Below are 72089 nucleotides of genomic sequence, written 5' to 3' on the forward strand. Positions count from 1 at the left end.
AAGGTGTCTTCCTCCACAGAGGAAAATAAGAGAACACTGACCTGTAGCACCACCTGTCTTCTGACAATGTCTCACCAACCCAAATACCAAAATAACTACCTAGACCCAGTCAGCAGTAAGGATACAGACAGATACTCCTGTTCTGTAAACGGTCATGAGGATCTTCTCACTGTCACGATGTGGCCTTTTGGGTGTAGATTGTGGCTCCCCCCTTCTCTCTCTCTCCCACGTCAGGTTTTACAACTGTCATAAATACCTGGTGGTAACTCCCATGCAGTATTGAGGGAGAGAGTCTACCAGAGCAAAGAGCTTCTCTTTAATCCCCAAAATGGGAGAGCTAAACCATTTCTATTTTTGAGAATGTGGGAATTGCCCGTGGACATTTAAAGAACAATCCTGTCAAAGTTGTTTGACACACAACTATATCTCTTAATGTGTACATTTCCCAGCTGTCAGATTTACATATATATATATTGAGAAACGTATGTGATTAAACATGAAACTATTTGTGAAAATATGTCATGTGATGTTAACCTTCTAAATTAGTGGTTTTCATATAAAGATTCCAAGAACACAGGATGAGATGTTAGTATCCTTTGTGCAAGCACTTCCAAGAGTTAATGAACAGTGAGCCTGGTGAAATTTGGGGAGCGCATCGTCAGTAGTGTACCTTTGGTTCCTAGGGTGTTTCGGCCTTTCACACTATACACCCTCCCCAAAGGCGGCCAGCGACAGGGTGATCAATCCTACGCTTTCCTCCCATTCCCAATTTAGTCATAGGACTTGCCTTGTTGTTGATAGCCAACATCCCATGGGACTATGCATGGCAGGGGCGTCCTCCTCCCTGAGTCAAGCATTGTTGACTGCATACCTCCTGGCCCTCCCACTTCGGGGCCCAGCTGGGGTTTTTCCTCTTCATGCAGAGCCACTGACTGCCGCCTTCTGCCGCCTCCGATACAGCTTTGATTGCCGAACGCTGGCTCTGGCCCTTAATTCCCAGGTCTCTAAGCAGTCTGGTTGTAGATGTTGCCACAAAACCTCTCCAGCCCACCTCCACTGGTCGGACTTCTGTGTTCCAGCCATGATGCCGTGCTTCGGCAGCTAGATCGTCATAGCGCAGATGTTTTCGCTCATAAGCCTCATCTACTGAGTCCTCCCAGGGTACTGTGAGCTCAATGATGAAGACCTTCTTGAGCGAACGGGACCAGAGCACCATGTCAGGTCTTAGGGTGGTGGTTGCGATCTCCGGAGGAAACACAAGTTGCCGGCCAATGTCAGCTAGCATTTTCCAGTCGCGGGCCAAGCGCAGCTGGTCTCGCTCTACACCATGGTGTAGAGCCGCTCTTCGGAGGTTTAGCCCCTTCGCGGACAAAGTTCGTCCGTAAGGGGTGTGATGCTGCTGGGGGTGCTAGGGAGTTGGTGGCAGCTCGCTTGTCCTCCAGGGCGGACGCAAGGTTTTTAAGGACTTGGTTGTGACGCCAAGTGTTGCGTCCTTGGGTGAGGCTTGTTTTACACCCTGTGAGAATGTGCCTGAGGTTGGCTGGCTTGGAACAGAGGGCACAGTCTGGATCTTCACCATACCATTGGTGAAGATTAACTGGTGTTGGAAGGATGTCATATGTTGCTCTGATGGAAAAGCTCAACCGCCTCGCTTCCATGGCCCACAGATCCTTCCAGCTGATCTTTCTCTTCTCCACACTGTCCCATCGAGTCCACTGTCCCTGTTTGGGAAGAGAGACTGCCTTGGCCCATCTTGCAGTCTCTTCCTGATGGCGTACTTCCTGCACTACCATCTTCCGCCGCTCTGGTGCAGTGTCCTTACTCCAAGCAGCAAGGCTAGTTAGCCCAAGGCCTCCTCTCCCTTGCTGAACATGACCCACAATGTCAGCATGTCTGAGGGCTGCTGTTGCCTCCTGGACTGCTTTTCCTGGCCTCAATTTGCGCCCAGTTGCCAAAGTCGGTGCGTTGTTGCTCACCACTGGGTCTCGAGATTCATTCACTGTCATCTGGAGCCTGGTTTTTGCACACTTGAATTCCTCTGTTAGACTGGTGAGGGGCAGCTTGAGGACACCATCTCCATAGAAGCCTATGGTGGTAAGGCATCGTGGAACTCCGAGCCACTTCTTTAAGTAGCCTGTGACTCCTCTTTCCATCCTCTCCACTGTTGAGATTGGAACCTCAGACACTGCTAAGGGCCACAACACCTGGGGTAGGAGACCAAACTGCAGACACCAGGCCTTTAACTTTCCAGGTAGCTGGGTGTTGTCGATGGACTGTAGGCTACTACTGATGTCTTTGCGCAGCTGTTGCACCTGGTCTTTGTCCTTCAGGCTTGCATCATACCACCTTCCAAGGCTTTTTACCGGCTGCTCAGACACTGTTGGGATTTGGTCATCTCCGATGAAGAATTTCAGGTCAGAGAGTACTCCCTTCACAATCGAGATGCTGCGTGACTTGGATGGTTTAATCTTCATACGGGCCCAGCTGATGTTCTCCTTGAGTTTTCTGAGCAGTCTCCTGGTGCATGGGACAGTGGTGGTCAATGTTGTAATGTCGTCCATGTAGGCTTTGAGTGGAGGGAGGCGGAAACCAGAGTCGACTCGCTGTCCACCAGCAACCCATTTTGAGGATCTGATGATAACCTCCATTGCCATTATGAATGCCAACGGAGAAATGGTACATCCTGCCATTATACCTACATTCAGGCACTGCCATGAGGTGGTGAACTCTGAGGTGGTGAAGCAGAACTGCAGATCCTGGAAGTACGACTTCACCAGGGTTGTGATGGTGTCCGGTATGTGGAAAAATCTGAAGGCAACCCACAGGAGTTCATGGGGCACAGAGCCAAATGCATTGGCGAGGTCGAGGAAGACTACATGGAGGTCCCTTTTCTCCACCTTAGCCATTTGGATCTGGTGCCAGATCATGCTGGAATGTTCCAAGCAGCCAGAGAACCCTGATATTCCTGCCTTCTGTACAGATGTATCGACGTACACATTCCTTTGCAGGTACTCAGCCATCCTCTGGGCAATGACCCTAAAGAAGATTTGGGCGGAATTGGCTGATGTTCACTGCATCCTTCTCCTTAGGGATCAGGACCACGCCTGCCCTATGCGACACTTTGGGTATTATCTTCTTTTGCCAAGCTGTTCTCATAAGCCTCCAGAGGAACCTCAGGACATCTGGTGCGTTCTTATACACTTTGTACGGGACTCCATTTGGCCCAGGGGCTGATGCTGTTCTTGCCCGTCGAACTGTGTTTTCCACCTCTTTCCATGTCAGAGGGCTGGTCTCAATATGATGTTCTGGGGGTTCAATGGGTGGGATATCTGATGGGATGGCCAGATGTTTATGTCGCTTTGAGTCAAAGTTTGTTGTTCTCAGGTGCTCCTCTAGGTCTTTCTTTGTTGTTTTAGAGCTCCACTTTTTTCCTCCGTGAAGAGACTTTTAAGGAACTTGAAGGGATCTTTATAGAATCGAGTTCTAGTTTGTTCTTTCTTCCTTCTGCGTTTCCGTAGCTTCCGAGGCCTTCTTCCACTGTTTCTTAAGCTGCCGCCTTTCTTGAACGAGGCGCTTGATTTCTTGTTGCCTCCTGGAAACTGGTGGGGTTGGAACCTTTCTCCCGCCTTTTGCCTCTTTCACTCCAAATCTTTCTGTCCCGTACTCATAGATGATGTCCCCCATCCTCTCCAACTTCTTCTCCACTGTGCCTCGAAGTTTCTCGAGGGTCAAGGTAAGGTCAGTATTCACTGTTTCCCACAACTTCTTGTCACTGGCGCCAGGCCACTTCACATACGGTCTGTGACCTGGTAGTCTCCTCTTGACTGCAGGTCTGGGAGGCTGGGTGATTACAGTTGAAGTCGGAAGTTTACATACACCTTACCCAAACACATTTAAACTCAGTTTTTCACAATTCATGACATTTAATCCTAGTAAAAAATTCCCTGTCTTAGGTCAGTTAGGATCACCACTTTATTTTAAGAATGTGAAATGTCAGAATAATAGTAGAGAGAATGATTTATTTCAGCTTCTCTTTCATCACATCCCAGTGGGTCAGAGGTTTACGTACACTCCGTTAGTATTTGGTAGCATTTGGTAGCATTTACATTTTTTAATTTGGGTCAAACTTTTTCGGTAGCCTTCCACAAGCTTCCCACAATAAGTTGGGTGAATTTTGGCCCACTCCTCCTGACAGACCTGGTGTAACTGAGTCAGGTTTGTAGGCCTCCTTGCTCGCACACGCTTTTTCAGTTCTGCCCACAAATGTTCTATAGGATTGAGGTCAGGACTTTGTGATGGCCACTCTAATACCTTGACTTTGTTGTCCGTAAGCCATTTTGCCACAACATTTTTTTTCACCTTTATTTAACCAGGTAGGCTAGTTGAGAACAAGTTCTCATTTGCAACTGCGACCTGGCCAAGATAAAGCGCAATTCGACACATACAACAACACAGAGTTACACATGGAATAAACAAAACATACAGTCAATAATACAGTAGAACAAATAAAACAAAAAGTATATATACAGTGAGTGCAAATGAGGTAAGATAAGGGAGTTAAGGAAATAAATAGGCCATGGTGGCGAAGTAATTACAATATAGCAATTAAACACTGGAATGGTAGATCGGCAGAAGATGAATGTGCAGGTAGAGATACTGGGATGCAAAGGAGCAAAATAAATAAATAAATACCAGTATGGGGATGAGGTAGGTAGATGGGCTGTTTACAGATGGGCTATGTACAGGTGCAGTGATCTGTAAGCTGCTCTGACAGGTGGTGCTTAAAGCTAGTGAGGGAGATGTGAGTCTCCAGCGTCAGAGATTTTTGCAATTTGTTCCAGTCATGGGCAGCAGAGAACTGGGAGGAAAGACGACCAAAGGAGGAATTGGCTTTGGTGTGACCAGTGAGATATACCTGCTGGAGCGCGTGCTGCGAGTGGGTGCTGCTATGGTGACCAGTGAGCTGAGATAAGGCGGGGCTTTACCTAGCAGAGACTTGTAGATAACCTGTAGCCAGTGGGTTTGGCGACGAGTATGAAGCGAGGGCCAGCCAACGAGAGCATACAGGTCGCAATGGTGGGTAGTGTATGGGGCTTTGGTGACAAAACGGATGGCACTGTAATAGACTGCATCCAGTTTGTTGAGTAGAGTGTTGGAGGCAATTTTATAGATGACATCATCGAGGTCGAGGATCGGTAGGATGTTCAGTTTTACGAGGGAATGTTTGGCAGCATGAGTGAAGGATGGTTTATTGCGATATAGAAAGCAGATTCTAGATTTAATTTTGGATTGAGATGCTTAATATGAGTCTGGAAGGAGAGTTTACAGTCTAACCAGACACCCAGGTATTTGTAGTTGTCCACGTATTCTAAGTCAGAGCCGTCCAGAGTAGTGATGCTGGACGGGCGAGCAGGTGCGGGCAGTGATCGATTGAATAGCATTGCATTTAGTTTTACTTGCGTTTAAGAGCAGTTGGAGGCCACGGAAGGAGAGTTGTATGGCATTGAAACTCGTCTGGAGGTTAGTTAACACAGTGTCCAAGGAGGGCCCAGAAGTATACAGAATGGTGTCGTCTGCGTAGAGGTGGATCAGAGAATCACCAGCAGCAAGAGCAACATCATTGATGTATACAGAAAAGAGAGTCGGCCCGAGAATTGAACCCTGTGTCACACCCATAGAGACTGTCAGAGGTCCGTATGGAAGTATGCTTGGGGTCATCGTCATTTTAGAAGACCCATTTGCAACCAAGCTTTAACTTCCTGATTGATGTCCTGAGATGTTGCTTCAATATATCCACATAATTTTCTTTCCTCAAGATGCCATCCATTTTGTGAAGTGCACCAGTCCCTCCTGCAGCAAAGCACCCCCACAACATGATGCTGCCACCCCCATGCTTTATGGTTGGGATGGTGTTCTTCGGCTTACAAGCCTCCCCTTTTTCCTCCAAACATAACGTTGGTCATTATTGCCAAACAGTTCTATTTTTGTTTCATCAGACCAGAGGACATTTCTCCAAAAAGTATGATATTTGTCCCCATGTGCAGTTGCAAACCGTAGTCTGGCTTCTTTAATGCGGTTTTGGAGCAGTGGCTTCTTCCTTGCTGAGTGGCCTTTCAGGTTATGTCGATATAGGACTCGTTGTACTGTGGATATAGATATTTTGGACCTGTTTCCTCCAGAATCTTCACAAGGTCCTTTGCTGTTGTTCTGGGATTGATTTGCACTTTTCGCACCAAAGAACATTCATCTATAGGAGACATAACGCATCTCCTTCCTGAGCGGTATGACGGCTGCGTGGTCCCATGGTGTGTTTATACTTGCGTACTATTGTTTGTACAGATGAATGTGGTACCTTCAGGCATTTGAAAATTACTCTCAAGGCTGAACCAGACTTGTGGAGGGCTACAATTTATTTTTCTGAGGTCTTGGCTGATTTATTTTGATTTCCCATGATGTCAAGCGAAGAGGCACTGAGTTTGATGGTAGGCCTTGGTCCACAGGTACACCTTCAATTGACTTAAATATGTCAATTAGCCTATCAGAAGCTTCTAAAGCCACGATATAATTTTATGGAATTTTCCAAGCTGTTTAAAGGCACAGTCAACTTAGTGTATGTAAACTTCTGACCCACTGGAATTGTGAAATAGTAAGTTATAAGTAAATAATCTGTCTGTAAACAATTGTTGGAAAAATTACTTGTGTCATGCAGAAAGTAGATTTGTGGAGCGGTTTAAAAATGAGTTTTAATCACTCCAACCTAAGTGTATGTAAACTTCTGACTTCAACAGTATATTACCTGTGACAGTCAGAGTTGTTCCATGGAAGCTGTACCCCATTCTGCATACTGTGTTTTAAATCTGAACATGTACTCAGCTGAATCTCTCTCAGGTCTGTGATTCTCAGGGTGCAGTCTTTCTCTTTAGTCCCAAGGTACTCAGCATGAACGTGCATACTCTGGCACCGAGGTCAGGATTTTAGGCACCTCATTACATTTCTCTTGTTTAAAACCTCCTAGCACACGGATCCCGCGCTAGCGGGATCAAATTCGACGACATCCGGTGAAATTGCAGAGCGCCAAATTCAAAATATAAAATCGTAATATTAAAAATTCATGAAAATACAAGTGTCTTACATGGTTCAAAAGCTTAGAATCTTGGTAATCGAACTGCATGGTATTCAATTGTCTGAGGACAGCGCCTCACATTAGCATATTTTCCATATTTCCCAAACCATCACAGGCATCACAAAAGAACAAATAAAGATACAATGAATCACTTACTTTTGCAGATCCTCTGTTTGCAATCCTAAGGGTCCCAGCTACACAATGAATGGTTGTTTTGTTCGATAAAGTCGTTCTTTATATCCTAGAAACGCTGTTTTAGTTGGCTCCATTGAATTCAATAATCCACTCCTTCAACATACATACAAAGGATTCCAAAAGGTTACCAGCAAAGTTAATCCAAATAAGTCAAACAATGTTTTTTATTAATCCTCAGAATGTCTAACATCTAAAAAAAAACGATAATATTTCAGACTGAGATTACTATGTCCAATAGGAAAGTAAAAGAACGAAGAATGCTCTTCTGCTGACAATGCAGTTTTTAAAGAAATGTCCTGATGTTTGCAGAGGTCATATTTGCATTGGCGCTCACCTTGGAAAGACTACAAATACTTCTTCATTTAAAAAACAACAAGCCTAAAGCCTTGTATAAAGACTGTTGATATCTAGTGGAAGCCATTGGAACTGCAACCTGGGAGGCAGAAATTATATATTCCATTAGTTTCTTAAATTGTTATTGCACTCAACAAAAATATTAACGCAACATGCAACAATTTGTACGATTTTACTGAGTTAAAGTTCATATAAAGAAATCAGTCAATTTAAATTAATGAATTAGGCCCTAATCTATAGATTTCACATGACTGGGAATACAGATCTGTTGGTCACAGATACCTTAAAAAAAAAAAAAGGTAGTCAGTATCTGGTGTGACCACCATTTGCCTCGTGCAGTGCGACATCTCCTTCACATAAGACAATAGATTTAATGTATTTTTGTATTGAAGACATGTGTTCTGAAAATTACTAACTGGGACTCAGTGAAACTTCAATTAATAATTATTTATTATCAGCCAGCTGGAGAGGTTCCAACAAGCTTAATGCACCAGAGTAAACATCGATCTGGAGCTCTTTCAGGGTAGTCTTTAGTTCCCTAAAATACTGCTTACACAGACAAGTTATATTTGCATGATTTACATTATTCATAACTAATTCATCATTAACGTTTGGATCCTGCATGTGACTGGAACTGCATGTGACTGGAACTGCATGTGACTGGAACTGCATGTGACTGGAACTGCATGTGACTGGAACTGCATGTGACTTGAACCGTCTCCGATCTTAACATATAGAACATATTCTGAGCCTTCTGCCAAAAGGTCTGAGGGGGTCATGACCGTCTCCCCTCATATCTCTACCTACAGGAACCAATGACTGTATGAGACAATGTACAATTCAAGACTCTGTCTTCAGACAACATTTCCACACATGAATATACAACTACCATTGTTGAAGCATTATCCTACATTATTTAATGGATAACAGGAGTTAATGAAATAACATACAGCTCTGAAAACCCCCCCACACACAGGACTCCTACTCCAAGACGCTTGATAAATATGGATCCAGAGCTGCATATTAGCAACACAGGTTACCATGGTAATCAGACTTAGAGAATGGGAGATAATAACTCTTTACAAGATGTTTTCTATTTAAACTTTATTTAGGGATCTGGAACCGGTGCCTGACAGGAGGGAGATAAAAGGAAACATGTTTGTGCTGCATTGTGTTTTTTCAGTGACCCTGAATGAGCAAAGCTCTTTCCACATAGACAGGAATAAGGTTCCTCTCCTGTGTGTGAGAGCTGGTGTGTAGTCAGGGCGAAATCTAAAGCAAAACTCTTCCCTCACTGATCACAGCTATAAGGCTTCTCTCCTGTGTGTATGCGTTGGTGTGTAATCAGGTCTCCTGATCGACTGAAGCTCTTCCCACACTGATCACAGCTATAAGGTTTCTCTCCTGTGTGTATGCGTTGGTGTGCAGTCAAGTTTCCTGAATAATTGAAGCTCTTCCCACACTGATCACAGCTATAAGGCTTCTCTCCTGTGTGTATGCGTTGGTGTGTGGTCAGCGCTCCTGAATGATTGAAACTCTTCCCACACTGATCACAGCTATAAGGCTTCTCTCCTGTGTGTTTGTGTTTAGTCTGGGCTCCTGACTGATTTAAGTATTTCCCACAATCAAAGCAGGTATAAGGCCCCTCCCCTGAATGAATTCTCTGAGATTTTAAGGTATTAGATGCATGCTCTAGAGTGTGAATTTGCACATGAATTTTCAAGTCTTGTTTAGCAAAACTCTTCCCACAGTCAGAGCAGTGGTGAGGTTTCTTCCCTGTACCTCTATGCTGGTGTTTGAGGTGTTCTGATCTGGAGAGACTCTTCTCTTTCTTGTCAGCATCATAATGTTGTTGAGGCTCCCCAGATGATAAGCCCCTCCCACTTAGAGAGCAACGATTAGGGATGTCCCCTGTGAAACAAAGACATTGAATAGTTAGGTTTTGCAAAGATGGGTCCATAAACAGATGGGTCCTTCCATGAAATTAAGGCCTTTGCTTCCTTTCATATTTATCCAGTAGAAATTGTACATCAGTATTACATTTTAAACCTGTTATTAAATAATATGAATAAAGACTTGCTAAAGTGACAATTCTGAATTTTGACAAGTCTCTCCATCAACCCTGTGTCACATCAACCCTGTGTCACATCAACCCTGTGTCACTTCTAGAAAGATTTTAACCCAACTAATACAATATTTTCTCCAAGTTTTACCATCGTAGAGTAAAGTGGCGCCGACTGAGATGGCCGCCTCGCTCGCGTTCCTAGGAAACTATGCAGTTTTTGTTTTTTACGTGTTATTTCTTACATTAGTACCCCAGGTCATCTTAGGTTTCATTACATACAGTCGAGAAGAACTACTGAATATAAGATCAGCGTCAACTCACCATCAGTACGACCAAGAATATGTTTTCCGCGACGCGGATCCTGTGTTCTGCCTTACAAACAGGACAACGGAATGGATCGCATGCAGCGACCCAAGGAAACGACTCCGAAAAAGAGGGAAACGAGGCGGTGTTCTGGTCAGACTCCGAAAAAAGGGCACATCGCGCACCACTCCCCAGCATTCTTCTTGCCAATGTCCAGTCTCTTGACAACAAGGTTGACGAAATCCGAGTAAGGGTGGCATTCCAGAGGCACATCAGAGACTGCAACGTTCTCTGCTTCACGGAAACATGGCTTACTGGGAAGACGCTATCCGATGCGGTGCAGCCAACGGGTTTCTCCACGCATCGCACCGACAGAAACAAACATCTTTCTGGTAAGAAGAGTGGGCGCGGGCATATGCCTCATGACTAACGAGACATGGTGTGTTGAAGGAAACATACAGGAACTCAAATCCTTCTGTTCACCTGATTTAGAATTCCTCACAATCAAATGTAGACCGCATTATCTTCCAAGAGAATTCTCTTCGATTATAATCACAGCCGTATATATCCCCCCCAAGCAGACACATCGAGGGCTCTGAACGAACTTTATTTAACTCTTTGCAAACTGGAAACCATTTATCCGGAGGCTGCATTCATTGTAGCTGGGGATTTTAACAAAGCTAATCTGAAAACAAGACTCCCTAAATTTTATCAGCATATCGATTGCGCAACCAGGGGTGGTAAAACCTTGGATCATTGTTACTCTAACTTCCGCGACGCATATAAGGCCCTGCCCCGCCCCCCTTTCGGAAAAGCTGACCACGACTCCATTTTGCTGATCCCTGCCTACAGGCAGAAACTAAAACAAGAGGCTCCCACGCTGAGGTCTGTCCATCGCTGGTCCGACCAAGCTGACTCTACACTCCAAGACTGCTTCCATCACGTGGACTGGGACATGTTTCGTATTGCGTCAGATGGAAATATTGACGAATACGCTGATTCGGTGTGCGAGTTCATTAGAAGGTGCGTCGAAGATGTCGTTCCCATAGCAACGATAAAAACATTCCCAAACCAGAAACCGTGGATTGATTGCAGCATTCGCGTGAAACTGAAAGCGCGAACCACTGCTTTTAATCAGGGCAAGGTGTCTGGTAACATGTCTGAATATAAACAATGTAGCTATTCCCTCCGCAAGGCTATTAAACAAGCTAAGCGTCAGTACAGAGACAAAGTGGAATCTCAATTCAATGGCTCAGACACAAGAGGCATGTGGCAGGGTCTACAGTCAATCACGGACTACAAGAAGAAACCCAGCCCAGTCACGGACCAGGATGTCTTGCTCCCAGGCAGACTAAATAACTTTTTTGCCCGCTTTGAGGACAATACAGTGCCACTGACACGGCCTGCAACGAAAAGATGCGGTCTCTCCTTCACTGCAGCCGAGGTGAGTAAGACATTTAAACGTGTTAACCCTCGCAAGGCTGCAGGCCCAGACGGCATCCCTAGCCGCGCACTCAGAGCATGCGCAGACCAGCTGGCCGGTGTGTTTACGGACATATTCAATCAATCCCTATACCAGTCTGCTGTTCCCACATGCTTCAAGAGGGCCACCATTGTTCCTGTTCCCAAGAAAGCTAAGGTAACTGAGCTAAACGACTACCGCCCTGTAGCACTCACTTCCGTCATCATGAAGTGCTTTGAGAGATTAGTCAAGGACCATATCACCTCCACCCTACCTGACACCCTAGACCCACTCCAATTTGCTTACCGCCCAAATAGGTCCACAGACGATGCAATCTCAACCACACTGCACACTGCCCTAACCCACCTGGACAAGAGGAATACCTATGTGAGAATGCTGTTCATCGACTACAGCTCGGCATTCAACACCATAGTACCCTCCAAGCTCGTCATCAAGCTCGAGACCCTGGGTCTCGACCCCGCCCTGTGCAACTGGGTACTGGACTTCCTGACGGGCCGCCCCAGGTGGTGAGGGTAGGCAACAACATCTCCTCCCCGCTGATCCTCAACACGGGGGCCCCACAAGGGTGCGTTCTGAGCCCTCTCCTGTACTCCCTGTTCACCCACGACTGCGTGGCCACGCACGCCTCCAACTCAATCATCAAGTTTGCGGACGACACAACAGTGGTAGGCTTGATTACCAACAACGACGAGACGGCCTACAGGGAGGAGGTGAGGGCCCTCGGAGTGTGGTGTCAGGAAAATAACCTCACACTCAACGTCAACAAAACTAAGGAGATGATTGTGGACTTCAGGAAACAGCAGAGGGAACACCCCCTATCCACATCGATGGAACAGTAGTGGAGAGGGTAGCAAGTTTTAAGTTCCTCGGCATACAGATCACAGACAAACTGAATTGGTCCACTCACACTGACAGCGCCGTGAAGAAGGCGCAGCAGCGCCTCTTCAACTTCAGGAGGCTGAAGAAATTCGGCTTGTCACCAAAAGCACTCACAAACTTCTACAGATGCACAATCGAGAGCATCCTGGCGGGCTGTATCACCGCCTGGTACGGCAACTGCTCCGCCCTCAACCGTAAGGCTCTCCAGAGGGTAGTGAGGTCTGCACAACGCATCACCGGGGGAAAACTACCTGGCCTCCAGGACACCTACACCACCCGATGTTACAGGAAGGCCATAAAGATCATCAAGGACATCAACCACCCGAACCACTGCCTGTTCACCCCGCTATCATCCAGAAGGCGAGGTCAGTACAGGTGCATCAAAGCTGGGACCGAGAGACTGAAAAACAGCTTCTATCTCAAGGCCATCAGACTGTTAAACAGCCACCACTAACATTGAGTGGCTGCTGCCAACACACTGTCATTGACACTGACCCAACTCCAGCCACTTTAATAATGGGAATTGATGGGAAATGATGTAAATATATCACTAGCCACTTTAAACAATGCTACCTTATATAATGTTACTTACCCTACATTATTCATCTCATATGCATACGTATATACTGTACTCTACATCATCGACTGCATCCTTATGTAATACATGTATCACTAGCCACTTTAACTATGCCACTTTGTTTACTTTGTCTACATACTCATCTCATATGTATATACTGTACTCGATACCATCTACTGTATGCTGCTCTGTACCATCACTCATTCATATATCCTTATGTACATATTCCTTATCCCCTTACACTGTGTATAAGACAGTAGATTTGGAATTGTTAGTTAGATTACTTGTTGGTTATCACTGCATTGTCGGAACTAGAAGCACAAGCATTTCGCTACACTCGCATTAACATCTGCTAACCATGTGTTTGTGACAAATAAAATTTGATTTGATTTGAGTTACAAGTGCAGAATAATACGATTAATGTGAAGTCAATTAGTACAAGAGTTTGATTTAAATGTTGACATGCTTTGAATGAACAATTTCCCTAATAATCGTGTTTACATGGACACACCTGAAATCAGGCTACCTGACGGGACTTCGATAAACGCTGAAAATTGTCAATCAAAATAAACGTTTTCCACAACGACTGTTATTTCTTTTAAGCAGTATAATGTTTGTATGTGAAAACTCTTTCTAAGATGAGTACTTGGTTGTTTTTCCTGAACTCACTGAACTCAGTCAAAGAAGTTAGCTGGCGCTGCTTGTGTTAGCACATACTCAGATTAAATACACCTCTAGAACTCTGATTAAAGTGTTTACATGTCCTAATCATTCTAAAGATTGTTCAGAAAACCAGGTGTTTTTAAAGGCGTATCCTTACTTCAGTTATGACCTCACACCAATTAAGATCAGCAGAGTAAGATGTTTACATGACTAATGCCATAATCAGTTTAATAGGAAATGATTAGTGTGCATCTAAAGCCCTAGTTATTTGGTTACTTTGACAGTCATTTCTGAACATGATTTATTTCAAGTGATTAGTGATTCATTTACGTCTGTCCCTCATTTTAAGGTCTACCCTGTTTGGGGCAGCAGGTAACCTAGTGGTTAGAGCGTCGGGCCAGTAACCAAAAGGTTCCTAGCTCTAATCCCCGAGCTGACAAGGTAAACATCTGTCGTTCTGACCCTGAACAAGGCAGTTAACCCACTGTTCCTAGGCCGTCATTGTAAATAAGTATTTGTTCTGAACTGACTTGTCTAGTTAAATAAAGATTAAATACATGAACTGAACTCTTGTTTTAATATGATGAAACTGTTCCTTGATTATTTTTTTAAAAAGAAACATTGAACATCTAATAGTCAAATCAGAGTAAAAGCAGGTGAGCTGGTTCTACTGTTTTTATCAATTTACTGCTGTTTTGTGGTGGAGAACTGAGGAAGTCAACCCTTTTACCCAGACATAGACATGTTACAAATATTTTAACAATAACTTTGTGAAAATTGCATTCAATTGCTACTCGTTGTTGCACAATACTATCTTCCATTCCCGTCACCAGAGGATTCATGGCTGATTTAAAGGACTAATATTACAATGTAAAATAGTGGTTTTGTTGTTTTTAGTTGTCCCCAATTACAGTCAACCGTGTTACTTTATTTGGCACATTGGCACTTACTATAGTATTTATATTTCATTAAACCTCTTGAGATGGGAAACATGTTTTTTCTTTAGTTGAACACGTGCTCTTTATGACAGAATGTTAAAATGATGTGAAATCAAACTTTTTAAAAACCAAGTTACACTTCTTAAAATTGGGTGGAACGACCAGATATTTTCATCAATATATAATTAATCAATGATTTGTTACAGAAGCAGACTGTAGTCTCATCCACACGCCATGGTTCTTACTTAATGAAATCACATCTCCATATTCCTCTTCTCCTCTCTCAGTTCCACTCTGCCCCGGTGTTTTCCTGCAGTCCACCAGACCCAGCAGTAAAGTACAGGGAGGCGATCGACCTGGGGACTCCTGGAGGGTGGAGGGGGACGGGCTAGCTTTATCCTGTTGGACACAATAAGTATTCTACATAGATTAAAATGAAACTAAATATTTGATTAATTTAGTCTACACCTCTAATTGATTTGGGTGTATCCCTAGAATATCTAATTTTTCCTGAAATGTTCAACCGTTCACTGCAACAAACAAACTAATAGCATTGGGTTACTGGAGGCTTGGGACAGTCAGAGTTTCCACCATATTTCTTATACCAGTCTCTTTAGGGGTCTCATTTTAAGTAATCATGTAGATTTTAACACATTTAAACCAATCAATTGCTGGTCTGCTTAACATACAAGTGTTTAATGCATTCCTAAGGGTCAAGCACAAGTGCCATCTAATAAAACAATTATGTAAGATGTTGTAATGACTGGACTTGCTCACCGGGTGGCAGCACTGGGGCAGTTGAATTTCACAGCATCATACTGGACATCCTCATCCTCTTTCTGGGGATGAGGAGGTTGGACAGTGGAGTACAGAGGCACTTCCTGGTTATTGGAGGAAGAGAGGTGGGCATTGGTGTAGTCAGCATCACCCTGTTAGTCTGTGCCGCGGTAGTGGCCATGGCCATGCCTGAGACGTTGTCATAAACTGGACTGAGTCTCCCTGGAGGGGAAAAGAGACAATATAAGCATTCCTTGGGAATATTCCATTGGTTCCACTGTGCCAGGCAAGATTAATCGAGCACCGTTAAAAGATCTGAAAGGAAACAAATACTTTTTGACCTCATCTCACCTGTCCATTCCCTGCTGACTTTAATGTTTTTTTACACAAGTGAATGAATAAATCAATAATTGAACAACAATCACGTTAATAACAACTCAAAATGATAAAATAAAATATACTTCTTAGAAAGATGCTCAACTGAACCACATGAAGCCGGAGAGACAGAGGATGAGAACCACAACTACAATTCCTATAGCTGCATTCTTCTGTATGTCCCATCAGCTGCAGTAAAACCTGGTAAAGGGTTTTACAATAAATATGTCTAGATCTTTTTGGGGCAAAGTTATTCTAGAGGAGGCCTCTGGTCCATAGTGAGAAGCAGATGTTGTTGAGCAGATAATGGATTTAATATATTGATCTATTGAATACATGAACACACCTTGTATTGTTGAAACATTTTTCTACATTACACAAATATCTAATGGATAATAGGAGTTAATTAAATAAGATACAGCTCTGAACACCCCACCCACACCAACATCCCCCTCTATACACAAACTGTTCACTATGACATTTTCCATTTAGATGACAAGTTTACAGTGTTGTAAAGTACTTAAGTAAAAATACTTGAAAGTACTACTTAAAGAGGTTTTTGGGGTATCTGTACTTCACTATTTATATTTTTGTCAACTTTGACTTCTTACTCCATATATTTTCCTGACACCCAAAAGTACTTGTTACATTTTGACAGGAAAATGGTCCAATTCACACACTTATCAAGATAACATCCCTGGTCCTCCCTACTGCCTCTGATCTGGCAGACTCACTAAACACAAATGCTTCATTTGTAAATTATATCTGAGTGTTGGAGTGTGCCCCTGGCTATCCATCAATAAACATAACAAAAATAATTGTCCACATTTCTCTCCAGTGTGTGTGAGTAAGAATTGAGTTTAATAATCATACGGAGTAGAACATCGTTAGACAGTCGCAAATATTTCTACCTTTTAAGAGAACCTGGGCTGGCAGATAGGATTTAGTTCATCGATTCCTTTTGCTGGCCCACATGCCATTACAGTAGGTGGGTAATGCACCATAACGTTGGATGCCAACCGCTGATAAACTTCACAGAATATTATCTATTTTCATTGTTAGGGTGGCAACTTGAGTTTAAAATATATATTTTTATTTAACTAGGCAAGTCAGTTAAGAACAAATTATTATTTACAATGACAGCCTATCCCGGCCAAACCCTCCACAATCCCGGACAACGCTGGGCCAATTGTGCGCCGCCCCATGGGATTCCCTCTCACGGTCGGTTGTGATACAGCCCAGGATGGAATCAGGGTATGTAGTGGAGCCTTTAGCACTGAGATTCAGTGCCTTAGACCGCTGAGCCACTCGGATGCTCCTGAGTATCTGGTCATATAATGAATCATCGGACTTTCAAATCAGTGGAGGTGATTGTGCACACTTTAGGGGATACGTAATACGACACATTTCTAAACATGAATGGGAACCATGCTGAAGGAAAAGAAAAAGACCAACAACCTTTACAGTAATATTTTTGTTGTCCAAGCTATTGTTTTTTCAGTGTTCATTCCTAAAACAAGAAATATGTCAACTACAGTACAGTTACTTTGTTGTCACAGTGTTCAAATAAGGATTAGAGGGTTGCTGAGAGAGAATTCCAGTTTCAAGGCTGCAAGTGATGCACCCCTAGACCAGAGCAATCAAACATATATTTAAATATACAAGCTCAATTAAGTTATGACAACATAAAATCTCACATCTCATGTAGGATAATCTTACATCAGAAAGTTTTTGGATAAGATTTGACCTGATCTATAAAAGTTGAGTAAAGCCAATAAAACACTCAACAACAATCCTTTCACTAAGAATCATGTTGTCTGCTATCGTCTACTTTTACCTGACAACAACTTGGAACAGAGTTCTATTTGAGTCCAGATGTTCTCAAGGCTGTTGTTGCATCTCCCTCCCTGCAGCCTAGAAACATAAAGAGAGACAACAAACACACTTTATAACTGGTGAAAAACTACACCTGATACATCCATTAAGCAGGAAAAGTCTCTATTATAACAGATGTGTAGCACTGTAAGACACGTGTTTCTCTGTTGTTGTTTTAAACCTGTTTTATTCTCAGGACCAGGACTATAACACTGAGTATTGGGACCCAGCCAACAACATATCCTGGTCTCTATTCTCAGGACCAGGACTATAACACTGAGTATTGGGACCCAGGACAACAACATATCCTGGTCTCTATTCTCAGGACCAGGACTATAACACTGAGTATTGGGACCCAGGACAACAACATATCCTGGTCTCTATTCTCAGGACCAGGACTATAACACTGAGTATTGGGACCCAGGACAACAACATATCCTGGTCTCTATTCTCAGGACCAGGACTATAACACTGAGTATTGGGTCCCAGGACAACAACATATCCTGGTCTCTATTCTCAGGACCAGGACTATAACACTGAGTATTGGGACCCAGGACAACAACATATCCTGGTCTCTATTCTCAGGACCAGGACTATAACACTGAGCATTGAGACCCAGGACAACAACATATCCTGGTCTCTATTCTCAGGACCAGGACTACAACACTGAGTATTGGGACCCAGGACAACAACATATCCTGGTCTCTATTCTCAGGACTATAACACTGAGTATTGGGACCCAGGCCTACAACATATCCTGGTCTCTATTCTCAGGACTATAACACTGAGTATTGGGGCCCAGGCCAACAACAATCTGTAGATTTGAGTTTAGCCGTATATAGGACAACTGCTGGGACTGCCCCAGCAGAGCTCTCGATCGATGTGTACTATGGTGCATTGAGTTGGTTGGTCTCCAGTTAACTGTCAATAAACAATTATTCATTTAAGTTTGACTTCCAGTGAACCCTGTGTAGAATTTCCACAACAATATTATCAAGTGTATTTCCAGAGTGAAGAGAGAGAGGTTTGGTAGCAGAACTTACTGGCTGTGAGAAAACAGAAGAGTGTGAGGTCTGTGGTTGACATGACCTACAGGTACCGATGGGCAGAGCTGACTTCCTGCCCCCATGACGCCTCATCCTAACAACCAAATGTGTGAACATCTTTCTGGAGCATACTTAAAATACAACAAGGAAACTTGAAAGATATCACTATTAAAATCCTTTAAAATAAATACAACATAATTAGACCACACTAATAGTCCTATGTCTTCTGTACTTCCATATGTCCCATCAGCTACACTACTGCATCTTGCCTATGCCGCTCTGTACCATCACTCATTCATATCATTCATATCTTTATGCACATATTCTTTATCCCTTTACACTTGTGTGTATATGGTAGTAGTTTTGGAAGCTAGAATAGCTAGATTACTCGTTGGTTATTACTGCATTGTCGGAACTAGAAGCACAAGCATTTCGCTACACTCGCATTAACATCTGCTAACCATGTGTATGTGACAAATACATTTGATTTGACCTGGTGAAGGGTTTTACAATAAATATATGAACATCTTTTAGGAGCAAACTAATTCTACAGGAGTCCTATGCTCCTTCTATATTATTATTATCTATAATAATAAAAATGTATATCCTCCTCTCTTCTCCAGACCATTTCCGGAGACCTTCTCCCTTACCTCACCTCGCTCATCAACTTATCCCTGACCCCTGGCTACGTCCCTTCCGTCTTCAAGAGAGCGAGAGTTGCACCCCTTCTGAAAAAACCTACACTCGATCCCTCCGATGTCAACAACTACAGACCAGTATCCCTTCTTTCTTTTCTCTCCAAAACTCTTGAACGTGCCGTCCTTGGTCAGCTTTCCCGCTATCTCTCTCAGAATGACCTTCTTGATCCAAATCAGTCAGGTTTCAAGACTAGTCATTCAACTGAGACTGTTCTTCTCTGTATCACGGAGGCGCTCCGCACCGCTAAAGCTAACTCTCTCTCCTCTGCTCTCATCCTTCTAGACCTATCGGCTGCCTTCGATACTGTGAACCATCAGATCCTCCTCTCCACCCTCTCCGAGTTGGGCATCTCCGGCGCGGCCCACGCTTGGATTGCGTCCTACCTGACAGGTCGCTCCTACCAGGTGGCGTGGCGAGAATCTGTCTCCTCACCACGCGCTCTCACCACTGGTGTCCCCCAGGGCTCTGTTCTAGGCCCTCTCCTATTCTCGCTATACACCAAGTCACTTGGCTCTGTCATAACCTCACATGGTCTCTCCTATCATTGCTATGCAGACGACACACAATTAATCTTCTCCTTTCCCCCTTCTGATGACCAGGTGGCGAATCGCATCTCTGCATGTCTGGCAGACATATCAGTGTGGATGACGGATCACCACCTCAAGCTGAACTTCGGCAAGACGGAGCTGCTCTTCCTCCCGGGAAGGACTGCCCGTTCCATGATCTCGCCATCACGGTTGACAACTCCATTGTGTCCTCCTCCCAGAGCGCTAAGAACCTTGGCGTGATCCTGGACAACACCCTGTCGTTCTCAACTAACATCAAGGCGGTGGCCCGTTCCTGTAGGTTCATGCTCTACAACATCCGCAGAGTACGACCCTGCCTCACACAGGAAGCGGCGCAGGTCCTAATCCAGGCACTTGTCATCTCCCGTCTGGATTATTGCAACTCGCTGTTGGCTGGGCTCCCTGCCTGTGCCATTAAACCCCTACAACTCATCCAGAACGCTGCAGCCCGTCTAGTGTTCAACCTTCCCAAGTTCTCTCACGTCACCCCGCTCCTCCGCTCTCTCCACTGGCTTCCAGTTGAAGCTCGCATCCGCTACAAGACCATGGTGCTTGCCTACGGAGCTGTGAGGGGAACGGCACCTCAGTACCTCCAGGCTCTGATCAGGCCCTACACCCAAATAAGGGCACTGCGTTCATCCACCTCTGGCCTGCTCGCCTCCCTACCACTGAGGAAGTACAGTTCCCGCTCAGCCCAGTCAAAACTGTTCGCTGCTCTGGCTCCCCAATGGTGGAACAAACTCCCTCACGACGCCAGGACAGCGGAGTCAATCACCACCTTCCGGAGACACCTGAAACCCCACCTCTTTAAGGAATACCTAGGATAGGATAAAGTAATCCTTCTCACCCCCCCCCCCCTTAAAATATTTAGATGCACTATTGTAAAGTGGCTGTTCCACTGGATGTCATAAGGTGAATGCACCAATTTGTAAGTCGCTCTGGGATAAGAGCGTCTGCTAAATGACTTAAATGTAATGTAAATGTAGATAATAAAAACATAAAATGAATGTGATAATAGATGTTGAGCAGATAATGGATGTAATTTATTGATCTTTTGAATACATACCTAGTATTGTTGAAACATTCTACATTACACAATTATTTAATGGATAATAGGAATTAATTAAATAAGATACAGCTCTGAACCCCCCCACCCCACCACACACCACTCCTACTCCAAGACGCTTGATACATATGGATCCAGAGCTGCATATTATCTACACATGTTACCATGGTAATAAGACTTAGTAAACTGTTAGCGAATGGGAGATGGATGACTCTTTACAAGATGTTTTCTATTGTAACTTTATTTAGAGATCTGTAACCGGTGCTGTAGGATGGAGATGCTTTCTGGTGTTGTTTCAGTGACCCTGAACGAGCAAAGCTCTTTCCACATAGACAAGAGTAAGGTTTCTCTCCAGTGTGTGTGAGCTGGTGTCTAGTCAGGGCTCCTGAATGATTGAAGCTCTTCCCACACTGATCACAGCTATAAGGCTTCTCTCCTGTGTGTATGCGTTGGTGTGTAGTCAGGGCTCCTGAACGATTGAAGCTCTTCCCACACTGATCACAGCTATAAGGCTTCTCTCCTGTGTGTATGCGTTGGTGTGCAGTCAGAGTGGAATATTGAGCAAAACTCTTCCCGCATTGATCACAGCTATAAGGCTTTGCTCCTGTGTGTATGCGCTGGTGTCTAGTCAGACTACCTGAATCCATGAAGCTCTTACCACACTGATCACAGCTATAAGGCTTCTCTCCTGTGTGTATGCGCTGGTGTCTAGTCAGACTACCTGAATCCATGAAGCTCTTACCACACTGATCACAGCTATAAGGCTTCTCTCCTGTGTGTATGCGCTGGTGTCTAGTCAGGTCTTCGGACAGAGCAAAGCTCTTCCAACACTGATCACAGCTATAAGGCTTCTCTCCTGTGTGTATGCATTGGTGTCTAGTCAGTTCTCCTGATTGATTGAAACTCTTCCTACACTGATCACAGCTATAAGGCTTCTCTCCTGTGTGTATGCGCTGGTGTCTAGTCAGGTTCCCGGATAGAGCAAAGCTCTTCCCACAGTGATCACAGCTATAAGGCTTCTCTCTTGTGTGTACACGCTGGTGCGTAGTCAGGTTTCCTGATTGGTTGAAGCTTTTCCCACACTGATCGCAGCTATAAGGCTTCTCTCCTGTGTGTACACGCTGGTGCGTACTCAGGTTTCCGGATAGAGCAAAGCTCTTCCCACACTGAACACAGCTATAAGGCTTCTCTCCTGTGTGTATGCGTTGGTGTGTAGTCAGGGCTCCTGATTGACTGAAGCTCTTCCCACAATCAAAGCAGGGGTAAGGCCTCTCCCCTGTATGAATTATCTGAGATTGTAAGGTTTTAGATGCAGCAAAACTCTTCCCACACTGAGAGCAGCGGTACATTTTCCTCCCAGTGTGAATCTGCTTGTAAATGACCAATTCCCTCTGTTTAGCAGAACTCTTCCCACAGTCAAAGCAGCAGTGGTCAGGTTTCTTCCCTGTAAGTCTCTGATAGTGTTTCTTGAGGTGTTCTGGTCTGGAGAGACTCTTCTCTTTCTTGTCAGCATCATGACGTTGTCGAGGCTCCGCAGATGATAAGCCCCTCCCACTGAGAGAGCAACGGTTAGGGCCGTCCCCTGTGAAACAAAGATATTGAATAGCATGGCCATCTGAAATCAGGCTACCTGACGGGACTTTGATAAATGCTGAAAATTGCCAATCTAAATAAATGTACTACCACAGCAAAAAGGTTAGTTTTGAGAAGCATGAAGGAAACTTGCGCTGCTCGTGCTAGAACATATGCAGAATAAATATGCCTCTATGAATCTGATGAAGGCCTTTACGTGTCTTAATCATTTGAAATATTGCTCAGAAAAACAGGTGTTTTTAACAGCGTTACTTCGATTGTCAACTTAAGCTGTTTTGTGGCGGAAAACTGAGCATGTCAACCCATTTACCCATACATAGACATGCTAGTAATCTTTGAACAATTCCATTTTCTGGATTGCATTAAATTGACACTAACTGTTGCAAAAAACAAGCTTCCATTCCCTGTCAAGTGAATTGATGGCTGTTTTAAGACTTTTACAGTCAACCCTGTTACTTTATTTGGTACATAGGCACTTAGTATAGTTATATTTTTATTCACTATCTTGAGATGGGAAAACATGTTTTCATGAAATTGAACATGTTGTCTTTATGACAATGTTAAATATATATTGATATATTTCACCTAATTTTAAGTTAATTTTAAAAATGGGTGGAACTACCCAGATATTTTTATCAATATATCATTAGTCAATTAATGACTAAAGTTCATAAAATGGCAGAATTCAGATATATCTTTGTTTAAGCACTATCTACTGAGTTTTGGAACTACGGTGTGCGACATGGTTCAATGTTCCAATATATCAGCACAATCTACTTTTTGATTTTTCAAATCGCCGCCTTCTTGAAGCAAAAATTGGAATCATGTTTAATGCGCTAATGACCATTAAAAAAAACAGTAAAAAAGAGCAATGTAGAATACAGTGAACTCAGCAAAAGGAGTAATTTGTGGTAAGTAATGGGGGCCGCCATCTTTATGCACATTCGCTATTGTTTCAGGAGCAGATTGTAGTCTAATCTACACACCATGGTTCTTACTTAATGAAATCAATTCTCCATCTTCCTTCTTTTCTCCTGTCTCAGTTCCACTCAGCCCCGGTGTTTTCCTGCAGTCGACCAGGCCCCGCAGTAAAGCGGAACTGGGAGGCGTTTGACACGGGGACTCCGGGAGGGTGCAGGGGAACGGGCTAGCGTTGTCCTGTTGGCCGCAATAAGTATTAAAAGAGGTGTATAATTAAACCAAATATTGTATTAATTTAGTCTAAACCTCTGATTGATTTGAGTGCATCCCTTAAATCTGATTGACATATTCAATCTTTCACTACAACCCACAAATCTAAGAGCATTAGATTGGTGGAAGCTTGGGCTAGTTTCCACCATATATCTCATACCAGTCATTTCCTTTCAAACAGCAATTTAGAGGCGAAGCCCAGAATCTGGCTTCTGACTTATTTGATCGAATATACATTTCGTAACGAGTAGGTTGTTAGGAGTGTATTGATAAAAGTAGAACACTTTAAATGAGAGTAGTGCCTGGTCGTCACTAGTCATAAACCACGCCCATTACTACAATGGATCTTATTAACATTTTATTTGAACCCTAACCATACTACTTTTTTTTATTTAACTAGGCATGTCAGTTAAGAACAAATTCTTATTTACAATGACGGCCTACACTGGCCATACCGGGATGACGCTGGGGCAATTGTGCGCCGCCCAGTGGGATTCGAACCAGGGTGCCTGTAGTGACGCCTCTAGCATTGACACGCAGTGACTTAGACTGCGCCACTTCCAACTTTATGCTTAACCCTAAATGAATAAATAAACACGATATAGACATTTGACTTTGTGGCCGTCGTAACTAGTGGAAACACGCACATCTGCCCTCATGGCATATTATGGTCCCACGTGATCTTGACTCTTCACGATTGCCTTACATTTTCTTTTCTTTGTTAGAGCGGCCACTTGAGCATCTGGTCAAATAATGGATAATGTGTTCGAAATCAGTAGAAATAATGTTAACATGTGCACACTTTGTGGAAGGAGAGATAATTAGGTTATAGCCACAGATTCCTCAACAGGCTACTTTGTTGAAGTAAAAAAAAAAAAATCCCAACAAGTTTTACTGTCTTGTATTTTATTTTGTAACGACATTTAACCGAAAACAGGAATGTAGAGGTGCAAAGATGATAACTAGGCCTAGACATTTTATACAGCACAGCAGGCATATACTGTTAAAACCAGACTCACCCGATTCATTGTGGAAGCTACTGTTTCTTTGTAAGACATGAAATGTGGTCGGCTACAACAGAACAGTTAGGCTACTTTGTTGTCTTCTTCTTTAAGGTTTAATGTCAGACTACACCTATTGGCGCATTACCGCCACCTACTGGACGGGTAGTGAACGGGGGGAAAAAGTCCATTGTGGGAAATGAATGCGGGAGGGGGGGATACAGTACCACCATCATCATCATATACAATAACAAAAATGTTGTTAATCCCCAAATACCCGCAGGGGCGATGAGGAGCGTCGCCATGTGAGGATGTACTTTTCTGAGCTCCTCAACAGAACATTTAAATATTTGTGCAGATTGTATTTCGGGGCTCCCAGTGGCGCAGCGGTCTAAGGTACTACATCTCAGTGCTAGAGGCGTTACTACGGACCCAGGTTTGATTCCAGGCTGTATCTCAACTGGCCGTGTATAGGAGTCCCAAAGGGTGGAGCACAATTGGCCCAGAGTCGTCCAGGATCATTGTCAGTTAATAACAAATTCTTATTTAGTTGCCTAGTAAAATCAAATACAATTTTAATTTGGATCAAAATACCCCTCTACAACCTGAGACTCCATTTTAAGGCTTAATGTCATGTTTTTGTCGAAGATGTCAGGCGCCAAATGCAAGAATCAGCCTAGGGCTAATTCTAACAGACCAGCTAGCCTAGCCAAGGACCATGAATCTACACCAACAACTGAACAATGCACAGCCGAGGCGACTGGACAAGAAGCTGTTCTACAGGCATTAACTGAAATGAAGCAGGAATTAACTGACAAAATGGATGGATATACAGTCGGCAGAGCTACGAAACTAGGTTAGCCAGCTGAGAGAGGAGCTGAAAACTGCCACTAAACAGACTAGATCCAACCACAAGGCACTGGACATCCGCATGACCAGCCTGGAGACCACGGCTAATGTCTACTCTGGGTTGATCACCACCGCATGACCAGCCTGGAGACCACGGCTAATGGCTACTCTGGGTTGATCACCACCACATGACCAGCCTGGAGACCACGGCTAATGGCTACTCTGGGTTGATCACCACCACATGACCAGCCTGGAGACCACGGCTAATGGTTACTCTGGGTTGATCCCCACCACATGACCAGCCTGGAGACCACGGCTAATGGCTACTCTGGGTTGATCACCACCACATGACCAGCCTGGAGACAACGGCTAATGGTTACTCTGGGTTGATCCCCACCACATGACCAGCCTGGAGACCACGGCTAATGGTTACTCTGGGTTGATCCCCACCACATGACCAGCCTGGAGACCACGGCTAATGGCTACTCTGGGTTGATCACCACCACACGACCAGCCTGGAGACCACGGCTAATGGCTACTCTGGGTTGATCACCACCACACGACCAGCCTGGAGACCACGGCTAATGGCTACTCTGGGTTGATCACCACCACACGACCAGCCTGGAGACCACGGCTAAGGTCTACTCTGGGTTGATCACCACCGCATGACCAGCCTGGAGACCACGGCTAATGGCTACTCTGGGTTGATCACCACCGCATGACCAGCCTGGAGACCACGGCTAATGGCTACTCTGGGTTGATCACCACCGCATGACCAGCCTGGAGACCACGGCTAATGGCTACTCTGGGTTGATCACCACCGCATGACCAGCCTGGAGACCACGGCTAATGGCTACTCTGGGTTGATCACCACCGCATGACCAGCCTGGAGACCACGGCTAATGGCTACTCTGGGTTGATCACCACCGCATGACCAGCCTGGAGACCACGGCTAATGGCTACTCTGGGTTGATCACCACCGCATGACCAGCCTGGAGACCACGGCTAATGGCTACTCTGGGTTGATCACCACACTGGAAAGGAATGTTTTCCAAATGAAAAAGGAAATCAAGGATTTTTAAAGAGAGAAACGAACATTAGGAGGCTAGATCCCTTCCTTCAAATTTACCCGTGACTGGTGAGAGAGACAGGAGGATGGCAAGCGCCCTGCAGAGTTCTATGGGGGGAGATAAGGGACATATATAAGCCTAGGCAACCGTACCACCTGACATAACACCAACACCTTACTAGTGTGACGCGTCTGACTTACATGACATGCTACTAACATCTGCGTGACGCCTGCATCGCGTGTTAATGAAAGTCATAATGTGCATAGTTTATATTAATTCAATCTCAACCATAAATGTTAGAAACGTACAATTTTTCCCGTGCAAGCAGACAACCCGGCATAGCCACCTTGACCTATAGTGGAGCCTACGGCTTGTGTATTTCCTGTTATCGCTAATGGCCTAGAAAATATCATAGATAATCTGTCTTTCCCTCAGCACCTCATGTCATGGTATGTAATTTATGTCGCTGTATTCAGATCTAAATGTTGTTAGTCAATCACAGACTGTGTTGTTACCAGTTCCACATCAGACAACTTGGGATGTCCCTTCAGTCAAATAGAGCAGTTCATAGACCTTCCCAGAGGGTCTGTGCTATTCGGGATCATTGGGATGTCCACACCTCTATAAAGTATAAATGTAAATTGGTTAAGATTAGTGTTAGTTTAGGGTTTAGGCGAAGGTCGTCCCAATAGTAATCAAATCAAATGTATTTATATAGCCCTTCGTACATCAGCTGATATCTCAAAGCGCTGTACAGAAACCCAGCCTAAAACCCCAAACAGCAAGCAATGCAGGTGTAGAAGCAAGGTGGCTAGGAAAAACTCCCTAGAAAGGCCAAAACCTAGGAAGAAACCTAGAGAGGAACCAGGCTATGTGGGGTGGCCAGTCCTCTTCTGGCTGTACCGGGTGGAGATAACAGAACATGGCCAAGATGTTCAAATGTTCATAAATGACCAGCATGGTCCAATAATAATAAGCCAGAACAGTTGAAACTGGAGCAGCAGCACGGCCAGGTGGACTGGGGACAGCAAGGAGTCATCATGTCAGGTAGTCCTGAGGCATGGTCCTAGGGCACAGGTCCTCCGAGAGAGAGAAAGAAAGAGAGAATTAGAAAGAGCACACTTAAATTCACACAGGACACCGAATATGACAGGAGAAGGACTCCAGATATAACAAACTGACCCTAGCCCCCGACACAAACTACTGCAGCATAAATACTGGAGGCTGAGACAGGAGGGGTCAGGAGACACTGTGGCCCCATCCGAGGACAGCCCCGGACAGGGCCAAACAGGAAGGATATAGGATCATTTATTTAGTTGATGAATACAATTGTAAATGGGGATGGGTAGGCTACTTCATTCAGTGAATACTGAATATATTGCTATCTCTGGGAGTATGTTACTGACGGCTTTCCAGCTGTTGAACTATGGCAATGTCAAACTAATTTCTAAATCTTTTAGTCAAGATGTGTTGAGCCAGAGCAAGCTTCAGCAGCTTCACTGCAGGTGCTCAACCCACCACCCTCACTGTTCTCCCTCCCTCCATTGTTATCCACATCGGCACCAACAATGTTAGGATGAAACAGTCAGAGATCGCCAAGCGCAACATAGATTCAGCGTGTAAATCAGCTAGAAAGATGTGTCTGCATTTAGTAATTGTCTCTGGCCCCCTCCCAGTGAGGGGGAGTGATGAGCTCTACAGCAGTCTCACAACTCAATCGCTGGTTGAAAACTGTTTTCTGCCCCTCCCAAAAGATAGAATTTGTAGATAATTTGCCCTCTTTCTGGAACTCACCCACAAACAGGACCAAGCCTGGCCTGTTGAGGAGTAATGGACTCCATCCTAGCTGGAGGGGTGCTCTCATCTTTTCTACGAACATAGACAGGGCTCTAACTCCTCTAGCTCCGCAATGAAATGGGGTACAGGCCAGGCAGCAGGCTTTTAGCCAGCCTGCCAGCTTAGTGAAGTCTGCCACTAGCACAGTCAGTGTAGTCAGCTCAGCTATCCCCATTGAGACAGTGTCTGTGCCTCAACCTAGGTTGGGCAAAACTAAACATGGCGGTGTTCGCCTTATCAATCTCACTAGAAAAGACCTCCTCCATTCCTGCCATTATTGAAAGAGATCGTGATACCTCACATCTCAAAATAGGGCTACTTAATGTTAGATCCCTCAATTCCAACACAGTTATAGTCAATTAACTAATCACTGATCATAATCTTGACGTGATTGACCTGACTGAAACATGGCTTAAGCCTGAGGACTTTACTGTGTTAAATGAGGCCTCACCTCCTGGTTACACTAGTGACCATATCCCCCCGCGCATCCCGCAAAGGTGGAGGTATTGCAAACATTTACGATAGCAAATGTCAATTTACAACAATAAAAACAACGTTTGTCTTTTGAGCTTCTAGTCATGAAAACTTTGCAGCTTCTAGTCATGAAAACTTTGCAGCCTACTCAATCATGTATTATAGCTACTGTTTACCGGCCTCCTGGGCCATGTACAGCGTTCCTCACTGAGTTCCTATCTGACCTTGTAGTCATAGCAGATAATATTCTAATTTTTGGTGACTTTAATATTCACATGGAAAAGTCCACAGACCCACTCCAAAAGGCTTTCGGAGCCATCGTCGACTCAGTGGGTTTTGTCCAACAGTCTCCGGACCTACTCACTGCCACAGTCATACTCTGGACCTAGTTTTGTCCCATGGAATAAATGTTGTGGATCTTAATGTTTTTCCTAATAATCCTGGACTATCGGACCACCATTTTATTACGTTTGCAATCGCAACAAATAATCTGCTCAGACCCCAACCAAGGAGCATCAAAAGTCGTGCTATAAATTCTCAGACAACACAAAGATTCCTTGATGCCCTTCCAGACTCCCTCTGCCTACCCAAGGACGTCAGAGGACAAAAATCAGTTAACCACCTAACTGAAGAACTCAGTTTAACCTTGTGCAATACCCTAGATGCAGTTGCACCCCTAAAAACATTCGTCATAAGAAACTAGCTCCCTGCTACAAGAAAATACCCGAGCTCTGAAGCAAGCTTCCAGAAAATTGGAATGGAAATGGCTCCACACCAAACTGGAAGTCTTCCGACTAGCTTGGAAAGACAGTACCGTGCAGTATCAAAGAGCCCTTACTGCTGCTCGATCATCCTATTTTTCAAACTTAATTGAGGAAAATAAGAACAATCAGAAATTTATTTTTGGTACTGTTGCAAAGCTAACTAAAAAGCAGCATTCCCTAAGAGAGGATGGCTTTCACTTCAGTAGTAATACATTCATGAACTTCTTTGAGAAAAAGATCATGATCATTAGAAAGCAAATTACGGACTCCTCTTTAAATCTGCGTATTCCTCCAAGGCTCAGTTGTCCTGAGTCTGCACAACTCTGCCAGGACATAGGATTAAGGGAGACACTCAAGTGTTTTAGTACTATATCTCTTGACACAATGATGAAAATAATCATGGCCTCTAAACCTTCAAGCTGCATACTGGACCCTATTCCAACTAAACTAGTGAAACAGCTGCTTCCTGTTCTTGACCCTCCTATGTTGAACATAATAAATGGCTCTCTATCCACCGGATGTGTACCAAACTCACTAAAAGTGGCAGTAATAAGGCCTCTCTTGAAAAAGCCAAACCAGAAAATATAAAAAACTATTGGCCTATATCGAATCTTCCATTCCTCTCAATTTTTGGGGGAAAAAGCTGTTGCACAGCAACTCACTGGCTTCCTGAAGACAAACAATGTGTACGAAATGCTTCAGTCGGGTTTTAGACCCCATCATAGCACTGAGACTGCACTTGTGAAGGTGGTAAATGATCTTTTAATGGCGTCAAACCGAGGCTCTGCATCTGTCTTCGTGCTCCTAGACATTAGTGCTGCTTTTGATACCATCGATCACCACATTCTTTTGGAGAGATTGGAAACCCAAATTGGTCTACACAGACAAGTTCTGGCCTGGTTTAGATATTATCTGTCGGAAAGATATCAGTTTGTCTCTGTGAATGGTTTGTCCTCTGACAAATCAACTGTACATTTCGGTGTTCCTCAAGGTTCCGTTTTAGAACCACTATTGTTTTCACTGTGAATTTTACCTTTTGGGGATGTCATTCGAAAACATATTCGAAACATGTTAACTTTTACTGCTATGCGGATGACACACAGCTGTACATATCAATGAAACATGGCAGAGCCCCAAATTGCCCTCGCTGGAAGCCTGTGTTTCAGACATAAGGAAGTGGATGGCTGCAAACGTTCTACTTTTAAACTCGGACAAAACAGAGATGCTTGTTCTCGGCCCAAGAAACAAAGAGATCTTCTGTTGAATCTGACAATTAATCTTGATGGTTGTACAGTCGTCTCAAATAAAACTGTGAAGGACCTCTGCGTTACTCTGGACCCTGATCTCTCTTTTGAGGAACTTAAAGACGGTTTCAAAGACAGCTTTTTTCCATTTCATAACATTGCAAAAATCTGAAATTTTCTGTCCAAAAATTATGCAGAAAAATTAATCCATGCTTTTGTTACTTCTAGGTTAGACTACTGCAATGCTCTACTTTCCGGCTACCCGGATAAAGCACTAAATAAACTTCAGTTAGTGCTAAATACGGCTGCTTGAATCCTGACTAGAACCCCAAAAATGTATCATATTACTTCAGTGCTAGCCTCTCTACACTGTCTTCCTGTTAATGCAAGGGGTGATTTCAAGGTTTTACTGCTAACCTATAAAGCATTACATGGGCTTGCTCCTACCTATCTCTCTGATTTGGTCCTGTCGTACATACTTACATGTACGCTACGGTCACAAGATGCAGGCCTGCTAATTGTCCCTAGAATTTCTAAGCAAACAGCTGGAGGCAGGGCTTTCTCCTATAGAGCTCCATTTTTATGGAATGGTCTGCCTACCCATGTGAGAGACGCAGACTCGGTCTCAACCTTTAAGTCTTTACTGAAGACTCAACTCAGTAGGTCCTATGATTGAGTGTAGTCTGTCCCAGGAGTGTGAAGGTGAACGGAAAGGCACTGGAGCAACGAACCGCCCTTGCTGCCTCTGCCTGACCAGTTCCCCTCTCTCCACTGGGATTCTCTGCCTCTAACCCTATTACAGGGGCTGAGTAACTGATTTACTGGTGCTTTTCTATGCCGTCCCTAGGAGAGGTGCGTCACTTGAGCGTGTCGAGTCACTGACGTGGTCTTCCTGTCTGGGTTGGCACCCCCTTTGGGTTGTGCCGTGGCGGAGATCTTTGTGGGCTATACTCGGCCTTGTCTCAGGATGGAAAGTTGGTGGTTGAAGATATCCCTCTAGTATTGCGGGGGCTGTGCTTTGGCAAAGTGGGTGGGGTTATATCCTGCCTGTTTGGTCCTGTCCGGGGGTATCATCGGATGGGGCCACAGTGTCTCCTGACCCCTCCTGTCTCAGCCTTCAGTATTTATGATGCAGTAGTTTGTGTCAGGGGGCTAGGGTCAGTTTGTTATATCTGGAGTATATCTCCTGTCTTATCCGGTGTCCTGTGTGAATTTAAGTAGGCTCTCTCTAATTTTCTATTTCTCTATCTCGGAGGACATGAGCCCTAGGACTATGCCTAAGGATTACCTGGCATGATGACTCATTTCCCCAGTCCACCTGGCCGTGCTGCTGCTCGTTTCAACTGTTCTGCCTGTGGCTATGGAACCCTGACCTGTTCACTGTGATTACTATTATTTGACCATGCTGGTCATTTATGAACATTTGAACATCTTGGCCATGTTCTGTCATAATCTCCACCCGGCACAGCCAGAAGAGGACTGTCCACCCCACATAGCCTGGTTCCTCTCGCGGTTTCTTCCTAGGTTGTGGCCTTTCTAGGGAGTTTTTCCTAGCCATCGTGCTTCTACACCTGCATTGCTTGCTGTTTGGGGTTTTAGGCTGAGTTTCTGTATAGCACTTTGCGTTTGGCCAAAGGTATATTAAACCATATAGTATACTATATTAAACCCAAGAATATACTCTTCTTTCTGGGGTTGAGGAGGTTGGACAGTGGAGTACAGAGGCACTTCCTGGTTATTGGAGCAAGAGAGGAGGGCATTGGCGTAGTCAGCATCACCTTGTTAGTCTGTGCCGCAGTAGGGGCCATGGCCATTTTTATTTCACCTTTATTTAACCAGGTAGGCTAGTTGAGAACAAGTTCTCATTTGCAACTGCGACCTGGCCAAGATAAAGCATAGCAGTGTGAACAGACAACACAGAGTTACACATGGAGTAAACAATTAACAAGTCAATAACACAGTAGAAAAAAGGGGAGTCTATATACAATGTGTGCAAAAGGCATGAGGAGGTAGGCGAATAATTACAATATTGCAGATTAACACTGGAGTGATAAATGATCATGTACAGGTAGAGATATTGGTGTGCAAAAGAGCAGAAAAGTAAATAAATAAAAACTGTGGGGATGAGGTAGGTGAAAATGGGTGTGCTATTTACCAATAGATTATGTACAGCTGCAGCGATCGGTTAGCTGCTCAGCTAGCTGATGTTTGAAGTTGGTGAGGGAGATAAAAGTCTCCAACTCCAGCGATTTTTGCAATTCGTTCCAGTCACAGGCAGCAGAGTACCATTCCTGAGACGTTGTCATAAACTGGACTGAGTCTCCCTGGAGAGGAGAAAAGACAGACAAACATACCTTGGGACTATTCCATTGGTTCCACTGGGCCAGTCAAGATGAATCAAACACTGATAAAAAAGATCTGAAAGAAAACAAATACTTTTTGACCTCAACTCACCTGTCCATTCCCTGCTGTGCCCAGTGTCAGATTGAGGCTTTCTTCATGTTTTTTTACACAAATTAATGAATCAGTCATTGAATAACAATCAAGATGATAAAGTGAAAGATAAGTCTTTAGAAAAATGGTCACCTGAACCACATGAAGCCAGAGAGACAGAGGATGAGAACAACATTTCCTATAGCTGCATTCTTCTGTATGGCCCATCAGATGCACTAAAACCTGTAAAGGGTTTTACAATAAATATGCCAAGATCTTTTTGGAGCAGAATATTCTAGAAGAGGCCTCTGGTCCATATAAAAAACATATAAAAGAAGTGAGAAGCAGATGGGGTTGAGCAGATAATGGATTTCATTTATTGATCTCCTGAATACACACCTAGTATTGTTGAAACATTCTATTATTATTTAAAGGATAGTAGGAGTTAATGAAATAGATATAGCTCTGAACACGCCACCACACACAGGACTCCTACTTCAAGACGCTTGATAAATATGGATCCAGAGATGCATATTATGCTACACAGGTTACCATGGTAATCAGACTTAGTTAGAGAATGGGAAATGGATGACTCTTTACAAGATGTTTTCTATTGAAACTTTATTTAGGGATCTGGAAACGGTGCCAGAGAGGAGGGAGATGAAAGAAAACATGTTTGTGATTTCTGGTGTTTTTTCAGTGTCCCTGAATGAGCAAAGCTTTTTCCACATAGACAAGAGTAAGGTTTATCTCCAGTGTGTGTGAGCTGGTGTCTTGTCAGGTATCCTGAATGATTGAAGCTCTTCCCACACTGATCACAGCTATAAGGCTTCTCTCCTGTGTGTATGCGTTGGTGTATAGTCAGGTGATCTGACGTCCTGAAACTCTTCTCACACTGATCACAGCTAAGGCTCCTCTCCTGTGTGTATGCGTTGGTGTTTAGTCAGGTGTCCTGATTGATTGAAGCTCTTCCCACACTGATCACAGCTATAAGGCTTCTCTCCTGTGTGTATGCGTTGGTGTTTAGTCAGGTCTCCTGATTGATTGAAGCTCTTCCCACACTGATCACAGCTATAAGGCTTCTCTCCTGTGTGTATGCGTTGGTGTTTAGTCAGGTGATCTGATTGATTGAAGATCTTCCCACACTGATCACAGCTATAAGGCTTCTCTCCTGTGTGTATGCGTTGGTGTTTAGTCAGGTCTCCTGATTGATTGAAGCTCTTCCCACACTGATCACAGCTATAAGGCTTCTCCCCTGTGTGTATGCGCTGGTGTATAATCAGGGATCCTGAATGATTGAAGCTCTTCCCACACTGATCACAGCTATAAGGCTTCTCTCCTGTGTGTATGCGTTGGTGAATAGTCAGGTGTCCTGATTGATTGAAGCTCTTCCCACACTGATCACAGCTATAAGGCTTCTCTCCTGTGTGTATGTGTTGGTGTCTAGTCAGGACTCCTGAGTGATTGAAGCTCTTCCCACACTGATCACAGCTATAAGGCTTCTCCCCTGTGTGTATGCGCTGGTGTGCAGTTAGGTCTCCTGATCGACTGAAGCTCTTCCCACACTGATCACAGCTATAAGGCTTCTCTCCTGTGTGTATGTGTTGGTGTATAGTCAGGTGATCTGACATCCTGAAACTCTTCTCACACTGATCACAGCTATAAGGCTTCGCTCCTGTGTGTATGCGTTGGTGTATAGTCAGGTGTACTAATTGATTGAATCTCTTCCCACACTGATCACAGCTATAAGGCTTCTCTTCTGTGTGTATGCGTTGGTGTATAGTCAGGTGTACTAATTGATTGAATCTCTTCCCACACTGATCACAGCTATAAGGCGGTCCTGTGTGTTTTTGTGTAGTCTGGAATCCTGATTGTGAGAAATGCTTCAAACAATCAAAGTAGGGGTAAGGCCTCTCCCCTGCATGAATTCTCTGATGAGATTTTAAAGTTATAGATGCAGTGAAACTCTTCCCGCACTGAGAGCAGTGGAACGGTTTCTCTCCAGTGTGAATTTGCTCGTGAATAGTAAAGTCTTGTTTATCAAAAATCTTCCCACAGACAGAGCAGTGGTGAGGTTTCTTCCCTGTACCTCTATGCTGGTGTTTGAGGTGTTCTGATCTGGAGAGACTCTTCTCTTTCTTGTCAGCATCATGATGTTGTTGAGGCTCCCCAGATGATAAGCCCCTCCCACTGAGAGAGCAACCATTAGGGATGTCCCCTGTGAAACAAAGGCATTGAATAGTTAGGTTTTGCAAATATGGGTCCATAAACAGATGGGTCCTACCATGAAATTAAGGCCTTTTGGGTCACTTTCATATTTTCCAGTAGAAATTGTGCATCAGTATTATATTTTAAATCTGTTATTAAATAATATGAATAAAGACTTGATAAAGTGACAATTCTGAATTTGAAAAGTCCCTCCATCAACCCTGTGGCACATCAACCCTGTGTCACTTCTAGAAAGATTTTAACACAACTAATACAATCATTTCTCCAAGTTTTACCATCGTTGAGTAAAGTTACAAGTGCAGAATAATAGGTTAATTGTGAAGTCAATTAGTAGAAGAGTTTGATTTAGATGTTGACATGCTTTGAATGAACAATTTCCCTAATAAACCTGTTTACATGGACACATCTAAAAAAAGACAAAATAAACGTTCACTGCACTCGGTCAAAAGAAGTTAGCTGGCGCTGCTTGTGTTAGAACATACACAGATTAAATACACCTCTAGAACTCTGATTAAAGTGTTTACATGTCCTAATCATTCTAAAGATTGTTCAGAAAACCAGGTGTTTTTAAAGGTGTATGCTTACTTCAGTTATGACCTCACACCAATTAAGATCAGCAGAGTAAGATGTTTACATGACTAATGCCATAATCAGTTTAATAGGAAATGATTAGTGTGCATCTAAAGCCCTAGTTATTTGGTTACTTTGACAGTCATTTCTGAACATGATTTATTTCATTTAATTAGTGATTAATTTAAGTCTGTCCCTCATTTTAAGGTCAACCCATGTTGTAATATGGTGAAACGGTTCCTTACATTTTTGGGCAAAAGAAACATCGAACATCAAATAGTCCAATTATAGAGCAAAGGCAGGTAAACTGGTTCTAGTCTTTTATCAATTATCTGGTGTTTTCTGTAGAAAACTGAGCAAGTGAACCATTTTACCCATAAATTGATATGGTAGAATATATTTTTTTGTGAAGCTTGCATTCAATTTTCACCACCTGTGGAACAAAACTAGCTTCCATTACCCCTGTCATAAGCACATTTGTGGCTGATTTAAAATGACTATTTTACCAATGTAAACTAGTGGTTTTGTTGTTTTCAGTTGTCCCCTGTTACTTTATTTAGCACATTGGCACTTAGTACAGTATGTATTTTCATATAACCTCTTGGGAAAACATGTTTTTATGAAGTTGAACATGTGCTCTTCATGAAAGAACGCTACAATTAGGTGAAATCAAACGTTTGGGGGAGCAAGTTACACTTCTCAAAATTAGGTGGAACGACCAGATATTTTCATCAGTATATAATGAACCAATTCATTGTAACAGAAGCAGACTAATCTAATCCACATACTTAATGAAATCAAATCTCCATCTTCCATTTCTTCTCCTCTCTCAGTTCCAGTCTGCCCCGGTGCTTTCCTGCAGTCGACCAGAACCAGCAGTAAAGTACGGAGAGGCGGTTGACCTGGGGACTCCTGGAGGGTGGAGGGGGACAGGCTAAGCTCTTCCTGTTCGACAAGACGTATTACAGTTGATCATTAAACCAAATATTGTATTAATTCAGTCTAAACCTCTGATTTGGGTGCATCCCTCGTAAATCTCCTTTTACCTGAAATGTTCAATCCTTCACTGCAACCCACAAATATAAGAGCGTTGGATTGGTGGAGTCATGGGCTAGTTTCCACCGTATATCTTATACCAGTCATTTCCTATCGAACAGCGCAGAAGAGTAGTAACAAAAGGGATAATTGTGCCCAAAATCTGGCTTATTTGATCATATATACATTTTTGAAACGAGTAGGTTGTTAGGAGTGTATTGGTAAAAGTAGGACACGTCACATCCAGGCAACTTTGAGAAAAACAAAAACACTTTGTATGGAAGTAGTGCCTGGTCATCACTAGTTACCACAACCCACGCCCATTTATACAACTGGTCTTTTTTAAATGTAATTTTAACCCTAACCTCGCAAACACTAACTTTATGCATAACAATAAATGAATAAAAATACGTTATAGGCGTTTGACTCTGTGGCTGTGTAACTAGTGGAAACACGCATATCTGCCCTCTCATTGACTATAATGGTCCCACCTGATCTTGCATCTTCCTGATTGCCTTCCAGCAACATTTCAAATTCAACAGCCCTCGGCTCTAAACCCTCAGCCCTTGAATGACGTTTTACATCCGAGTGCCTTAAATGTCCATTGCCCAAGCGAGGGATAATGATTATGGGAGAGGCAACGTCCTTGGTGGAAATCTTGAAGTTTAACTTAAAAACAACCAACCTAAAGCTATTAATGAACCTAGTAAGCTAACGTGTCTAGCTAGCACTCCTGTCCGGTAGCTAGCTACAGTTACCCATAGTTTGGTCATTTATTCCAATACATTTCTGAATTGCACTCATCACTAGGAAACTGAGCCAATTTTCCAAAGCTAAAATCAATAGATTTTTTCAGACAGCTCGATTCATATTCCTGAGATGCTGAAAGTGCAGGTTGTTGATTAAATTTGACACTTCCCGGCCACCAGAGTTTGACATGTGACTACAGTTTGCATTGAATTGTGGGTCATATCATCCCCGTAAGCGACCAAAGTTATTCAATCGCTCCTTCAAGCTAAATCGAGGGCCAATTTTAGGGAATTAGACCTCCCTTATTAAGATGGCAATCAAACTGCATCCGGTTTCGAAGGGGATACCACGAGGGAAAAACAACGTGTTTGGAACTGCAGCCATTTATTTTCTTTGTTAGAACGGCCACTTGAATATCTGGTCAAATAATGGCTAATGTGTAAGAAATCAGTGAAGGAATGTGAACATTTGCACACTGGGAGGAAGGAGAGAATTAGGTCATAGTCACAGATTCCTAAACATGATTGTATGAAGTCTTAATTTTGCTGGACCCCAGGAAGAGTATCCATAATAAATAAAAATGATATAATTGTAGTCTATTTAAAAAAAGATATTAACTAGGCAAGTCAGTTAAGAACAAATTCTTATTTACAATGACGGACCATCAACACTGGGTCAACAGCCTTGTTCAGGGACAGAACGACATATGTTTATCTGGTCAGCTCGGTGATTCGGTTACTGACCCAACGCTCTAACCACTAGGCTACCTGCCGCTCCAAACAGAACACAGCAATGTAGAGGTTCAAATAGGATGAAAACGAGGCCTAGACATTTTATACAACACAGCGGGCATATAATGTTAAAATCAGACTTACCCGATCCATTGTGGAAGCCACTGTTCATTTGTATGATATGAAATGTTCGACCCGAGCTTTGCTCGTAAACAATTTCCTGTTGTCTTGTTCTTCTTTAACGTTTTATGGCAGACTACACCAATTGCCGTATTGCTGCCACCTACTGTACGGCGAGTGAACGAAGAATAAAAATGTCCATCCAAATGATTTCTATCGTCGGTAAAGAATGAATGTAATACGTCTCTCCATAATAGTGTCAAATCTAAATGCAGATTTTCCATTAGAAATCTACTGATGTCTTGCCAAAAATTATTTACATTAATACCATTCAAAAGAAGATGCAAAACTGTTGCAAAAAGTACAATTTGAATGTATCTATTTTAAAATCTTCATTTAGTGGTTGGCAGGGTAATATTAATGAATCATTTTATAATAACCTTCCTTAATTGTGTTAGAAAGTACGTATGTATGAGACAACAGATATTATCAATAAAACGATTCCAATAAGGAATTACATAAGGTGTATAGATAGATACAAAATCCTGTTGATACAAGGAAAGTATCGCTCTGTTGTTGAATGGACCAAAACAAGAACAAATCTTTACTACTATTGAGTCAACAGGGGTAATCGAAGGTAGGTTCTGAGGGTCTTAACATGCTCCTGAATAATGGGGCGGCAGGTAGCCTAGTGGTTAAAGCATTGGACTAGTAACCAGAAGGTTGTGAGATTGAGTCCCCGAGCTGACAAGTCTGTTGTTTTTCCCCTGAACAAAGCCATTTTTAACCCGCTGTCATTGAAAATAAACATTTGTTCTTATCTGACTTGCCTAGTTAAATAAGTAAATAAAAAATAAAGCAACACTTGAGGGAATGGAGACAAAAAATAATTGTAAACTCTTTAGGCGTTAAAGGGATCTTGTAAAGTGATAAGAATGAGTCATAATGAAGTAAAAGACTGCATTTACAAGTTGTCTCACCAATAGGATATTATTTCTGAACCAATATTTTAAAAACAAAGATTCATTGTTGTACAATATGTGCTGGTTATTACAAATATAATATATGTGTGGAGAGAAATGGTGCTTCTAAATGAAGGATCATGACTAGAAAACCTGCTGATGAAAAGCAGAGTTTCACTGGAACTTTGTCAATAACAAACCAACATGAAGTTAAGGCCACCAAAAGTAGAAAAGGCATGATGAGGAATAAGGTTTCACATAGAAGTAGGTCTTCTTAGGAAGTGTTTTATCAAATTGATCTTAGAAGTATTATTTAAAGTAGGATTGTCCAGAAAATTCAGCCCACCATACTCATGTGTTCAATGCAGCAGTTTCCTAATATGACGGGTACGGTTTCTCCACAGAAAGTTAAAAAACATCTGGTCTGTTGAAAGGGTTCTACATGGAACCCTAAAGAGTTCTACATGGAACGAAAGAGGTTCTACCTGCAACCAAAAAGGGTACTTCAAAGGGTTCTCCTATGGGGACAGCCGAAACAACTCTTTAAGGTTTTCCCAAAGGGTATATGTTGTTACTCCAACTCCTCTTCAACACTTCAACCATCCAAATAAATTGTCATGGAGCATCACCATGGTGTTGATGATTTGTGAGACGTCATTGCAAATACAATCCCCAAGAGTGACTTGACATTTGGAGTTCCTGACATCATTTGTTTGACTTCTAACTATTAGAGAGGATGGCTGCATCTGAAATGTCACCTGACAGTATATAGGTAATAGGATGCCATTTCAGACACAGACTATATGTAGGTCTATTCTAGTCTGGTGGATGGATGGTGTAATAGATTGGTCTATTAAAACCTCTTGAAGCTAGGGGGCACTATTTTAATTTTTTGAAAAATAACGTCCCCAAAGTAAACTGCCTATTTCTCAGGACCAGATGCTAGAATATGCATATAATTGACAGCTTAGGATAGAAAACACTCTAAAGTTTCCAAAACCGTAAAATTATTGTCTGTGAGTATAACAGAACTGCTATTGCAGGCGAAATCCTGAGAAAAATCCAATCAGGAAGTGACTCTTATTTTGAAACCCCTGTCTTTCTATGCATCCCTATTGCCCATTGAAAGGGATATCAACCAGATTCCGTTTTCTGTTGCTTCCCTAAGGTGTCTACATCCTTTAGACATAGTTTCAGGCCTTTATTTTGAAGAATGAGTGTAAACGTCTACATCGCTAAAGTGGTCTTTTGTTGGCTCTCAGTGTGATTTTTGCTCAAAACAGAGAGGTAGCCATTTTTCCTCCCGGTCCTAGGGAATAGCCAACTGTCCCGGTTGATATATTATCGAATAGATATTTGAAAAACACCTTGAGGATTGATTATAAAAAACATTTGCCATGTTTCTGTCGATATTATGGATATAATTTGGAATTTTTGTCTAAATTGACGTGACCGCTATTTCCGGTGGATTCCTAGGCATAACGCATCAAACTAACGGAGGTATTTGAAATATCTTTATGGAACAAAAGGAACATTTGCTGTCTAACTGGGAGTCTCGTGAGTGAAAACATCCAAAGCTCATCAAAGGTAAATTATTAATTTGATTGCTTTTCTGATTTTCGTGACCAAGCTTCCTGATGCTAAGTGTACATAATGCTATGCTAGGCTATCGATAAACTTACACAAACGCTTGTATTGCTTTCGCTGTAAAGCATAATTTCAAAATCTGAGACGACAGGGTGATTAACAAAAGGCTAAACTGTGTTTCGCTATATTTCACGTGTGATTTCATGAATATGAATATTTTCTAGTAATATTTTTGGACTGTTGCGCTATGTTATTCAGCGTTGCTGATGACAAATATACCGGATCCGGGATGGGTAGTTCTAAGAGGTTTTAACATGGTAATCTGCCTAGATACGATTATCACTTACCTGATTGGTTAATCCTGGGACCTCTTAACTTTAAAACATTGATAGAATTTGCTGCCTCAAACATGCCCCTGTGTTGTACTACCATGTTTTTGATTAGTAAAGTTTCCCAAATGAGCTGCTCCCTCCTGTCCAGTTATTATTAGTTATTCTATAAGTGATACAACCTAAAATACTACAGTTGGGATGTGATGATCAAATCACTATGTACATTTATTGTTAGGCCTCTTAAATAAAGCGGATTACATTGTGCTATTTAATACATGGAGCACAGTGAGTGTAGGCCGTCATTGTAGGCTGTCATTATAAATAAGAATTTGTTCTTAACTGACTTGCCTAGTTAAACATAGGTAACATTTCTGGGGGGTGAAATCAAGCCCAGTTTTATCATGTACTTTTATTCAAGAGGATAGTTCAACACTACACAACACTTCCTGTTTGGATTTCTTCTCAGGTTTTTGCCTGTCAAATGAGTTCTGTTTTACTCACAGACGTCATTCAAACCAACAGTTTTAAAACTTCAGAGTGTTTTCTATCCAATACTAATAATAATATACATCTATTTGCAACTGGGAATGAGGAGCAGGCCGTTTACTCTGGGCACCTTTCATCCAAGCTACTCAATACTGCCGCTACAGCCATAAGAAGTTAAATAAAGCGGATTACATTGTGCTATTTAATACATGGCGCGTACTGAGAGTAGGCCTTCATTGTAGGCTGTCATGGTAAAAAATAATTTGTTCTTTAACTGACTTGCCTAGTTAAATAAAGGTTACATTTTTTTGGGGGGGGGGGGGGGGGTGAAATCAAGCCCAGTTTTATCATATACTTTTATTCAAGAGGATAGTTCAACACTAAATGATTTAAAAAAAATGTTTTTACATTATTAATAGCAAGATGTGTATCTTTGGCCCAATTCAGACTTGAGATAAGTAGGCAACAATTTTGGACTTGATTTTGGACTAATGTCCATGTGAAGTCAACTTATCTAAAGTCTGAATAGGTTCTGAAGTGAATAACAGTGTGGCTGTATTGTATATAGTATTGTACATTAATTGTTAACAGTACTGAAGCTACAGTAATTATTCCCCAATTTGTTGTGCCACCACCCATGACGACCTAAAGCATTAAGGGCAACATTTTCCTCTCGCTAAACCTCACGCAAAGAGCTAAAGAAATACTGCTTAATGACAGGTTTGGTATTGTCTTGTTCCCTTTCAGATATACAAAGCAAAGCTCAATCTCAAGCCATGAGCCCCGACTACATATTACACTAGAGACAACAAGGTATCATTTGGGACACAGGAGAGATCGTCTCGTGTTCAGGTCTTCTTGGTTCTGGGTTTGTTGACTGTTCTATAGAACACAGAGAGGTCCTCCTCAGCTTCCTGTGAGAAAGGTCCTCCTCAGCTTCCTGTGAGAGAGGTCTGATGAGAAAGGAGATGCAACATGTTATCATCAATCCTCACTTCTGGGATCTCATTTAAAGTCATCGTTTCAAGTTATATTAGTCGTATGTACAGGATACTCATGGTATACACTGTCCAACTAAATGCTTAGTGGCAGGTTCCTTCTCAATAATGCAACAACAATAAGACATAATAAAAGATAACAATACAAACATAAAGAAAATGTCTCAGTAGAATAGAATAAACATTGTAGCATAAGTATAATACAAGGGAGATGATTAATAGTCCATTATTTTCTTGTGTTTTAGGGAAGGGGAGGATGAGGGGCAATGGGTTCAATAGTGCAGTATTTAACAATCATAATAAGAGTCTGGTAGCAGCAGTTGTGATGTGTAGCATGAATGTATGTATGTGTGTGAGTGTTTGTGCATGAGTGTGTGTGTGTGTGTTTGTGCATGATTGTGTGTGTGTGTTTGTGGATGATTGTGTGTGTGTGTGTGTGTGTGTGTGTGTGTGTGTGTGTGTGTGTGTTTGTGCATGAATGTGTGTGTGTGTGTTTGTGCATGAATGTGTGTGTGTGTGTGTTTGTGCATGATTGTGTGTGTGTGTTTGTGCATGATTGTGTGTGTGTGTGTGTGTGTGTGTTTGTGCATGATTGTGTGTGTGTGTGTGTGTGTGTGTGTGTGTGTGTGTGTGTGTGTGTGTGTGTGTGTGTGTGTTTGTGCATGATTGTGTGTGTGTGTGTTTGTGCATGCATGTGTGTGTGTGTGTTTGTGCATGATTGTGTGTGTGTTTGTGCATGATTGTGTGTGTGTGTGTTTGTGCATGATTGTGTGTGTGTGTGTTTGTGCATGATTGTGTGTGTGTGTTTGTGCATGATTGTGTGTGTGTGTGTTTGTGCATGATTGTGTGTGTGTGTGTGTGTTTGTGCATGATTGTGTGTGTGTGTGTGTGTGTGTGTGTGTGTGTGTGTGTGTGTGTGTGTGTGTGTGTGTGTGTGTGTGTGTGTGTGTGTGTGTGTGTGTGTGTGTGTGTGTGTGTGTGTGTGTGTGTTTGTGCATGATTGTGTGTGTGTGTTTGTGCATGATTGTGTGTGTGTGTGTGTGTGTGTGTGTGTGTTTGTGCATGAATGTGTGTGTGTGTGTTTGTGCATGAATGTGTGTGTGTGTGTTTGTGCATGATTGTGTGTGTGTGTTTGTGCATGATTGTGTGTGTGTGTGTGTGTGTGTTTGTGCATGATTGTGTGTGTGTGTGTGTGTGTGTGTGTGTGTGTGTGTGTGTGTGTGTGTGTGTGTGTGTGTGTGTGTGTGTGTGTGTGTGTGTGTGTGTGTGTGTGTGTGTGTGTGTGTGTGTGTGTGTTTGTGCATGATTGTGTGTGTGTGTGTTTGTGCATGCATGTGTGTGTGTGTGTTTGTGCATGATTGTGTGTGTGTTTGTGCATGATTGTGTGTGTGTGTGTTTGTGCATGATTGTGTGTGTGTGTGTTTGTGCATGATTGTGTGTGTGTGTTTGTGCATGATTGTGTGTGTGTGTGTTTGTGCATGATTGTGTGTGTGTGTGTGTGTTTGTGCATGATTGTGTGTGTGTGTGTGTGTGTGTGTGTGTGTGTGTGTGTGTGTGTGTGTGTGTGTGTGTGTGTGTGTGTGTGTGTGTGTGTGTGTGTGTGTGTGTGTGTGTGTGTGTGTGTGTGTGTGTGTGTGTTAAGGTGCGAGGAAACATTGCAGGTGGTCAGTCCAGTTCAAGTGTTAAGCAGTCTGATGGCTTGTAGATAGAAACTGTCTCTGGCCCGTTGGTGTCAGACTTCATCCTCCGACACCGTCAGCCCGACGGTAAGGGTGTGAAGTCATTGTACATCTTAATACATTTATCTGAACAACTGCTGATCTGCTTAACATACAAGTCATATGCATTCCTAACTGTCAAGCACATGAACCATTTATTTTATAATTTATCTGGGATGTTGTAATATCTGTACTTGCTCACCGGGTGGCAACACTGGGATGGTAGAATTTCACAGCATCACGCTGGACATCCTCATCCTCTTTCAGGGGTTGAGGCAGTTGAACAGTGGAATGCAGAGGCACTTCCTGGTTATTGGACCAAGAGAAGTGGACGCTGGTGTAGTGACTGTCATCCTGCTCTCCTCTGTCTGCTCTCTGTGCTGCAGAGCCTGAGATGTTGTCATTCATGGGACTACAGTCTCCCTGTTGGAGAGAGGACAGACAAGATAAGCAGACCTGTGGACTATTCCATTGGTTCCATTGTGCCAGGCAAGATTAATCAACCAATGAAATACATCTGATAGATAACAAATACTATTTGTGTCATGTTTTGTCATTAATTATCATGTCTTGTCCCTGTGCTTCCCCTTCTATTCGTTTCCCTCTGCTGGTCTTATTAGGTTCTTTCCCTCTTTCTATCCCTCTCTCTTCCCCTCCCTCTCTCACTCTCTCGCTCTCTCTTCTCTCTATCGTTCCGTTCCTGCTCCCAGCTGTTCCTATTCCCCTAATCAATCATTTAGTCTTCCCACACCTGTTCCCGATCCTTTTCCCTGATTAGAGTCCCTATTTCTCTCCTTGTTTTCCGTTCCTGCCCCGTCGGATCCTTATCTATAATTCACCGTGCTGTGTCTATGTTTTGCCCTGTCGTGTCGTGTTTCCCTCAGATGCTGCGTGGTGAGCAGGTGTCTGAGTCTGCTAGGTTCAAGTGCCTTCCCGAGGCAACCTGCAGTTCTCGATCAAGTCTCCAGTCTGTTCTCGTCTTTACGAGTAGTATTATGCTTTTTGTTTTGTAAAGTTTCTTACTGGATTAAAACTCTGTTTTCGCCAAGTCGCTTTTGGGTCCTCATTCACCTGCATAACAGAAGGATCCGACCAAGGAATGGACCCAGCGACTACAGAGGCTCGTAACACTGCCGTCAAGATCCAAGGAGCCATGCTCGGCAGACACGAGCAGGAATTGTCTGCTGCTCGCCATGCCGTGGAGAACCTGGCCGCTCAGGTTTCCGACCTCTCTGGACAGTTCCAGAGTCTTCGTCTCGTGCCACCTGTTACTTCCTGGCCTGCCGAGCCTCCGGAACCTAGGGTTAATAACCCACCTTGCTACTCCGGGCAGCCCACGGAGTGCCGCTCCTTTCTCACCCAGTGTGATATTGTGTTCTCTCTCCAACCCAACACATACTCTAGTGAGAGAGCTCGGGTTGCTTACGTCATTTCACTCCTTACTGGCCGGGCCCGAGAGTGGGGCACAGCTATCTGGGAGGCAAGGGCTGATTGTTCTAACAATTACCAGAACTTTAAAGTGGAGATGATTCAGGTTTTTGACCGTTCAGTTTTTGGTGGGGAGGCTTCTAGGGCCCTGGCTTCCCTATGCCAAGGTGATCGATCCATAACGGATTACTCTATAGAGTTTCGTACTCTTGCTGCCTCTAGTGACTGGAACGAGCCGGCGCTGCTCGCTCGTTTTCTGGAGGGACTCCACACAGTGGTCAAAGATGAGATTCTCTCTCGGGAGGTTCCTTCCAGTGTGGACTCTTTGATTGCTCTCGCCATCCGCATAGAACGACGGGTAGATCTTCGTCACCAGGCTCGTGGAAGAGAGCTCGCATCAACGGTGTTTCCCTGCTCCGCATCGCAACCATCTCCCTCCTCTGGCTCTGAGACTGAGCCCATGCAGCTGGGAGGGATTCGCATCTCGACTAAGGAGAGGGAACGGAGGATCACCAACCGCCTGTGCCTCTATTGCGGATTTGATGGACATTTTGTTAATTCATGTCCAGTAAGAGGCCAGAGCCCATCAGTAAGCGGAGGGCTACTGGTGAGCGCTACTACTCAGGTCTCTTCATCTAGATCCTGTACTACTATGTCGGTCCATCTACGCTGGACCGGTTCGGGTGCTACATGCAGTGCCTTGATTGACTCTGGGACTGAGGGTTGTTTCATGGACGAAGCATGGGTTCGGAAACATAACATTCCTTTCAGACAGTTAGACAAGCCTACGCCCATGTTTGCCTTAGATGGTAGTCATCTTCCCAGTATCAGATTTGAGACACTACCTTTAACTCTCACAGTATCTGGTAACCACAGTGAGACTATTTCTTTTTTGATTTTTCGTTCACCTTTCACACCTGTTGTTTTGGGTCATCCCTGGCTAGTATGTCATAATCCTTCTATTAATTGGTCTTGTAATTCTATCCTATCCTGGAACGTATCTTGTCATGTGAAGTGCTTAATGTCTGCCATCCCTCCCATTTCTTCTGTTCCCACTTCTCAGGAGGAACCTGGCGATTTGACAGGAGTGCCGGAGGAATATCATGATCTGCGCACGGTCTTCAGTCGGTCCCGAGCCAACTCCCTTCCTCCTCACCGGTCGTATGATTGTAGTATTGATCTCCTTCCGGGGACCACTCCTCCTCGGGGTAGACTATACTCTCTGTCGGCTCCCGAACGTAAGGCTCTCGAGGATTATTTATCTGTGTCTCTTGACGCCGGTACCATAGTGCCTTCTTCCTCTCCGGCCGGGGCGGGGTTCTTTTTGTTAAGAAGAAGGACGGTACTCTGCGCCCCTGCGTGGATTATCGAGGGCTGAATGACATAACGGTTAAGAATCGTTATCCGCTTCCCCTTATGTCATCAGCCTTCGAGATTCTGCAGGGAGCCAGGTGCTTTACTAAGTTGGACCTTCGTAACGCTTACCATCCGTGCGCATCAGAGAGGGGGACGAGTGGAAAACGGCGTTTAACACTCCGTTAGGGCATTTTGAGTACCGGATTCTGCCGTTTGGTCTCGCCAATGCGCCAGCTGTTTTTCAGGCATTAGTTAATGATGTTCTGAGAGACATGCTGAACATCTTTGTTTTTGTCTATCTTGACGATATCCTGATTTTTTCACCGTCACTCGAGATTCATGTTCAGCACGTTCGACGTGTTCTACAGCGCCTTTTAGAGAATTGTCTCTACGTAAAGGCTGAGAAGTGCTCTTTTCATGTCTCCTCCGTTACTTTTCTCGGTTCCGTTATTTCCGCTGAAGGCATTCAGATGGATTCCGCTAAGGTCCAAGCTGTCAGTGATTGGCCCGTTCCAAGGTCACGTGTCGAGTTGCAGCGCTTTTTAGGTTTCGCTAATTTCTATCGGCGTTTCATTCGTAATTTCGGTCAAGTTGCTGCCCCTCTCACAGCTCTTACTTCTGTCAAGACGTGTTTTAAGTGGTCCGGTTCCGCCCAGGGAGCTTTTGATCTTCTAAAAGAACGTTTTACGTCCGCTCCTATCCTCGTTACTCCTGACGTCACTAGACAATTCATTGTCGAGGTTGACGCTTCAGAGGTAGGCGTGGGAGCCATTCTATCCCAGCGCTTCCAGTCTGACGATAAGGTTCATCCTTGCGCTTATTTTTCTCATCGTCTGTCGCCATCTGAGCGCAACTATGATGTGGGTAACCGTGAACTGCTCGCCATCCGCTTAGCCCTAGGCGAATGGCGACAGTGGTTGGAGGGGGCGACCGTTCCTTTTGTCGTTTGGACAGACCATAAGAACCTTGAGTACATCCGTTCTGCCAAACGACTTAATGCCCGTCAAGCTCGTTGGGCGTTGTTTTTCGCTCGTTTCGAGTTTGTGATTTCTTACCGTCCGGGTAGCAAGAACACCAAGCCTGATGCCTTATCCCGTCTGTTTAGTTCTTCTGTGGCTTCTACTGATCCCGAGGGATTCTTCCTTATGGGCGTGTTGTCGGGTTGACAGTCTGGGGAATTGAAAGACAGGTTAAGCAAGCACTCACGCACACTGCGTCGCCGCGCGCTTGTCCTAGTAACCTCCTTTTCGTTCCTGTTTCCACTCGTCTGGCTGTTCTTCAGTGGGCTCACTCTGCCAAGTTAGCTGGTCATCCCGGTGTTCGAGGCACTCTTGCGTCTATTCGCCAGCGCTTTTGGTGGCCGACTCAGGAGCGTGACACGCGCCGTTTCGTGGCTGCTTGTTCGGATTGCGCGCAGACTAAGTCGGGTAACTCTCCTCCTGCCGGTCGTCTCAGACCGCTCCCCATTCCTTCTCGACCATGGTCTCACATCGCCCTAGACTTCATTACCGGTCTGCCTTTGTCTGCGGGGAAGACTGTGATTCTTACGGTTGTCGATAGGTTCTCTAAGGCGGCACATTTCATTCCCCTCGCTAAACTTCCTTCCGCTAAGGAGACGGCACAAATCATTATCGAGAATGTGTTCAGAATTCACGGCCTCCCGTTAGACGCCGTTTCAGACAGAGGCCCGCAATTCACGTCACAGTTTTGGAGGGAGTTCTGTCGTTTGATTGGTGCGTCCGTCAGTCTCTCTTCCGGGTTTCATCCCCAGTCTAACGGTCAAGCAGAGAGGGCCAATCAGACGATTGGTCGCATACTACGCAGCCTTTCTTTCAGAAACCCTGCGTCTTGGGCAGAACAGCTCCCTGGGCAGAATACGCTCACAACTCGCTTCCTTCGTCTGCTACCGGGTTATCTCCGTTTCAGAGTAGTCTGGGTTACCAGCCTCCTCTGTTCTCATCCCAGCTTGCCGAGTCCAGCGTTCCCTCCGCTCAAGCGTTTGTCCAACGTTGTGAGCGCACCTGGAGGAGGGTGAGGTCTGCACTTTGCCGCTACAGGGCACAGACTGTGAGAGCCGCCAATAAACGCAGGATTAAGAGTCCAAGGTATTGTTGCGGCCAGAGAGTGTGGCTTTCCACTCGCAACCTTCCTCTTACGACAGCTTCTCGTAAGTTGACTCCGCGGTTCATTGGTCCGTTCCGTGTCTCCCAGGTCGTCAATCCTGTCGCTGTGCGACTGCTTCTTCCGCGACATCTTCGTCGCGTCCATCCTGTCTTCCATGTCTCCTGTGTCAAGCCCTTTCTTCGCACCCCGTTCGTCTTCCCTCCCCCTCCCGTCCTTGTCGAGAGCGCACCTATTTACAAGGTACGTAAGATCATGGACATGCGTTCTCGGGGACGGGGTCACCAATACTTAGTGGATTGGGAGGGTTACGGTCCTGAGGAGAGGAGTTGGGTTCCGTCTCGGGACGTGCTGGACCGTTCGCTTATTGATGATTTCCTCCGTTGCCGCCAGGGTTCCTCCTCGAGTGCGCCAGGAGGCGCTCGGTGAGTGGGGGTACTGTCATGTTTTGTCATTAATTATCATGTCTTGTCCCTGTGCTTCCCCTTCTATTCGTTTCCCTCTGCTGGTCTTATTAGGTTCTTTCCCTCTTTCTATCCCTCTCTCTTCCCCTCCCTCTCTCACTCTCTCGCTCTCTCTTCTCTCTATCGTTCCGTTCCTGCTCCCAGCTGTTCCTATTCCCCTAATCAATCATTTAGTCTTCCCACACCTGTTCCCGATCCTTTTCCCTGATTAGAGTCCCTATTTCTCTCCTTGTTTTCCGTTCCTGCCCCGTCGGATCCTTATCTATAATTCACCGTGCTGTGTCTATGTTTTGCCCTGTCGTGTCGTGTTTCCCTCAGATGCTGCGTGGTGAGCAGGTGTCTGAGTCTGCTAGGTTCAAGTGCCTTCCCGAGGCAACCTGCAGTTCTCGATCAAGTCTCCAGTCTGTTCTCGTCTTTACGAGTAGTATTATGCTTTTTGTTTTGTAAAGTTTCTTACTGGATTAAAACTCTGTTTTCGCCAAGTCGCTTTTGGGTCCTCATTCACCTGCATAACAATTTGATCTGAACTCACCTGTCCATCGTCTGCTGTGTCCTTAATGTCAGAGGTGGATTTGGAGTCCTTCTTCCTGTTTTATATGAATTAATTAATGGATGGATGGATGAATGAAACGATGGATTAAAATGATAAAGTGAAAGGAAAGTCTTAGAAAGATTCTCACCTGATCCACATGAAGCCAGAGACACTGAGGATGAGAACCAGAACATCCCCTGTGATTCCTACAACTGCAGTCAGAACTGAGGGTTGATTCACCAAACAAAAATGTGGAGTACATTAGTTAATATATGTTCTAATAAACTTAAAACAATAAAAATACATTATTGCTATAAGCCAACAAATGTTTTGCTTAAAATGCTTATCTGTGAGCTCTAAATGTAGTGACTATGAGCAAATAATGAGCTCTAAATGTAGTGACTATGAGCAAATAATGAGCTCTAAATGTAGTGACTATGGGCCAATAATGAGCTCTAAATGTAGTGACTATGAGCAAATAATGAGCTCTAAATGTAGTGACTATGAGCAAATAATGAGCTCTAAATGTAGTGACTATGAGCAAATAATGAGCTCTAAATGTAGTGACTATGAGCAAATAATGAGCTCTAAATGTAGTGACTATGAGCAAATAATGAGCTCTAAATGTAGTGACTATGAGCAAATAATGAGCTCTAAATGTAGTGACTATGAGCAAATAATGAGCTCTAAATGTAGTGACTATGAGCAAATAATGAGCTCTAAATGTAGTGACTATGAGCAAATAATGAGCTCTAAATGTAGTGACTATGAGCAAATAATGAGCTCTAAATGTAGTGACTATGAGCAAATAATGAGCTCTAAATGTAGTGACTATGAGCAAATAATGAGCTCTAAATGTAGTGACTATGAGCAAATAATGAGCTCTAAATGTAGTGACTATGAGCAAATAATGAGCTCTAAATGTAGTGACTATGAGCAAATAATGAGCTCTAAATGTAGTGACTATGAGCAAATAATGAGCTCTAAATGTAGTGACTATGAGCAAATAATGAGCTTGAAATGTGTATTGTTATGTCAAGGCAGACCATTGTTGATGAAACTTTACCTGTTATAATAATCAGAGCTGTAGAGTTCTTAGATGTCATTTTATTCCAGGCCTCACAGTGGTAATGTCCACTGTCTTCAGACCTGAAGTTGGTGATGTTGTAGATCTGTTCAAATACATTTGGTAAAGTCCAATTTTGAAAGTACCAGGTGTATTTGTACCCAGGTGGGCTGGCATCACTGCTGCAGGTCAGAGTCACTGAACTGCCCTCCACTATATCACTACAAGGACTGACTGACACAGAGGTGTTACTTGGATAATCTGGTGTTGAGGATGAAAGGAGGGTTATATTTTTCTTATTTAACCCTTATTTTAACATGTAAGTTGACTGAGAACACATTCTAATTCATAGCAACGACCTGGGGAATAGTTACAGAGGAGAGGAGGGAGGTTGAATCAGCCAATTGGAAGATGGAGATGATTAGATGACCATGATCGGTTGAGGGCCAGATTGGGAATTTAGCCGGGACACTGGGGGGGACACTTAACACACCTACTCTTACGAAAAGCGCCATTAGATATTTAGCGACCACAGAGAGTCAGGACAACCGTTTAACGTCCCATCTGAAAGACAGCACCTTACACAGTGCAATGTCCCCAATCACTGCCCTGGGCATTGGGATATTTTTTTCAGTTATAGTAGTAGATATGATATATTACCTGTATTAGTAGTAGATATGATATATTACCTGTGAAGTCAGAGTTGTTACAGGGAAGCTGTACTCCCTTTCTGCATACTGTGTTTTAAATCTGAACTTGTACTCAGTTGAATCGTTCTCTCTTAGGTCTGTGATTTTCAGGGTGCAGTCCTTCTCTTGAATCGCAAGGTATTTTTGGGGGGGTCTTAAGGTACTCAGCACGGTCTGCGTGCTCTGGGTCCAAGTTCAGTACTTTTAGCACTTCATCACGTTTCTCTTGGATATACCAGTTGTATATCCGTTGTGACTATTTGGGTGTCTATATGTGCAGGGCAGTTCCACTGTTGAGCCCTTCAAAGCACAGATACTCTGATGGGTGTAAGTCACGTTGAAACAGTAATGCCCGAAAACACCTAAAACAATTGGAGGTCCATCAATTAGTTACAGTAGTTCTGCTGTACTGTGAATAAACACTGACTAAAGTTATATCTGTCATGGTATCCATTGTTGCATTGGGTCATCTTAGATATTTTTAAACACTCACACCCTGCAGTCTAAGAAACATAAACAACAACTCACTCTATAGGTGAATTACTACACCCAATACACCCTATACATCAATTAAGAGGTGAACAACAGTTACTTATTGAACAGACTTGTCTATAACACAGTAGACACATCCTTATTCCTGTATCGTTTCAAACCTGTTCTATTCTCACAACCCTAACTATAGCTTTGATACCTGGGTCCCTATCATTATCATTACCCAGAAGAATATGTTTCATCACTAAAAACATACTATTAACACACTATATTATAAGATATCATCAGGTGTATTTACAGAGTGAAGGGGAGAGGTTTTGTAAGACAACTTACTGGCAGTGAGGGTTCAGTTGACACACAAGTGGTCAGGAATGCCATTTCCTTCCTCTTTAAGACGTATACATGATGAAGAATACTACTGTTGTCACATAGGCCTACATATCTTAGCACATATCTTAACAGTTCCTAAAATCGTGTTGTATTTACATGTATATTTTTTCATTCGTTTTTTTCTCCATATATGAAACGTGTAAATTGTAATCAATAATTCAGACTTGGTGACACTGATATCCTGTCATGTTTCGAAATTATATAATATAACTATTCTCTCTTTCAGTTAACAAAGCAAATGACTGTGGGCCAGATCTGGCTGTTTGGTGGCACATGTGACTCAGTGTGAAGCATCATATGGGCCAGATGCGGTCCAAATATTGGAGATGAACAGTGGAATGTTCTAGATTGTTTAGATCATGTTTTGCAATGCTGTGTCTAGCATGAGGTTTTGTTTGTCTCGTTTCAATTCAACCATTTCAACCAGTATGCTGATGTGTTTTGTGTTGGAAGCATAGGCAAACATAGGCAAACTTCTTCTTTAAAAAAAAAATGTGTATAAAACGACCAGACTTCAGATGGGAAGTCAAAAAAGGAACTCAGGAACTGAACAGACTATGTTAAATAATACATTTTTATTGCCTGGATATTGCCTGGTTTAAATATTATCTTATCAGTTCTTTGTAGATGATTTGTCCTATGAGAAATCAGTGTTCCTGTCACGCCCTGACCGTAGAGAGACTTTTAATGTCTCTATTTGGTTTGGTCAGGGTGTGATTTGGGGTGGGAATTCTATGTTTTGTTTTTCTTTGATTTTGTATATCTATGTTTTGGCTGGGTATGGTTCTCAATCAGGGACAGCTGTCTATCGTTGTCTCTGATTGGGAACCATCCTTTGTCATGCAGGTGAATGAGGACCCAAAAGCGACTTGGCGAAAACAGAGTATTTAATCCAGAATAAACTTTACAAAACAAAAAGCATAATACTACACGTAAAGACGAGAACAGACTGGAGACTTGATCGAGAACTGCAGGTTGCCTCGGGAAGGCACTTGAACCTAGCAGACTCAGACACCTGCTCACCACGCAGCATCTGAGGGAAACACGACACGACAGGGCAAAACACAAACACAGCACGGTGAATTCTAGACAAGGAACCGACAGGGCAGAAACGAATAACAAGGAGAGAAATAGGGACTCTAATCAGGGAAAAGGATCGGGAACAGGTGTGGGAAGACTAAATGATTGATTAGGGGAATAGGAACAGCTGGGAGCAGGAACGGAACGATAGAGAGAAGAGAGAGCGGGAGAGTGAGAGAGGGAGGGGGAGAGAGAGGGATAGAAAGAGGGAAAGAACCTAATAAGACCAGCAGAGGGAAACGAATAGAAGGGGAAGCACGGGGACAAGACATGATAATAAATGACAAAACATGACAGTACCCCCCCACTCACCGAGCGCCTCCTGGCGCACTCGAGGAGGAATCCTGGCGGCAACGGAGGAAATCATCAATGAGTGAACGGTCCAGCACGTCCCGAGACGGAACCCAACTCCTCTCCTCAGGACCGTAACCCTCCCAATCCACTAAGTATTGGTGACCCCGTCCCCGAGAACGCATGTCCATGATCTTATGTACCTTGTAAATAGGTGCGCTCTCGACAAGGACGGGAGGGGGAGGGAAGACGAACGGGGGTGCGAAGAAAGGGCTTAACACAGGAGACATGGAAGACAGGATGGACGCGACGAAGATGTCGCGGAAGAAGCAGTCGCACAGCGACAGGATTGACGACCTGGGAGACACGGAACGGACCAATGAACCGCGGAGTCAACTTACGAGAAGCTGTCGTAAGAGGAAGGTTGCGAGTGGAAAGCCACACTCTCTGGCCGCAACAATACCTAGGACTCTTAATCCTGCGTTTATTGGCGGCTCTCACAGTCTGTGCCCTGTAGCGGCAAAGTGCAGACCTCACCCTCCTCCAGGTGCGCTCACAACGTTGGACAAACGCTTGAGCGGAGGGAACGCTGGACTCGGCAAGCTGGGAAGAGAATAGAGGAGGCTGGTAACCCAGACTACTCTGAAACGGAGATAACCCGGTAGCAGACGAAGGAAGCGAGTTGTGAGCGTATTCTGCCCAGGGGAGCTGTTCTGCCCAAGACGCAGGGTTTCTGAAAGAAAGGCTGCGTAGTATGCGACCAATCGTCTGATTGGCCCTCTCTGCTTGACCGTTAGACTGGGGATGAAACCCGGAAGAGAGACTGACGGACGCACCAATCAAACGACAGAACTCCCTCCAAAACTGTGACGTGAATTGCGGGCCTCTGTCTGAAACGGCGTCTAACGGGAGGCCATGAATTCTGAACACATTCTCGATAATGATTTGTGCCGTCTCCTTAGCGGAAGGAAGTTTAGCGAGGGGAATGAAATGTGCCGCCTTAGAGAACCTATCGACAACCGTAAGAATCACAGTCTTCCCCGCAGACAAAGGCAGACCGGTAATGAAGTCTAGGGCGATGTGAGACCATGGTCGAGAAGGAATGGGGAGCGGTCTGAGACGACCGGCAGGAGGAGAGTTACCCGACTTAGTCTGCGCGCAGTCCGAACAAGCAGCCACGAAACGGCGCGTGTCACGCTCCTGAGTCGGCCACCAAAAGCGCTGGCGAATAGACGCAAGAGTGCCTCGAACACCGGGATGACCAGCTAACTTGGCAGAGTGAGCCCACTGAAGAACAGCCAGACGAGTGGAAACAGGAACGAAAAGGAGGTTACTAGGACAAGCGCGCGGCGACGCAGTGTGCGTGAGTGCTTGCTTAACCTGTCTTTCAATTCCCCAGACTGTCAACCCGACAACACGCCCATAAGGAAGAATCCCCTCGGGATCAGTAGAAGCCACAGAAGAACTAAACAGACGGGATAAGGCATCAGGCTTGGTGTTCTTGCTACCCGGACGGTAAGAAATCACAAACTCGAAACGAGCGAAAAACAACGCCCAACGAGCTTGACGGGCATTAAGTCGTTTGGCAGAACGGATGTACTCAAGGTTCTTATGGTCTGTCCAAACGACAAAGGAACGGTCGCCCCCTCCAACCACTGTCGCCATTCGCCTAGGGCTAAGCGGATGGCGAGCAGTTCACGGTTACCCACATCATAGTTGCGCTCAGATGGCGACAGGCGATGAGAAAAATAAGCGCAAGGATGAACCTTATCGTCAGACTGGAAGCGCTGGGATAGAATGGCTCCCACGCCTACCTCTGAAGCGTCAACCTCGACAATGAATTGTCTAGTGACGTCAGGAGTAACGAGGATAGGAGCGGACGTAAAACGTTCTTTTAGAAGATCAAAAGCTCCCTGGGCGGAACCGGACCACTTAAAACACGTCTTGACAGAAGTAAGAGCAGTGAGAGGGGCAGCAACTTGACCGAAATTACGAATGAAACGCCGATAGAAATTAGCGAAACCTAAAAAGCGCTGCAACTCGACACGTGACCTTGGAACGGGCCAATCACTGACAGCTTGGACCTTAGCGGAATCCATCTGAATGCCTTCAGCGGAAATAACGGAACCGAGAAAAGTAACGGAGGAGACATGAAAAGAGCACTTCTCAGCCTTTACGTAGAGACAATTCTCTAAAAGGCGCTGTAGAACACGTCGAACGTGCTGAACATGAATCTCGAGTGACGGTGAAAAAATCAGGATATCGTCAAGATAGACAAAAACAAAGATGTTCAGCATGTCTCTCAGAACATCATTAACTAATGCCTGAAAAACAGCTGGCGCATTGGCGAGACCAAACGGCAGAACCCGGTACTCAAAATGCCCTAACGGAGTGTTAAACGCCGTTTTCCACTCGTCCCCCTCTCTGATGCGCACGAGATGGTAAGCGTTACGAAGGTCCAACTTAGTAAAGCACCTGGCTCCCTGCAGAATCTCGAAGGCTGATGACATAAGGGAAGCGGATAACGATTCTTAACCGTTATGTCATTCAGCCCTCGATAATCCACGCAGGGGCGCAGAGTACCGTCCTTCTTCTTAACAAAAAAGAACCCCGCCCCGGCCGGAGAGGAAGAAGGCACTATGGTACCGGCGTCAAGAGACACAGATAAATAATCCTCGAGAGCCTTACGTTCGGGAGCCGACAGAGAGTATAGTCTACCCCGAGGAGGAGTGGTCCCCGGAAGGAGATCAATACTACAATCATACGACCGGTGAGGAGGAAGGGAGTTGGCTCGGGACCGACTGAAGACCGTGCGCAGATCATGATATTCCTCCGGCACTCCTGTCAAATCGCCAGGTTCCTCCTGAGAAGTGGGAACAGAAGAAATGGGAGGGATGGCAGACATTAAGCACTTCACATGACAAGATACGTTCCAGGATAGGATAGAATTACAAGACCAATTAATAGAAGGATTATGACATACTAGCCAGGGATGACCCAAAACAACAGGTGTGAAAGGTGAACGAAAAATCAAAAAAGAAATAGTCTCACTGTGGTTACCAGATACTGTGAGAGTTAAAGGTAGTGTCTCAAATCTGATACTGGGAAGATGACTACCATCTAAGGCAAACATGGGCGTAGGCTTGTCTAACTGTCTGAAAGGAATGTTATGTTTCCGAACCCATGCTTCGTCCATGAAACAACCCTCAGCCCCAGAGTCAATCAAGGCACTGCATGTAGCACCCGAACCGGTCCAGCGTAGATGGACCGACATAGTAGTACAAGATCTAGATGAAGAGACCTGAGTAGTAGCGCTCACCAGTAGCCCTCCGCTTACTGATGGGCTCTGGCCTCTTACTGGACATGAATTAACAAAATGTCCATCAAATCCGCAATAGAGGCACAGGCGGTTGGTGATCCTCCGTTCCCTCTCCTTAGTCGAGATGCGAATCCCTCCCAGCTGCATGGGCTCAGTCTCAGAGCCAGAGGAGGGAGATGGTTGCGATGCGGAGCAGGGAAACACCGTTGATGCGAGCTCTCTTCCACGAGCCTGGTGACGAAGATCTACCCGTCGTTCTATGCGGATGGCGAGAGCAATCAAAGAGTCCACACTGGAAGGAACCTCCCGAGAGAGAATCTCATCTTTGACCACTGTGTGGAGTCCCTCCAGAAAACGAGCGAGCAGCGCCGGCTCGTTCCATGCATCCATAGAGGCAGCAAGAGTACGAAACTCTATAGAGTAATCCGTTATGGATCGATCACCTTGGCATAGGGAAGCCAGGACCCTAGAAGCCTCCCCACCAAAAACTGAACGGTCAAAAACCCGAATCATCTCCTCTTTAAAGTTCTGGTAATTGTTAGAACAATCAGCCCTTGCCTCCCAGATAGCTGTGCCCCACTCTCGGGCCCGGCCAGTAAGGAGTGAAATGACGTAAGCAACCCGAGCTCTCTCTCTAGAGTATGTGTTGGGTTGGAGAGAGAACACAATCTCACACTGGGTGAGAAAGGAGCGGCACTCAGTGGGCTGCCCGGAGTAGCAAGGTGGGTTATTAACCCTAGGTTCTGGAGGCTCGGCAGGCCAGGAAGTAACAGGTGGCACGAGACGAAGACTCTGGAACTGTCCAGAGAGGTCGGAAACCTGAGCGGCCAGGCTCTCCACGGCATGGCGAGCAGCAGACAATTCCTGCTCGTGTCTGCCGAGCATGGCTCCTTGGATCTCGACGGCAGTGTTACGAGCGTCTGTAGTCGCTGGGTCCATTCCTTGGTCGGATCCTTCTGTCATGCAGGTGAATGAGGACCCAAAAGCGACTTGGCGAAAACAGAGTATTTAATCCAGAATAAACTTTACAAAACAAAAAGCATAATACTACACGTAAAGACGAGAACAGACTGGAGACTTGATCGAGAACTGCAGGTTGCCTCGGGAAGGCACTTGAACCTAGCAGACTCAGACACCTGCTCACCACGCAGCATCTGAGGGAAACACGACACGACAGGGCAAAACACAAACACAGCACGGTGAATTCTAGACAAGGAACCGACAGGGCAGAAACGAATAACAAGGAGAGAAATAGGGACTCTAATCAGGGAAAAGGATCGGGAACAGGTGTGGGAAGACTAAATGATTGATTAGGGGAATAGGAACAGCTGGGAGCAGGAACGGAACGATAGAGAGAAGAGAGAGCGGGAGAGTGAGAGAGGGAGGGGGAGAGAGAGGGATAGAAAGAGGGAAAGAACCTAATAAGACCAGCAGAGGGAAACGAATAGAAGGGGAAGCACGGGGACAAGACATGATAATAAATGACAAAACATGACATCCTTAGGTAGCCCTTTTCCCTCCTTTCTTTGTGGGAAGTTATCTTTGTTTGATGGCACATAGCGTTTAGTGTCACATTTTGTTTGATAGTGTTTATTGTTTTGTTCGGCATCTTTTCCAATAAAAAGGAATATGTACGCTCACCACGCTGCATCTTGGTCCAGTTCTTTCGACACCCGTAACAGTTCCTCAAGGTTACGTTTTTACGTCCACTATTGTTTTCACTATATATTCTACCTCTTGGTTATGTCATTGGGTCCTGGACTTTCTGACAGGACGCCCACAGGTGGTGAAGGTAGGAAACATCTCCACTTTGCTGACCCTCAACACTGGGGCCTCAGCCCCCTCCTGTACTTCCTGTTCACCCACGACTGTGTGGCCATGCACGCCTCCAACTCAATCATCAAGTTGGCAGACCACAGAATAATAGTGGGCTTGGTTACCAACAACGGCGAGACAGCCTACAGGGAGGAGGTGAGTGCACTTGGAGTGTGGTGTCAGGAAAACAACTCAATGTCAACAAAACAAAGGAGATGATCGTGGACTTCAGGAAACAGCAGAGGGAGAACCCCCCCCCCCCTATCCACATCAACGGGACAGCAGTGGAGGAGGTGGAACGTTTTATGTTCCTCTGCGTACAGACTGAAATGGTCCACTCACACAGATGGTGTGGTGAAGAAGGTGCAACAGTGCCTCTTCAACCTCAGGAGGCTGAAGAAATTTGGCTTGTCACCCACCCAAAACCCTCACAAACTTTTACAGATGCACAAATGGAGAGAATTCTGTCAGGCTGTATCACCGCTTGGTACGGCAACTGCACTGCCATCAACCGCAAGGCTCTCCAGAGGGTGTTGAGGTCTGTATAACGCATCACCGGGGGCAAACTACATGCCCTCGAGGACACCTACAGCACCCGATGTCACAGGAAGGCTTTCTCGTCTGTAACCCATTGAAGTTACAACAGTGACCCAATCACTGGCCACTTTAATAAATTGATCACTAATCACTTTACGCAATGCCACTCTAAATAATGCCACTTTAATTAATAATGATTGCATAGCTTACATATATATACTGTATTTTAAACCATATATTGCACCCTTTGTCATCACTCATCCATATACTTACCTGTACCTGTACATATTCTCATTCACCCCTTCAGATTTGTGTGTATTAGGTAGTTGTTAGATATTACTGCACTGTCGGAACTAGAAGCACAAGCATTTCGCTACACTCGCATGTAGTTGCATTTAGTTTTACTTGTATTTAAGAGCAATTGGAGGCCACGGAAGGAGAGTTGTATGGCATTGAAGCTCGTCTGGAGGGTTGTTAACACAGTGTCCAAAGAAGGGCCAGAAGTATACAGAATGGTGTCGTCTGTGTAGAGGTGGATCAGAGACTCACCAGCAGCAAGAGCGAATATGAATGTTATCGTATAGTGTAGATTGAAATAAAATATGAAAACACATCTTACCGGCAATGATTAATTGAGTTGTAGATTTCTGTTGATATTCACAGCCTCACAGTAGTATTCTCCTCTGTCCTCAGAGATGATGTTAGTGATGCTGTAACTCTGCCCTGATGCTATTGGTGGGGTTATGTTCTTCTTGTACCAGGTGTACTAGTACTAGTGAACACACAATGTATCCAAAGTATAATACTAGAACTCAATTACAGTGAGATTATATACATGTATTGTACTTACATGTGACAGTGAGTCTCTTCAGCAGAGAGGAGATCCTCATGGCTGTTGACAGAACAGGAGTATCTGTCTGTATCCTCACTGCTGACTGGGTCTAGGTAGTTATTTTGGTATTTGGGTTGGTGAGACGTCTGTTCTTGTACCAGATGTAGGTGGGGTTGTCAGTCAGAGTACAGGTGGTGCTACAGGTCAGTGTCAGTCTGTCCCTCTGTCACTATAGTTGGAACATTTGCCTTCAGGCCTGGGATTAGAAATAAACATAACCTTTTCAATTTATCCAACAACCATTGTAATCAAATGACACGACATTCATATTACATACAGACTATCATTCCTAATGTACTGTATAATGTCAAATTAAAACAGATTTCCAAAGGCTTTAATGTAACTGATAAAGCATTACAAAATAGTGTACCTGTGACAGACAGCCTTTCTCCAGGACTGCCTGCCTATCTGTCACTTGTCACACTTTGAAAGACATGACCTTGAATGATCTGAGTCTTGAATGTGAACCAATACTCAGCTGAGTCTCTCTCTCTCAGGTCTGTGATTCTCAGGGTGCAGTTACTCACTCTGTCCCCATAGTACTGCACAGGATAATCATTCTGAGGTTTCACACCAGACCATCTACAGAACCATGATGTCTCTGTGACTGTATGACCTCTGGGATATGTGTAAGAGCAGGACAGATCCACTGTTGACCTCTTCAAGGCACAAATACTCTGAGGGGTGTAAGTCACACTCCAACCATCCTGCCCCAGTATCACTGCAACACAATCACACATCAAAAGGATATTAAATTAGGCACAGACCTATTAGCTCACACAGACAGTTTGTCAACACTTTGTTGCAGTAGTTGCTGAGTTCAGTGTGAATAACAACCATGGAGAAGCATCACGAGATGTATTGTTGTCTCAACCTTCTTGCCCTTTGTGCTTTTGTCTGTGCCCAAAAATGTTTGTACCATGTTTTGTCATGCTACCGTGAGGTGTTGCTATCATGTTGTTGTCATGTTGTGTTGCTACCATGCTGTTGTTATGTTGTGTTGCTACCATGTTGTTGTCATGTTGTGTTGCTACCATGTTGTTGTCATGTTGTGTTGCTACCATGTTGTTGTCATGTTGTGTTGCTACCATGTTGTTGTCATGTTGTGTTGCTACCATGCTGTTGTTATGTTGTGTTGCTACCATGTTGTTGTCATGTTGTTGCTACCATGCTGTTGTTATGTTGTGTTGCTACCATGTTGTTGTCATGTTGTGTTGCTACCATGTTGTTGTCATGTTGTGTTGCTACCATGCTGTTGTTATGTTGTGTTGCTACCATGTTGTTGTCATGTTGTGTTGCTACCATGCTGTTGTTATGTTGTGTTGCTACCATGTTGTTGTCATGTTGTGTTGCTACCATGTTGTTGTCATGTTGTGTTGCTACCATGCTGTTGTTATGTTGTGTTGCTACCATGTTGTTGTCATGTTGTGTTGCTACCATGCTGTTGTCATGTTGTGTTGCTACCATGCTGTTGTCATGTTGTGTTGCTACCATGCTGTTGTCATGTTGTGTTGCTACCATGTTGTTGTCATGTTGTGTTGCTACCATGCTGTTGTCATGTTGTGTTGCTACCATGCTGTTGTTATGTTGTGTTGCTACCATGTTGTTGTCATGTTGTGTTGCTACCATGTTGTTGTCATGTTGTGTTGCTACCATGTTGTTGTCATGTTGTGTTGCTACCATGCTGTGTTATGTGCTGCTGCCTTGCAATGTTGTTGTCTTAGGTCTGTCTTTACGTAGTGTTGTATCTCTTGTCGTGATGTGTGTTTACATACATTTAGGTTGGAGACATTAAAACTCGTTTTTCAACCACTCTACAAATTTCTTGTTAACAAACTATAGTTTTGGCAAGTCGGTTAGGACATCTACTTTGTGCATGACACAAGTAATTTATCCAGCACTTGTTTACAGACAGATTATTTCACTTATAATTTACTGTATCACAACTCCAGTGGGTCAGAAGTGTACTTACACTAAATTGACTGACTTTAAACAGCTTGGAAAATTCCATAAAATTATGCCATGGCTTTAGAAGCTTCTGAAAGGCTAATTGACATCATTTGAGTCAATTGGAGGTGTACCTGTGTGTACCTGTGGATGTATTTCAAGACCTCCACAAGTCCGGTTCATCCTTGGGAGCAATTTCCAAACGCCTGAAGGTACCATGTTCATCTGTACAAACAATAGTGCGCAAGAATAAACACCATGGGACCATGCAGCCGTCATACCGCTCAGGAAGGAGACGTGTTCTGTCTCCTAGAGATGAACGTTCTTTGGTGCGAAAAGTGCAAATCAATCCAAGAACTACAGCAAAGGACCTTGTGAAGATGCTGGAGGAAACAGGGTCAAAAGTATCTATATCCACAGTAATACAAGTCCTATATTGACACAACCTGAAAGGCAGCTCAGCAAGGAAGAAGCCACTGCTCCAAAACCGCCATAAAAAAACCAGATCGTACTTTTTGGAGAAATGTCCTCTGGTCTGATGAAACAAAAATATAACTTTTTGGCCATAATGACCATCATTATGTTCGGAAGAAAAAAGGGGGAGGCTTGCAAGCCGAAAGAACACCCTCCCAACCGTGAAGCACGGGGGTGCCAGCATCATGTTGTGGGGCTGCTTTGCTGCAGGAGGGACTGGTGCACTTCACAAAATAGATGGCATCATGAGGTAAGAAAATTGTGTGTATATATTGAAGCAACATCTCAAGACATCAGTCAGGAAGTTAAAGCGTGGCCGCAAATGGGTCTTCCAAATGAACAATGACCGCAAGCATACTTCCAAAGTTGTGGCAAAATGGCTTAAGGACAAAAAAGTCAAGGCATTGGAGTGGCCATCACAAAGCCCTGACCTCAATCCCATAGAAAAATTGTGGGCAGAACTGAAAAAGCGTGTGCGAGCAAGGAGGCCCTAAAAACCTGACTCAGTTACACCAGCTCTGTCAGGAGCAATGGGCCAAAATTCACCCTACTTATTGTGGGAAGCTTGTGGTAGGCCACCCAAATCATTTGACCAAAGTTAAATAATTTAAAGGGAATGCCACCAAATATTAACTGAGTGTACGTAAACTTCTGACCAACTGGGAATATGGCGAAAGAAATAAAAGCTGAAATAAATCACTCTGTCTATTATAATTCTGACATTTCACATTCTTAAAATAAAGTGGTGATCCTAACTGACCTAAGACAGGGAAATTTAACTTGGATTAAATGTCAGGAATTGTGAAAAACTGAGTTTAAATGTATTTTGCTAAGGTGTATGTAAACTTCCGACTTCAACTGTATATATAAATCCCAGCCCCGTCACCGCAGGAGGCCTTTTGGTAGGCTGTCCTTGACTTGCCTAGTTAAATAAAGGTAAATAAAATAAAACATCAGTCATTGGCAGTTTGTTCACAGTTGCTGAGAGATGTGTGTAAACCACAGGCCTGTGTATCTATTCCTGCTGTTCTAAAGCCAGTTTATGCGTCTCCCTCCCTTCAGCCATAGAAACATAAAGATAAACCACAAACACACTTTATAACTGGTGAATAACTACACATGACAGTCTAATTAAGCAGGAAAAATAACTTCTCATAACAGATGTGTAGCACTGTAAGTAAAGTGTTTCTCTGTCGATTGTTTTGAACCTGTTTTATTCTCATGACTATAACGCTGATGGTAATTCACATGACCTGCATACTCTGGGTCCTGGATTAGATCTGTAGTAACTCCACTCTCCCATTTGTTGAACCAGGATACTTCTGTGACGTTATGCCAGCTGGGATGTCTATACGTGCAGGTAATGTCCACTGTTGACCCCTTCAAGGCACATTTTCAAGTGTTTTAGATGTATAGGACTGGTTAATTTAAAATGAATAAAATATATAGACACACACAGTGCATTCAGAAAGTATTCAGAACCCTGGACTTTTTCATTTTGTTGCATTACAGTCTTATTCTAAAACAAATTCCAAAATTATAATTCTAAAACAGTAAAACAAGATAACATACCATCAGCCATTTTCTACCTTTTCTATTATACTGTATAGTTCCTACTAGTGTTACTATCCAAGAGTTCACCGATTTGTCTGTTTTCCCCACATGTTCTACTATTGGTCCACAGGCCTTAATGATTGATACTTAAGATGATTATTATAGGTGAGTTCAGACTCCTCATGAGAAAATCCTCATGGTCTTTTACAGCACAGGAGTAACTGTCTGTAGAGTAACACCCGACCACTAGAGTATTACAGGAGTATTGTTGGGAAGTAGGGTCATGGAGATGTTGTCCGTTGTTGTACCAGATGTAGGTGAGGTTGGGGTTGTCAGTCAGAAGACAGGTGATGCTACAGGTCAGTGTTCTCTTCTATTCCTCTGTGGAGGAAGACACCTTCACCTGCAGCTCTGAATGATTCTAATGAATTATTAGAATTAGATATTATATATTACCTGTGTCAGTCAGTTGTTCCAGGGAAGCTGTACCCCCATTCTGTGTTTTAAATATGAACTTGTACTCAGCTGAATCACTTTCAGGTCTGTGATTCTCAGGGTGCAGTCTTTCTCTTCAGTTCCAAGGTACTCAGCACAACCTGCATACTCTGGACCGAGCTCAGGAATTTAGACACCTCATTATATTTCTCTTGGATATACCAGTTTGGTTCTGAGACTACATGATAACTTGGATGTTGATATGTGCAGGGCAGTTCCACTGTTGACTCCTTCAAGGCACAGATACTCTGATGGACGTAAGTCACGTTGAAACAGTTCTGACCCAGAACACCTAAAACAGTAGGAGGCCCATTCATTTAGATTCTTCAATTATTATTAACAAAAATATAAACAACAATTTCTAAGACTTTACTGAGTTACAGTTCATACACAAATATCTGTCAATTGTTATGAATTAATTAGGCCCTAATCCATGACTGGGAATACAGATATGACTCTGTTGGTCACAGACACTTTTTAAAAAGGTAGTCAGTATCTGGTGTGACCACCATTTGCCTCATGCAGTGCGACATCTTCATGTAAGACAATTGATTTAATGTATTTTTGTATTGAATACGTGTCGTGGAAATTAACACCAGGGACTCAAAGTAAAACTTAAATGAATAATTATTTATCAGGAAGCTGGAGAGGTTCCAACAAACTTAAAACACCAGAGTACGGTCTGGAGCTCTTTCGGGGCAGTCCCGTTAGTTCTCTTATATACTGTTTACACAGACAAGTTATATTTGCATGATTTACATTAATCATAATTTATTCATCATTGACGTTTGGTTCCTGCATGTGACTGGCACCGTCTCCTATCTTAACTTATTGAACATATTCTGCCAAAAGGTCTGAGGAGTCATGACCGTTTCCCCCTCACATCTCTACCCAGCACCAACAGGAACCAATAATTGTATGAGACAAGATGTACAATTCAAGGCTCTTTCTTCAGACAACAACATTTCCCTCACACATTAAAAATCAAATCAAATTTTATTTGTCACATACACATGGTTAGAAGATGTTGATGCGAGTGTAGTGAAATGCTTGTGCTTCTAGTTCCGACAATGCAGTAATAACCAACAAGTAATCTAACGAACAATTCCAAAACTACTGTCTTATACAGTGTAAGGTGATAAAGAATATGTACATAAAGATATATGAATGAGTGATGGTACAGAGCGGCATAGGCAAGATACATGGTGGTCCTTCTGTAGCTCAGTTGGTAGAGCATGGCGCTTGTAACGCCAGGGTAGTGGGTTCGATCCCCGGGACCACCCATACGTAGAATGTATGCACACATGACTGTAAGTCGCTTTGGATAAAAGTGTCTGCTAAATGGCATATATTATTATTATTATATTATACAGTAGATGGTATTGAGTACAGTATATACATATGAGATGAGTATATAAACAAAGTGGCATAGTTAAAGTGGCTAGTGATACATGTATTACATAAGGATGCAGTAGATGATATAGAGTACAGTATATATGTATACATATGAGATGAATAATGTAGGGTATGTAAACATTATATTAGGTAGCATTGTTTAAAGTGGCTAGTGATATATTTTACATCATTTCCCATCAATTCCCATTATTAAAGTGGCTGGAGTTGAGTCAGTGTGTTGGCAGCAGCCACTCAATGTTGGTGGTTGCTGTTTAACAGTCTGATGGCCTTGAGGTAGAAGCTGTTTTTCAATCTCTCGGGCACAGCTTTGATGCACCAGTACTGACCTCGCCTTCTGGATGATAGCGGGGTGAACAGGCAGTGGCTCGGGTGATTGTTGTCCTTGATGATCTTAATGGCCTTCCTGTAAAATCGGGTGGTGTAGGTGTCCTGGAGGGCAGGTAGTTTGCCCCCGGTGATGCGTTGTGCAGACCTCACTACCCTCTGGAGAGCCTTACGGTTGTGGGCGGAGCAGTTGCCGTACCAGGCGGTGATACAGCCCGCTAGGAAGCTCTCGATTGTGCATCTGTAAAAGTTTGTGAGTGCTTTTGGTGACAAGCCAAATTTCTTCAGCCTCCTGAGGTTGAAGAGGCGCTGCTGCGCCTTCTTCACGATGCTGTACGTGTGAGTGGACCAATTCAGTTTGTCTGTGATGTGTATGCCGAGGAACTTAAAACTTGCTACCATCTCCACTACTGTTCCATCGATGTGGATAGGGGGGTGTTCCCTTTGCTGTTTCCTGAAGTGCACAATCATCTCCTTAGTTTTGTTGACATTGAGTGTGAGGTTATTTTCCTGACACCACACTCCGAGGGCCCTCACCTCCTCCCTGTAGGCCGTCTCGTCGTTGTTGGTAATCAAGCCTACCACTGTTGTGTCGTCCGCAAACTTGATGATTGAGTTGGAGGCGTGTGTGGCCAAGCAGTCGTGGGTGAACAGGGAGTACAGGAGAGGGCTCAGAACGCACCCTTGTGGGGCCCCAGTGTTGAGGATCAGCGGGGAGGAGATGTTGTTGCCTACCCTCACCACCTGGGGGCGGCCCGTCAGGAAGTCCAGTACCCAGTTGCACAGGGCGGGGTCGAGACCCAGGGTCTCGAGCTTGATGACGAGCTTGGAGGGTACTATGGTGTTGAATGCCTACAATTGTTGAAACATTATTCTACATTATTTAATGGACAATAGGAGTTAATGAAATAAGATACAGAACTCCTACTCCAAGACTCTTGATACATATGGATCCAGAGCTGCATATTATCTACACATGTTACCATGGTAATCAGACTGAGTAAACTGTTAGCGAATGGGAGATGGATGACTCTTTACAATGTTTTCTATTGAAACTTCCTTTAGAGGTCTGAAACTGGTGCCGGAGAGGAGGGAGATAAAAAACAACATATTTGTGCATCCTGGTGTTTTTTCAGTGACCCTGAATGAGCAAAGATCTTTCCACATAGACAGGAATAAGGTTTCTCTCCAGTGTGTATTCGCTGGTGTGTAGTCAGGGTGAAATCTAGAGCAAAACTCTTTCCACACTGATCACAGCTATAAGGCTTCTCTCCTGTGTGTATGCGTTGGTGTTTAGTCAGGTGTCCTGATTCATTGAAGCTCTTCCCACACTGATCACAGCTATAAGGCTTCTCTCCTGTGTGTATGCGTTGGTGTGTAGTCAGCTTTACTGACTGATTGAAGCTCTTCCCACAATGATCACAGCTATAAGGCTTCTCTCCTGTGTGTATGCGTTGGTGTTTAGTCAGGTTTCCTGATTCATTGAAGCTCTTCCCACACTGATCACAGCTATAAGGCTTCTCTCCTGTGTGTATGCGTTGGTGTTTAGTCAGGGATCCTGATTGATTGAAGCTTTTCCCACACTGATCACATCTATAAGGCTTCTCTCCTGTGTGTATGCGTTGGTGTTTAGTCAGGTTTCCTGATTCATTAAAGCTCTTCCCACACTGATCACAGCTATAAGGCTTCTCTCCTGTGTGTATGGTTTGGTGTATAGTCAGGTGATCTGACGTCCGGAAACTCTTCTCACACTGATCACAGCTATGAGGCTTCTCTCCTGTGTGTATGCGTTGGTGTTTAGTCAGGTTTCCTGATTGATTGAAGCTCTTCCCACACTGATCACAGCAATAAGGCTTCTCTCCTGTGTGTATGCGTTGGTGTTTAGTCAGGTCTCCTGATCGACTGAAGCTCTTCCCACACTGATCACAGCTATAAGGCTTCTCTCCTGTGTGTATGTGTTTGTGTTTAGTCAGGTCTCCTGATCGACTGAAGCTCTTCCCACACTGATCACAGCTATAAGTCGGTCCTGTGTGTTTTGTGTAGTCTGGAATCCTGATTGTTTGAAGCATTTCTCACAACCAAAGTAGGGGTAAGGCCTCTCCCCTGTATGAATTCTCTGATGAGATTTTAAAGTTTTAGATGCAGTGAAACTCTTCCCGTACTTAGAGCAGTGGAACAGTTTCTCTCTGGTGTGAATTTGCTCATGAATAGTCAAGTCTTGTTTAGCAAAACTCTTCCCACAGACAGAGCAGCGGTGAGGTTTCTTCTCTATACCTCTATGCCGGTGTTTCGATCTGGAGAGACTCTTCTCTTTCTTCTCAGCATCATGATGTTGTTGAGGCTCCCCAGATGATAAGCCCCTCCCACTTAGAGAGCAACCATTACAGATGTCCCCTGTGAAACAAAGGCATTGAATAGTTAGGTTTTGCAAATATGGGTCCATAAACAGATGGGTCCTACCATGAGATTAAGGCCTTTTGGGTCCCTTTCATGTTTTCCAGTAGAATATTGTGCATCAGTACTATATTTTTAATCTGTTATTAAATAATATGAATAAAGACTTGATAAAGTGACAATTCTGAATTTGAAAAGTTCCTCCATCAACCCTGTGTCACTTCTAGAAAGATTTTAACCCAACTAATACATTCATTTCTCCAAGTTTTACCATCGTTGAGTAAAGTTACAAGTGCAGAATAATATGATTATTGTGAAATCAATTAGTATAAGAGTTTGATTTGAATGTTGACATGCTTTGAATGAACAATTTCCCTAATAATCCTGTTTACATTGTGACAGCCCCAAATTTTTCTGAACGTCTCAGTGCAGCTCCTTCCAATAGGGCGCTTGCCTTTAATTCCCAATTAAATAGCCAGCATCAGCTGCGCAAAAGTGGGGTTGTGATGGAGACGTGACTGAGGATGTGTTCAACCCTCAGTTCCCAAAGCTTCTCTATTCCGTTGTTTTGTAGCCTAAGAGAGTTTACCCAGGATGGGATCCACTCTTTGCGTCCCTGGACTACACCTCTCCGTTCTTCCTGGCATTTCTCCGCTGGAGATCTATTGGAGGATTGGATTGTCTGACTGACCACCACCTTTTTGTATACGGTATTTCATTTGTTTTGATGTGATTTATACTGTGATTTATGTAGTTGTAGTTGAGGACTTAGTAAGAGTTGATACACTTTATTAAAGTTCTGTGGTAAAATAATTGTTATATTGATTGTATGTTTAATACTGGGTTTACGCTACACGGAATGAACGGACAAACATTGCGTGACAGAAGTCACTCGAGTTCCCTGAACTCTACCGGGCAGGACTCTTTTTAGGCCCGAGGTACAGGACATTTCTGGAGGAACCAGAACTCATTGTGATATTATTATATATGTGTGTGTAATCATTGATGTTGTTAATACAACCCACGCAAAAGAATATAGTTGTTTTTGAAGTTCTTTCCAATGTTTTAAGGGTTTATGAAAAGTTTATTTCCATCCTGACTTTTACATAAGTCCTTTGTATTGGTGTAGACTTGACGGACCAGATGGGACTCATTCCCACCCAAACTAAAAGGAGAAACCAATGTTTTCCCTGGTAGGCACAACCTACCTGGCACCCCTATAAATAATAACCTCAAGTCAAAACCATTACAACATGGACACATCTAAAAAAAAAAGACAAAATAAACGTTCACTGCACTCGGTCAAAAGAAGTTAGCTGGCGCTGCTTGTGTTAGAACATACACAGATTAAATACACCTCTAGAACTCTGATTAAAGTGTTTACATGTCCTAATCAGTCTAAAGAATTCTCAGAAAACAAGGTGTTTTTAAAGGCGTATGCTTACTTCAGTTATGACCTCACACCAATTAAGATCAGCAGAGTAAGATGTTTACATAATATATGCCATTTAGCAGACGCTTTTATCCAAAGCGACTTACAGTCATGTGTGCATACATTCTACATATGGGTGGTCCCGGGCTAATGCCATAATCCGTTTAATAGGAAATGATTAGTGTGCATGTAAAGCCCTAGTTATTTAGTTACTTTGACAGTCATTTCTGAACATGATTTATTTAATTTAATTAGTGATTAATTTACGTCTGTCCCTCATTTTAAGGTCAACCCATGTTGTAATATGGTGAAACGGTTCCTTACATTTTTGGGCAAAAGAAACATCGAACATCAAATAGTCCAATTATAGAGCAAAGGCAGGTAAACTGGTTCTAGTCTTTTATCAATTCTCTGGTGTTTTCTGTAGAAAACTGAGCAAGTGAACCACTTTACCCATAAATTGATATGGTAGAATATATTTTTTTGTGAAGCTTGCATTCAATTTTCACCACCTGTGGAACAAAACTAGCTTCCATTACCCCTGTCATAAGCACATTTGTGACTGATTTAAAAGGACTATTTTACCAATGTAAACTAGTGGTTTTGTTGTTTTCAGTTGTCCCC

The 72089-nt window shown here is 43.7% G+C and overlaps 2 protein-coding genes and 1 pseudogene across 4 annotated transcripts in view; all 3 read right to left on the reverse strand.

Moving 5' to 3' along the window:
- Positions 1-9050: 9050 nt before the first annotated feature.
- On the reverse strand, positions 9051-24900 carry LOC124021453 (zinc finger protein OZF-like). Of its 3 annotated transcripts, XR_006836238.1 has the most exons (5): positions 24788-24900; positions 23576-23735; positions 15358-15579; positions 14826-14979; positions 9051-9583 (listed from the first exon to the last, which is right to left on the reverse strand). XR_006836238.1 is itself a non-coding variant. In XM_046336649.1 (3 exons), the coding sequence occupies exons 1-3, from the start codon at positions 24824-24826 to the stop codon at positions 21200-21202; spliced, it is 1566 nt and encodes a 521-aa protein (XP_046192605.1). In that variant the 5' UTR covers positions 24827-24900; the 3' UTR covers positions 21078-21199. The 3 variants fall into 3 exon arrangements, 2 of the variants coding, with proteins under 2 accessions (XP_046192605.1, XP_046192603.1); XM_046336649.1 differs by lacking the exons at positions 9051-9583; positions 14826-14979; positions 15358-15579 and adding an exon at positions 21078-22566; XM_046336647.1 differs by lacking the exons at positions 9051-9583; positions 14826-14979; positions 15358-15579 and adding an exon at positions 21078-22566 and having other exon boundaries at positions 23564-23735.
- An 8895-nt stretch (positions 24901-33795) lies between these two features.
- Positions 33796-39043, reverse strand: LOC124021452 (annotated as a pseudogene).
- A 29323-nt stretch (positions 39044-68366) lies between these two features.
- The window catches only part of LOC124021455 (zinc finger protein 501-like), a 5951-nt gene continuing 2228 nt past the window's right edge, over positions 68367-72089 (reverse strand). The window contains 2 exon segments of the mRNA XM_046336654.1: positions 68367-69692; positions 69695-70033. Of these exon segments, the coding sequence (XP_046192610.1) occupies positions 68701-69692; positions 69695-70033 (1331 nt within the window). The 3' untranslated portion in view covers positions 68367-68700.

This window comes from Oncorhynchus gorbuscha, unplaced genomic scaffold, assembly GCF_021184085.1.
Source record: "Oncorhynchus gorbuscha isolate QuinsamMale2020 ecotype Even-year unplaced genomic scaffold, OgorEven_v1.0 Un_scaffold_1118, whole genome shotgun sequence".
NCBI classification, from domain to species: domain Eukaryota; kingdom Metazoa; phylum Chordata; class Actinopteri; order Salmoniformes; family Salmonidae; genus Oncorhynchus; species Oncorhynchus gorbuscha.

Coding starts and splice junctions, on each gene's coding strand:
- LOC124021453 (XM_046336647.1), bottom strand. CDS start 24,826: ATGTCTTACAAAGAAACAGTAGCTTCCACAATGAATCGG. Junction 23,736..24,787: donor TAGCTTCCACAATGAATCGG/GTGAGTCTGGTT, acceptor TGCGGCCAACAG/GACAACGCTAGCCCGTTCCC. Junction 22,567..23,563: donor TTCATTAAGTAAGAACCATG/GTGTGTAGATTA, acceptor TTTGTTTCACAG/GGGACGGCCCTAACCGTTGC.